The sequence below is a fragment of the Carassius carassius genome, chromosome 18, assembly GCF_963082965.1.
Source record: "Carassius carassius chromosome 18, fCarCar2.1, whole genome shotgun sequence".
NCBI lineage: Eukaryota > Metazoa > Chordata > Actinopteri > Cypriniformes > Cyprinidae > Carassius > Carassius carassius.
In genome coordinates this window covers 9,013,002-9,073,949 of record NC_081772.1, presented here as the reverse complement: position 1 = coordinate 9,073,949, position 60,948 = coordinate 9,013,002, and the positions used below count along the sequence as shown (strand labels likewise).

At 36.5% G+C, this 60,948-nt stretch overlaps 3 protein-coding genes across 8 annotated transcripts; 2 read left to right on the top strand and 1 right to left on the bottom strand.

The window, feature by feature from the left end:
• Positions 1–337: 337 nt before the first annotated feature.
• fzd3a (frizzled class receptor 3a) lies at positions 338–13,165 on the bottom strand. 3 transcript variants are annotated; one of them, XR_009422209.1, is made up of 8 exons: positions 12,853–13,165; positions 11,604–11,935; positions 6,584–6,780; positions 5,485–6,502; positions 3,901–4,049; positions 2,685–2,930; positions 1,407–1,896; positions 338–1,194 (listed from the first exon to the last, which is right to left on the bottom strand). XR_009422209.1 is itself a non-coding variant. In XM_059498461.1 (7 exons), exons 2-7 carry the CDS (start codon positions 11,796–11,798, stop codon positions 1,659–1,661), a joined length of 2,046 nt encoding a protein of 681 aa, XP_059354444.1. In that variant the 5' UTR covers positions 11,799–11,935; positions 12,853–13,163; the 3' UTR covers positions 1,404–1,658. The 3 variants fall into 3 exon arrangements, 1 of the variants encoding a protein (XP_059354444.1); XR_009422208.1 differs by having other exon boundaries at positions 2,685–2,933; positions 12,853–13,163; XM_059498461.1 differs by lacking the exon at positions 338–1,194 and having other exon boundaries at positions 1,404–1,896; positions 2,685–2,933; positions 12,853–13,163.
• A 1,013-nt stretch (positions 13,166–14,178) lies between these two features.
• fbxo16 (F-box protein 16) lies at positions 14,179–17,304 on the top strand. Its single transcript, XM_059497944.1, has 8 exons — positions 14,179–14,268; positions 14,432–14,467; positions 14,571–14,777; positions 15,144–15,308; positions 15,396–15,625; positions 16,142–16,235; positions 16,504–16,732; positions 16,925–17,304. The coding sequence occupies exons 1-8, from the start codon at positions 14,188–14,190 to the stop codon at positions 16,942–16,944; spliced, it is 1,062 nt and encodes a 353-aa protein (XP_059353927.1). The 5' UTR covers positions 14,179–14,187; the 3' UTR covers positions 16,945–17,304.
• An 18,294-nt stretch (positions 17,305–35,598) lies between these two features.
• Positions 35,599–45,381, top strand: LOC132092288 (CYFIP-related Rac1 interactor A-like). 4 transcript variants are annotated; one of them, XM_059498458.1, is made up of 12 exons: positions 35,690–35,743; positions 40,526–40,606; positions 41,045–41,124; positions 42,479–42,600; positions 42,704–42,809; positions 42,910–43,046; positions 43,173–43,250; positions 43,358–43,474; positions 43,748–43,827; positions 44,332–44,458; positions 44,563–44,633; positions 44,724–45,381. In XM_059498458.1, the coding sequence occupies exons 3-12, from the start codon at positions 41,052–41,054 to the stop codon at positions 44,785–44,787; spliced, it is 975 nt and encodes a 324-aa protein (XP_059354441.1). In that variant the 5' UTR covers positions 35,690–35,743; positions 40,526–40,606; positions 41,045–41,051; the 3' UTR covers positions 44,788–45,381. The 4 variants fall into 4 exon arrangements, with proteins under 4 accessions (XP_059354442.1, XP_059354440.1, XP_059354441.1 ...); XM_059498459.1 differs by lacking the exon at positions 41,045–41,124 and having other exon boundaries at positions 35,599–35,743; XM_059498457.1 differs by lacking the exon at positions 40,526–40,606 and having other exon boundaries at positions 35,675–35,743.
• The last annotated feature ends 15,567 nt before the right edge of the window (positions 45,382–60,948 follow it).

Genomic DNA, 60,948 nt, shown 5'->3' with positions numbered 1-60,948 from the left:
GCCAAAATCATCACAATTAAAATAACTAAACTACTTCAGTCTGTGTGCATTGAATTTATTTAATAGACAAGTCTCACAATTTGAGTTGAATTACTGAAATAAATGAACTTTTCCAGGACATTCAAATTTATTGAGATGCACCTGTATGTTACTCACTCACTTGACAAAGGTGGAAATCACTTTAAGCAATGAGGAATCATTTTACACAGATGTATTTAAGCTGGAAGGTCGATCAAAGACTGGATAAACTGGCCACTATGCATATATGGAGACATGACTATAGTAATCTGATGCTGATGTAATTCAATAAATGGAGGGAAATGACACACACAGATAAGAAAGATTTGAGAGTGATGTTTTATTTTGTACATAAAGCACTCAGGATCTCAGCATGTTAACAAAAAAGCTTTTCACAGTTTTCGGTAAATGTCACGAAAATGACTTGACTATTACTATTAGTGCTAAAACTCAACAGAGAAGAGATTGGTTGGAAAGGATGAGCCAATTTCCATTCGTAAAATGCCTATAATATCTAATCTACATCTTTTTTTTTTAAAGTTTTATGCTTTTTAAATTCTATGCTTTTTAAATTCAGCTCTTTATGCTTCAGGACACTGGCACTGGAAATGATTATTGATTGACTAATGACTTACATGTCCCCCCCCCCACACACACATATCAGAAGACTTGGAAAGAAATTCACATAAGTTGTTAACAATTTTATGTATAATAATTTTTAGTAGCTTTTCGCCACTATTCACTATCACTGTATGGAAAAAGAGAAGCTTGTTCATTCTGCTAAACTTCTAATTTTGTCTTCCACAGGAAAAAAAAAATTATACATGTTTGAAATGTCACAATGGTGAGTAAATTTGACCAAATTTTCATTTTTGGGTGCACAGTCCATTTAAATTTAACCCAAATGTGCAGATATGTCAGCATTCATCACTAGTTCTGTTCTACAAAATGGTCAAAAGTGCAATAAACAATGGAAAGAAACATTCAAAACCACATCCGCAGTGGAACAACTCCAAAAGGCTATATCATGTAAGTATAAAACAGCAAGAGCCTAAACGTCACAGAATGATAACGTATCAAAAGCTCTTACGTTTGACCCTGTTAAAGTAGGAACCCTTGATTATGAGGTTCCACACAAACTTTACTTGAGAAAAGATAACAGTACATGTATATACACTACCGTTCAAAAGTTAGGGGTTAGTAAGATTCCAATGATATACTTTGAAAGAGGTCTATTACTCTCACCAAGGCTGCATTTCTTTGATCTGGAACATTAATTTGAAATGGAAATCTTTTGTAACATTTGGAATATATTTACCGGTACTATCACTTTTGATCGATCGAATGCATCTTTGCTAAATTTATTTATTTAACAAAAAAAAAAGTACTGACCCCAAACCTTTGAATGGTAGTGTACGTCAAAAGATTTCAAGTGTTTGGTATAATCCATAACTCAACTTTACAACCTCTGAATTCAAGAAGTCCATTTCGTTAATGTAGCTCAACTATCTGCAAGGTTAGCTGCACATGGCTCTCTGTTTGAACTCTGTTGTATTTGTGCCATCCATCATGAGGAGTTTGTGCCAAAAGTCCATGTTCTTTTTACTTATTTGGGCTCTTATTTGCTGCCACGTTAAAGTTCATGCCATGGTCGCATCCTCCCCTACAACGCGGTGAATGCCATTGCCCGGGCTGCTTTGGATGGCCTGTGCTGTGATGGTGAGGTCTCGCACACTGCTGTGCCGTGATTTGCTCTCTAGGCGCTGCAGACTGCCGTGCCGTGAATGGCTGTTGAGACGGTTGACGCCGCAATGCTGGAGCGGATCATCAAGGCGCAGGGTGCGTTCCTCGACGCCACGATAACTGCAAGCTGTGTACCTGATGGGACAGAGAATGGAATAGATTCAGTGATGTTTAGATTTTTGATCAGAGAGGCAGATGTAGGTTTCGGCCAGCTGTGCAGAACTGTGGGGGGGTTTGGGTTTACTATTATCCTGGGACAATTTTTTAGTTGGTTTGAAAATGTGTGAAAATTATTTTATAGATATAATTTTGAATGATTCATAAACATAGATTTTATTTTAAATTTGGTTTTGAACTTACAATGTTTAAACTAAATTTTAACTGCCACTTTACAATTGATTCTGTTTTTTGAATAGGTGTTCGTGAAACAACTTTCACAAATTATTACGCATCACCCATTTTTTTGTGTGACTGTTTTAAAAAAAGTCTAATTAACATTTACTGGCATTTCGCAGAAATCAGTGCAAAATTAAATCAACAGTGTTTTTTTTTGTTTTTTTGGAGTGCAATGCCCACATCTCAAAGTCCAATCAACAACTGATGGAAAGAAACCAAGTCTCCACAATATCATTCTTATGTATGTCGCAATACAGTAACAAAGATCTGTTGTTTCATGGCAACCTAGATACTGGGTATCTAGGCCAGTCTTTGGAAGGTTGTGGGTTCAAAGCCCACCAAGCATAACAATTTTGCACATTATTGGAATATTTCTTTTTAAAACAACTTTCATTCGCAAAATTCAATGCATTACCCGTTTCTTGCATGTCTGTTTACTAAATACTCTAACTGGCGTTTCGCAGATCCCCAAAAAAAATTTGCTACAAATTGTTATCAGAGATTGAATTATATTTCGGATTCCTCACCTGCCATCTCTGGAGCGGTGCAGGCTGCCGTGGAAGCTGCTTGATTTGCTGCGCATGCTGCCTGCGCGGCTGGTGCTGGCACTGGGGGGTTCGTCCAACATGGCGAGGTGAGTGGAGGAGGCGTGGGTGGAGGTGCCCTGCGTTGAGGTGCCTCTAGACTTCCTCACCACTGGGGTGTTGGGGTCCCTGAGGAGGAGCTGGGTGAAGTCGGGCTCCTGCAGCACCTGCCTGCTTTCGTGCACTGCGGTGCTGAGGGTGGCAGAGACGGGGGAAAAGGGCGGCAAAGTGGGGAGGGAGTGACAGAGGAGCGAAGGAAGAGAGAGGGGGAAGACAGAGGGCATAAAGGAGTCAAAATTAACAAAAGAGGAGGGGGTGGGACAAGGGGAGGGAGAGGAGGTTAATGCTCTGAAATAAGGGATGGGTTGTGCAGAGAGGAAGCCTTTACACTAACTCCTATGAGACAGCACACACTTACTGAATTATTTCCTGTGGCTACCTCATGTCCTCATTAAATATATTTGTTGCACTCCAGTTCTATGCACAAATGTTAGATATGTATCAAAATGCACACCGACTGTCTTTAATCATGTGGCAGATGCACAATATATCTGTACCATTTCTGTTAATTTTAGATTTAGATTTTAGATCATTTAAAAACATTAGTAATTTAATAAATGTAATCTTAAGCAATTCTCGAAATGAATATCAGCTTTTCATACTATAAATGGTAATGCTCTGATGCCTAAAGTCACTTGTAGCATCTAAACGATTATTTTTTATTTATTTGGACAATTTAGAATTTTAATATTGGCCATAACTAATCAATAAAATAAGTATACTACCATTCACAAATTTAGGGTCAGAAAGATTTTCAAATGTTTTATAAGGAGTCTTATAATGGCTGCATTTATTTAATAATAATACATTTAAAATAAAAAAACTGTAAAATTGTTAAATATTAAAATATATATATTTTTCTATTTTAATATATTTTAAAATGTAATTTATTCCTGTGATGGCAAAGCTGAATTTTCAGCAATTTCACATGAGCCTAAAAGAATCCTTCTAATACGCTAATTTGGTGCTCAAGAAACATTTCTTATCAATGGTAAAATCATATTTTTGGTCATGGATTCTTTGAGGAATAGAATGTTCAACAGATATAACAATATAAACAATAATGGGATAAATTCTCCAAGCATTAATCGAAACTCACTCTTTTCTGCGATGCCCATTGAAGAAACTGGCCCACTCGAAGCAGGTCTTTTTACTACCGACCCAAAACACTGATGGGATTCCCACCACCAGCATCATCAGGTACTTGATGAGGAACAAGGCGATATCTGGCCTGCTTGTCTGTTCCACCTGTGAAGACAACAGCAATTGGGTGTTTTCCACACATTTGCTTAGTATGCAACATAAGAACAGGTGAAACCTGATTTGTAATCAGAACATGTAGGAACATTATTCCCTTGTGGATCTCGGCGTTTGCTCATAACCTCATGCAGTGTGTGCGTGAGGGCATTTCTTTATGTTGGTTTAGCCCTGGGTTGTGTGTATGCGATTGTGTGGATGGGAAGTGCTTTATCTCAGCTCACTGCACAATTGCCAACGGCATAAACATAGCTGCAGTCAACACAAATGCCTGTCCTCTTCTTTACCTAATGCACACCCTCTCTCTCTCTCTCACTGCTTTAAATAGAGCATTTCTTCTGCTCTAAATGCTGTCAGTCTGCCTTTACATATCCATATACATTACTGTTTTTGTCTTGGTATTTTGTAAAATGCATATAGGTTTACATATTTAAATTTGTATTGTATCCAAACACTTTTCCATTATATGTCATCATGACTTACTGCCGTGTGACTAGAGATCTGCTAGTCTTTAGTTTAGTCTCTTTAGTTTTTAGTTATGCTTCAGTTTGCATCATATCAGACACCAGTTATATTCACAGGCAGCTGCTGCTGTATGTTTTACTGAGATATGCAGCTGAAAAATGTCGAATGAACCCAGTGTCAGAAAATGCAATAAATATGCATATCAGGGACATTTTAAACCCTCATGACATTCTTTTATGTCAAACGCTTCAATTTAGTAATTTCATTCAAATAAATAAATCTAAATAATATGAATAAGTATAAATAAGGAAAACATTACGTCACCACAAAACTAAAATGAAATATTTTGATTTCTCTTGCATTTGTCACTTTTGAGAGAGCATTTTTACCCTGAGCTTCCATTCATTTCTAACCCTGGATGAAGCTCACATCAGCAAGAGTGACTTTTTTTTTTTCATCTTACAGTGACCACTTAGTTACAACAATACATTTTTAAACACTTTCAACACTTTTTCTAATATAGAGTGATGACAGAGTTGGCAGGATACTGTGGAGGCCTTCAATTATGAACACTGTAATAAGGTCACATTAAAAATCTGTCATTACAAATGCCAAAACAATTGCTTATTTTTAGGAAAGTATGAACTGATTAAAAGTTTGGGGTTAGGACATTTTTTTGACCAATAAATCAACATATTAGAAAGATTTCTTAAGGATCATGTGACACTGAAGACTGGAGTAGCAATGCTGAAAATTCAGCTTTGCCATCACAGGAATACATTTCATTTAAAAATATATTAAAATAGAAAACAGTTATCCGCATTTACAGTTATCTGTATTTTTCTTCCAAAAATCCAGTCTTGGTGAACATGAGATACTTTCAAAAACATAAAAAAAAATTCTAACTAACCCCAAACATTTTTAAATGGTTGTGAAATTATTTCATGTCATTTCTTCTCACCTTAAACGGACAAGGGATGTGATACTCTCTACAGCGCTCCTGTACCCAGGTGGTCTCCCAAACTGATCTGTGGCTCTGCTCATACAGATAGCACCCAATGACTGTCAGCAGAGGCACCAGATACAGGACGGAGAACACCCCAATCCGGATCATGAACTTCACCAGTTTGTCCTGGTTCTCCTTCTCTAGGGGAATCTCCATCCGGACCCTATTCAGCGCTGCAATCCCCGCTAACAGCAGCACCACGCCTACGACCACATCTAATGCCAGAGGCACCAAGAGAAACCAGCGCAAGGCCATGAGGTCATAGAGCCCTACAAAACAAACGCCGCTAATGCTGTCGCCTTCTATTTTGTTCATAGCCATGAGGGTGATGGTAAGGGCTCCCGGGATGCCCCAAGCCACCGCGTGGAACAGCAAAGCCTTCTTCTCGATAGCTTCACTTCCCCATTTGGGAACGGCCGCCAGGAACCAGGTGATGGTGAGGATGACCCACCAAACGCTTCCAGCCATGGTGAAGAAGTAGAGCGTCATGAAGAGCAGTGTGCAGGCCTTGTTGTGGGAGCCCTGGGTGATGGTGGAGGCGCGGAAACGACCCGGGCTTGCTGCGTTGCATGACACGCGATCCTCCAGCAGGAAGCCCAGGAAGAAGACTAGGGATACCATCATGTAGCAGACCGCGTAGAAAATGATGGGCCGTTCAGGGTAACGGAAGCGCCCGACATCGATGAGGAAGGTCAGGAAAGTGAAGAGCGTCGCCGACAGGCAGACTATGGAGACAACGCCAATGAAATAGCGGGCGAAGATGAGCTCGTCTTTGCGGAAGTACATGTTCGGGCAGGGAGGCGAGCAGTCACGCACGCCCATGAACGAGTAGCCCAAGTCAGGTTCAATCTTCAGCTCTCGTGGGCACCAGAAGCCGTAGTCCCGCTGAACTGATGAGGGAGATTCCTCCGTCTCGTCACGGCTCGGGAGCAGGTCTATTGCTCTGGGGTAAGACTCATCACAGTCTGGAAACCTAAGAAATAGAGTTTATTTTCAGAATAAGATATCATATAATAAAGATGTATTGCTGAACTTAATGAATGTGATCCTGTACCTGCTACAATCCATCTCATCTGGCCAGGTGACCCCAAACATGTCCATCAGCTTGTAGCAATCGCTCTTGGCATGCTGGCACAGGCGCCGACATGGCAGGGTCACGCGGCCGTACTCGGTGCACACGGGTGCGTAAAGGGCACACAGGAACGGCCGTATTTCAGTAGAACACTCCAAGTTCACCATGGGATGAAAGGGCTGTCAGACAAGAAAAACAGTGTTATTATTATTAATAATAATAATATTAAACTACACATAGGCTAATGCCATTTAAAAAAAAATCTGTTTAAATGGACCCTTCCCCATTTTGAATCACAGTCACTTGGTCACCCTTATGTAAAATGAAAATAAAATTGGATCTGTAATGCAACCTCTCTGAGGAGACCTTTGATTTGGGGCAGGAGACATGCAGTTTATTGCTGAGGGCCACTAACTCTGGGAGTAGTACCAGCTTGAGGGCCGGACATAAATATGCAAATCCCATGGGGCAGAAAGAAAAAAGACTCCACCCAGGACCTGACAGACAATAAAGCCTCCACCCCTGCAGAGTAAAGGCCTTTGTGATGGTCTGGTGGGGGTTCAGACATCCCTTGTGTTGAAAAATGGAACAAATGGAAAAAAAAAATTATTTATTTATATATATGTATATGTATGTATGTATGTATATATATGTACATGCTATGTGTTTTATTTTTAAGCATTTTATGCAATTACTAACGGTGAGAAGAAAAAAATACCAAACAAATGTTAATGTCAATGTTAAATGTTATTTCACTCCTAGGGGTTGGCTATTAAAAATGATATAATAATTTATATAATTGCAGTAGAAAGAAATATAACTCAAGTTTTTGGTAGTTTAAAAATGTTACCAGTTTAACTAATTACTATATAAAAAGTAATACAATTGCTCCTAGTGGTTGGCTATTAAAATCCTATGATAATTGAAATAATTATAAAATATATTAAGTAAATAGCTGTTAAAAATAGCTAATAAACTATTAAAAACAAATGTAACAACATTGCTCCTAGGTTTTGGTGATTAAAAATGCTAAAATAATGTAGATAAATGTTATATAAAGAAATAGAACTCCTACTGTTTGGTTGTAAAAATGCTAATAATTACTACAAAATAATAATATTGCTTAGTGACTTAAAATGTAAAAATAAATTACATCATTAAAAATATAACTCCTAGTGTTTGGTTGTTAAAAATGCTAAAATGACTAATTATTATATACAAATATGTTTGGCTATTCAAAAAGCTACACGCAATGTTGACTTTCATTATGTTCCTAAACAGCCACTTCACTTAATATGTAGAAAATTAACCAAGCGTTCAGGCTAAATCCAATGAGATGATCTAATGCGCCAACCACAGTATTACCATTATTTACTATTGCAAATAAAACCATCCAGCCTATTGCAATGGTCCAACAATAATATATGATATACTGGCTGTATAATACATATCCATAATGAGAGCATTCAGCCACTGCCAGCACACTAGGCTACCACCCAAAATGTCTGTAAAAAGGGATTAGGATGGCTATTATGCTTGCCCATTTTGACACAAAGCATCTAAATCCAGGAATCATTTCCAAGTACCTAATCCATATTTAACGCAGCATAATGCATACCACTGAGATGTGTCGCCAACATGACATGAGCAAGAGCACTGGCTTTAACCATCAGACCATAAAAACAGGTAAAAAAAAGAAAAAAAAAAAATATCATGTAGCTTCTAAACATATACTTGCCAAATGAACTTTAGTTTATAAAGATTATAAAAGGTTATAGAAAATTATATAAAACCTAAATGTGCCTGACTTCTCGTTGCAGCTTTGTGGTTGGTGATGTACCATTGGTGGCATCTGTGGCTGTAGTGGGTCCAGAAAGTCTTATGACATGCCTTACACGATTTTGAGCTCAATTGAGTGGACACACTCTGGCTTTTAAGCAAGATAAAAATAAAGCTAGTTCCATTATTTGCTGATCTGGTGAAAAACGTTATCTGTCAGGCTACATTACATCCATGGTGTGATCTGATGAACTCAAATGTGTGCATCTCGTTCACTACTGTCCTAAAGGCAAACATACACTTCCTACTCATCAATGTCCATTCCAGTGCCTCGGAGGTTCTTAAGGGCATTCAGCAAAGTTATTTAGGGGTATTCAAAACATACTGTGATGGCAGGCATGTAAACATGCAGAAGGCAGAAGAGGCACAATGGCTGTTTCTTCTTGTTTGGGCAGAGAGCATGTGATTCAAAGCATGATATATGACTAAATGCTCCATACAGCTGGTATGCTATATAAGAGAGATGTGGAAGCACTCTGTACAATCTGAAAGAAAATACAGGAAGTTAACATAATCAAGTCTTTTGTAATATGGCTGGATCTGTGTGCTTCACATATATTTACATTTAGTCATTTAGCAGACGCTTTTATCCAAAGCGACTTACAAATGAGGACAATGGAAGCAATCAAAAACAACAAAGAGATATATATGGTTATAATTAAATTATTTTAAAACTCCAAGACACGTGTGCAGCAAAAAAGAGTTGCATTAAGAAAAAGAAAAAAAAAACAAGGCAAACTGAAGAAAGTCTCCAAATCTGTGTCCATTCACAAGTAAATAGGTTTAGTTCCTTCCGTCACCCATAAATCCAGAGTACATATACCTTTCTGTGAACTCCAACTTGCTCACTGATAACGAAGTTTAGGTCACATCCTCAAAGCATTCTGACATAATTTGAAGACATATTCCACATTACCAATTATTATTTTAAATTTTGATAAATACTCATATTCCCTTCTAGTTATTTTTTATTATATATATATATATTATATATATATATATTTTATGAAATTAAATAATTGAACAATCTGTTAAGTACAGGGCAAACACACACATATATAATTTTCCTTTTTCCACCGGTCACTATTTAACTTAAGGCAGTGTCAACTGAATTCAACTGCACTACCATGGTAACCAGTGATGCATAAACAGGCCGGTTTGAGGGAGGGGTGTAATGGGGAGAGAGGTCAGAGTGCGAGTGACGAACACCTCCTGAGAGAGAAAGCCTGCTCTTTTGTTGCAATACAATTGGGATCCGTTTCCCCGGCAACCACAGTACCTTGTGTGGGGGGAGGGATGAAAAGAGAGGAGGGAGTGAAGAAGAGACGAGAAACAGACAGAAGAGGAGGGGACAAGGAAGAAGAAGATATGGATTGCAAATAATGGTAAACCCTTCCATTCCAATATCGATTGTCCTAATTGTAATGCATTAATAAATCTGCATAACTGCTATATGCTAACATATATATTTTAATTTATAGTATAAACAATCCTGTTTAACCCTTTCGTACATGCAAATTAATATCTTTTTTTTTTTGTCAGATCACAAAAGTCATAGCACCCCTCATAAATATCTAAAATAATAATTATTTTCATGCAACTCATAACTGATAATAATTTTGAGTTGCCAGATTGCATTTCAACTGCAGGATGACCTTAATAATCACGCCAGGGTAGAAATAACATGAGGACAAGGTCATGTATCTTCGCATGTCTGACATATGGGGGACGAAGTTTAAATTAACTAGATGTCAAGCTACATCAATCAGTGCACCTGAAATGCCTCATATTGTTAGCGTTACCCAGCATTCTCTTTGTATGCTCAGTTCAAATGCTCCTTGAACCTTCCCATTACTGTATGCAACCAAAACAATCCCAGAAATCATCCCTTTAGGCAACTGTCCCGCTTCACAACTGAGGTTGCCAAGAGTTCAGAGCACTGCCCCACAGTTTTCTTGAATCTGAAAGCAAGGACGATTAATGTGTCCCTTATGATACAAGAATGAAAGAAATTGTTTAGAGCTGATGATATGAAAGATTTAGTCAGGTTTTTTTTTTTTATAATCGTGAGTAAACTGCTTGGTGCTTAAACTGTCAACTTCTAGTCACTGATGTCAGTTGTTTGCAAAAATAGTAAAATCTATTCATCAACCAAATTCTGGTTATTCAGCAGACTTCATTCCCTTTAAAAATCACATGTAAATCTTTACTTGGCTTTTCTTTTTCTGTTAGTGTTATGCTGAAATGCAGAATTAAACAAAATAAATATTTTAATAATTTTTTGTATATACAATGTTTAGACAATATATCTGCAGTATTACATGTGAATTGTGATTATCGTTCAAATGCCTCTGAATATATTTCAACACTGATCTTGTAATCCTTCGTTCAGTAGTGGGTTTAAAAAGTATCATCACTTTATGTATGTGTTTGTGCTGGCTACAGTGCAAAAGGTTATGTAACTCCACATTTCTACTCAAACGTACAAGAGGATGAGCAGATGGGTCGCCTCGGCTCAACTTCATCCATTCATCCATTCTTTCTTCTTTATATCTCTTTAATTTCCTGTCCCATCCCTTTATTATACTTAGGCAGGACTGGAGTGAACAAGTTCAATCAAACCTTGTGACTGAGGACAGTGGGTTTTAGATAACGTTTACTGTGTGTGTTCAACAGATACACTGGCTGCTGTAACAAGCCAATGCAGCTGTTTTCAGTTGGGCTCAGCTGAATACTGTGGCCTGGGAAAAGAGGATTAACCAACGGCTCGAATCAATCCAGGCGTTATAGCTGAAGATACAAAGATTACAGAGCAATCAAAATAAACAATGCGTCCGAGCACCATTAACTGCTCATAACAGCAACCACTGTGGCATACACTAGCAAGCCGCTGTAAAGCAACCTTGTTACATGAATAGTTACACAATGCTTATTTCATCACAGCCACATGCGAAAGAGAACCAAAAAAAAAAGGTAAAACAAATAAATAATAATAATTATATATATATATATATATATATATATATATATATATATATATATATATGAGACTGCTGTTGAGGTCATGCCGTTATTACATCATGATGATTAGAACTAGTCCTAGGTTAATGTAATGCAGTTTGATCACATCGTTTGAGCAGTCAGCCTGTGTAATGTGGTTTACCTCCATGGCGAGAGCAGCGGTCTGCTGATCATAGTGATTTAGAAGGTTGGGCATAAAGGTGGTATTGTAGGAGAGACCCTGGCACATCCTTAATGTGATAGGCTCACAGGTAAACAGGCTATGGCTTCCAGTAGCTTCCATATTGATGGCCATACATACAGTCAGCGTGGAGTACAGAACCCAAAAGAGATCCATGGTGTGTCTGTCTGTGCTGTGACCTGCAAAGGATGGGTTGTATCAAGAAAATCTGAGCTTCTCCATTTTGCTGTGCCAGATTCCAGGACTTTTCAATGCATTTCCGCTATCTAGTGTAGGTGTGACTGTGGTTACATCTGTGGGAGAAAGTGCATGAAATGTCACATTTGAAATGAACAGGCTAATATGAATTATTCATGAATGGGGCAACATTTTATTCAAACATGAAAAATCTGGCTGGAGATCACTCAAGGTGAAGGAAATGTTTTCAAAGCGGACAATGTATGATAAAAAGCACTGCCATATTATACTGCCAGTCAATAAAAGATGCTTTATAAGCGTATTACCTAGGGGGAACTTTAATGTAACTATGTATTCAGTGCAAAGAAAACTGAACATTACAATCTCAGGAACACAGTACTAACCTATTCAGAACCAAATTATGTTCCGTGATTTCAGACTAAACTGAACCATAAATGATCATTTAAAAAATATGTAAAATTTAATATTGATTAATAACTGCTATACGATAACTTTAAAACAGTCAATCATTGATGTAGTTTTAGTTTTAACATATTTTGTAGTCCGTGTGCCCAGTCACAGCTGTGGTTATTTCAAGATTGTCTGTCAACACAGAACATGTTCTCAGTGATGTTCAGAGCAAGAGACGCGGTTTACACAAAATTATTTTAATTATGTTCTTGGTCCGGTTTATATGATTGACACCTACCTCAGAACATAAAGAAAAACCGGCATCATGCAGAACGAGGATTTTGCAATTACAAACGTCCTATGTTAAAATTACTGGTTTTTACTTTATCCTTCTTATTGATTTTAACTTAAACGCGATAACATTTTAAAACTACTCGTTTTTTTTTCAAAATAAAAGCGAACAACAGATAACCCTTTCCTTTATTAACACGAGACCCTGTCTATCGTAAGGTGTCTAGCAGCTTTGCTGTAATTAAACTACCTTCAAAATAGGTTTCTGCTGCTATTTTTCTTATGCTAAAAGACGAAATTAATTTTGATAATGATAAAAAGTCCTTCTTACCTCTCCAGTGGAGATCATTCACGTGTGGAACTCCACTCTGCTTCTGTAACAATAAGAGCCTTGTGTGTCTTTCTGCGGGTTTTGAGGATTTCGTACGGGCGCGCGCATTTCACGACGATGCGCCGACGAATGTTGCTCTCACTCAATTTTAAAGCATATTAGAACTTCCGTCACTGGATTGAGGGTGAAAAAAACACATTCAGTATGCAAACATAGAATGGCTTGGGTTTATTCACGGACATCATCGCTGCAATGGCCAGGGGTCCTCTGGGAACGAGGAGCGTCTCCGCACTTTAATGATATGAAGTCGGTGCTGTTGATTTGTGTTTGCCCGGAATGACGAATAAGGGGCTGTGTGTTTAGTGGTGGGAAGTTGCGATTCGGTTCTTTTGGGCATTTTATTTCGAAGAATCGGTTCGAAACGAGTCATTAATTCCTTTACGTGACGACATTATTGCGTCATATCGCGGTCGCTTGTAGAAGCGTGGAATATTTACAATATGTTCTAAAAGTTGTTTGATGCATTTCCCCCCCGATTAATTATAATAGTATGTTATAATTAACATACTAACCCCAGTCCCAAACCAGTTTGTTGCCGCCACAATGCTGCTAATAAAAACATGAATTCATTTAGAACCTACATTTAATTAGCATTTACATTAAACAATACTAAAATTAATTTACATCTCTCAAATAGTATTTGCACATATTAATACATTTATGTTTAATAAAGTCAACAGATATGTTGATAAAACTTTCATACAACCAAATTAAAGTAAAACTATATACTAAAAAATAATATATATTTTATTTATTTATACATCTGTGCTATTCGGTTAAATTAATTTACTTTTGTCCCATCAGTGAAATATTATGTCCACTTAGACTAGAGCATCGGTTTTCTGAATCGTTTCATTTTAAACCGATTCATTTAAAAGATCCGATACAAAAGAACGAACCGTTTGCGAATCGAACATAGCCAGCGTTTGGAAAGAGGCGGGACAGAGTGAGAGGGAGTGTGATTGCTATGGAGACTGGTAAACTGTACAGAGCAGGATGAGCAAAACCATCTATATCGGACAAGTAAACATTTAATGGTTTCGTTATGATAGCTAACATTTCCGGTTGACATTACTACAAATTATAGGTTAGATTTTTTTTTTCTCTTTTGTACTGTATTGTACTGTACGACTAGGCCATTTTGTTGTTGCTAGTATGAAAATCACAGCACATTCGTTGGCCTTAACATGGGAATGTAATTTTGATAAAGTGCTCTTAATGTTGTGGTGCCTAATATGATTGAGGTTTATGCAGGAGCTGGAACTTCACGGAAAGATGCCCCATACTGGCAGAACAAAAATGCAGACCAAACTGAGCACCTGGACACCTCTAAATCATCAGCTCTCCAATGCTCATGTACGTGCAACAAAAATATAGTATATGATCTTCTGCTTTGTTTAACATGAGAATCGCAGTTTCAGTATTTTGACTTCAGGTGTATTTTTTCAGCTACCAAAACAGTGATATTAGTGATATTTCAGCGTACAATGTTTCATGTCAAATGTAAACACTTTTGCAGGTTTTTGAAGAGAGAAGAAATTTGCTTAGAAAGTGGGTAAGTAATGTACTTACTGTAACAATTGCAATGTTTACAGTTTCTTGTTTTTGTTCTTTGCTCTGTTGATTATATGCTCGAACCCTCTTCCTCTTTACACCAGTTTGAGAAGTGGACAGATAGTCAGCGGAAGCAGGTGCTGCAAGATTTTTTCTCTAGATGCTCTGCTAGCCAGCTGAAACATCTCAGACAAACTCTGAGCAGCTGGGTACCAGAGGAAGCACTCGACTTCACTAGGGTCCTTCCCAGGGTCATATCACTTTATATATTTTCATTCCTTGACCCCCGAAGCCTCTGTAGATGTGCTCAGGTATGTGTTATTGTTAAATTTACCAAATAAATAAAACATTATTAGAATTGCCTGAATATTTTAATTCACTCAAATATATTATATACATACTGTGTGCAAATATCACTTATGTTCAAATGCATATTTTTCAGAATTCTTTGACTGACAGAAAGCATTAATTTGAACAAAAAAATTATTGTGGTAAAATCATGCATGTCTTTACTGTCACTTTTGATCAGTTTAGTGCATCTGTGCTGATCCTGAATAAAAATATTAATTTAGCGTATTCAAGTAAGCATCTTACTGATACTGACCCTAAACTTTTGAACAGTACTATGTGTATAACATTTATGTATTCTCTGGTTACAGTAATTTATTCATTTGCAGGTAAGCTGGCATTGGAAAAACCTGGGTGAGCTTGACCAGCTGTGGATGCCTAAATGTCTGAAACTAGGCTGGTGCATAACCTTTACTCCGACACCATTTGAACAAGGTGTATGGAAGAGGCATTACATAGAGACAGTGCAGGAGCTTCACATTAGCAGGCCCAGGGTAATATGTCGCTGAAATTCTGTTTTAGAGTCCCATCTACTGGAATAAATGTCATTTTTTGTGATGCACATTTTCCACATTCTCCAGGCGCCTGTGAAAGAAGAGTTTATTATCCCTGAGGTGAAAGTAATTGGCAGTGAGATAGAGGGTTCACTTCCTGTCCTCTCAAGTCTTCATGGGAAGAGTAAAGATGGGAATAGCTTGGTGAAATCAGCCAAAGGTCTTCCGCCTTGGAGAGACTCAGACAGGCATCCCACTGACACAATACGCTTTAACTACTTGGATAACCTTGACCCCACTGAGCATGCAAGAAAAGCGTAAGTGTACAACTTATTTTGTTTTGCACACACATAAATACATTTTTTTAAAAAGAAATTAAAACGTAAAAAAAAATACCGTATATATATATATATATATATATATATATAATAAACAAATATTAAGCATCATGTGACCGTGAAACTGGAGTAATGATGCTGAAAATTCAACTTTGCATCACAAGAATAAATTACATTTAAAAATAGTTATTTTAAATTGTAATAATATTTCATAATATTTTTTTAGTTTTGAAATAAATCCAACCTTGGTGAGCATAAAAGAGTTATCGTAACTTTCCAAAAACAATTTTTTTTTTACCAACTCCAAAATTGTAAACATATACACAGTATGTATTACTCTTGAGTCCTTAGATTATATAAAATATTACAAAATTATATGTGACCCAGTAACAGATATGCTGCATTATTTAGGGCAATTTATGATCTGAAATTGTGCACGTTGAAAGTATAAGTGCAACTTCAGCAGAAAATGCTCTGCTATCTTTATCTCTGCAGACTCATAAAGGGGAAAAGTGCTACAATAAGACAGGAAGACACTATGAAAGCACCATCTCGCTCAACATACAAGCTGCGCAAGGCCAAATCTTTGGTAAGCTAATATAATTGTCATGTGACTGTGCTGTTGATTCTTATACAAATCAGCAGCAGCAGCATGCTAAGAATTCTCCAGAGCAAACATAACCATCATGAATACTGATCAGACTATATGTGGGATATCATAGACATGTGCTGCAGAGGAAAAGGAGGGCACTGTGTTGCTGGGGAAGAAAACTGCCATTTTATTGAACAAAACATATGTACTTTTTCTGTAAAAAAATATAAGAGAAATCAAGGCTTTCATTTGTATATTTTCCCAGATGTTTTTATCCTTGGATCTCAGTGCAGCAGCAAAGCAAAACCAAAACAGGCCGCAATGGGCAGCACAGAACTTAGAAGCACTTCCGTCTAACAAGGACTCCATAAAGAGACTTTCCCAGACCTCCCAATGGAATGCAGGGATACGTCCTGGTCCTGTAAGGCCTCCAGTGCCCAGACTGAGTAAGGAGGGGCTCCGTGCATCACAGAGATCCCATAGAAGCACACCAAGTAAGCCCACATGTTCAATCTTAAGTAAGATATTGTGCTTTTATAATAAACTAACCTGACCAAGAAACTAAAATACTCTCTGTGAAGTTGCAGCAGAAAATATTTAATCATCCTAATTAACTATTAATAACATGATACAGTGTAACACAATTTGTTATATGAACTGGTTTAATAAACATTACTCTGTTCCAGCTGTGTCTCTTTTCGAATGACAGCCATGAAGGAGAACGTATGAAGAATCAAATGAAGCTTGACACACAAGGCCATCTTCTGGATGATGTTGTAATAGCAACATGAACAAATTGAAGTGAATCATACAAAGTTAATTTATTATAAAGTCTTTAATTAATAATAATGTAATAACGTAATAACTTTATGTTGACAGGCAAAGCACATTATTGTACATTCATACTGTTTTTATATGATTATTTTTTCCTCGAGTCCCTTACATGTCTTATTGTCCACTAGATGTCCCTGTCTGCTCAGAATGTCTGAGTGAGCAAATGGTTTAAATGTATTTTTATCGTTTATCATCTTGCTTTCTCTGTATTCTCAAATATAACCTGTTTATGCGTTTTTAAACTGAATAAACTGTCTTTACCATGGAAAATAATATGAATATGTTAAACAATTATATGACATTTAATTCATATTAAAATATATGAGACGTAAACCTGTACTCATCTGGCTGTACTTAATTTTTTATATTATTATCTAAAAAATGTTGTATCTGAATAATCATTCTCAGTTGTGGTAAACAAAAAGTCTATTTAAATAAGTATATTTAAAAAATCCTGCCTGTGCATAAACGGTAATGGAACGGGACCTTTATTATGAAGACTTTCCTCTCAGGTTGTCAGTTTGAATCGGAGCGCCTGTCGCTGTGTTCACGCGGGGGCTCGCTCTGGCTGTAATATCTAGTAACGTTAGACTCAGTTGACTGACTGAGTCTGCAGAATTGAAAGAAGTAAACTCCCTGGAAAAACTCTTTGCTAGATAATACTGGTAAGCATACCTCGACTATGTAATGGTGTCTAGCTTATTTAAAATAGTGGGGGAACTCTATAATTCGTTTATAAGCTTGTTTTCACAATAGTCAGCGCGTGAGCCAAAAGATTGCGTTAGCTCGCGCTCTAGCTCCCTGTCAAACGTCTCGTTATTGCCAAATCCGCAGGAAGTGTGACTCCAGTTTACTGTAGAGAAAGTACGTCTTTAACTCTTAGCCTTGTTTCAGCAAACCTCAGTAACAACAATTTTTATCGAAGAGAAAACGCTTAAGTAGTAGTTTTCAGTGATTTATTCGGTGCTTGTTTCTGCGACAACGGTTATGAAAACCACAAGTTTTAAAGGACGTTCAAACGTCACAGATTTATTATGTACTTTTATCTGTACTAACTTTGTGTACTTTTTCGTCGGTTTGGTTGACGAGCTTGATGGTGTTTTACAGTGAAGTCCACCCGAGTTGTAGTAGTGGTAGTCTCGTGCGAACAACGGTGTTTAACTGTCAACGGTTTGTCTGCTTGCTGTTTATTCAGAAGCACTTTTGTATGTTATCTGAAAAGCGTTACATCTAAAAGTCATATATAATTCATGTGTGTTTTGTCAAGGATGTAGGATATAGACCGCTGATAATGGAACTAACGTCACAGTTGACTTGAATGACCAATAATATCATCGTACAGTAAAGCACTTAACGTTGCCTTAGGTTACTTTAAACTAAACGAGTCTGCTAAATGGAAGATTGTTTTACTTTGCATGGTTTCATTTCTGTTTTTGGACATTTAAAATGTCCAAAATGATAGCGTTCCATTCATCCACTAAATGTAAGTCTATACAATTGCATTTCTCAGGTTAAAGCTTCTTTGAAAGTGTTAAGCTGGGGAAGAGAGGTTCCAGTTTGTTATTGTCAACCTCAGGCCACAACAGCTGTTCCTTTACTGACACTCAGGAGAGCTGGGAAACTTAAATCCCACTCATTGGATCCTGTACAGGGATGGATGGAGCGCCAGTTATGAGGACACCCCCATAGTTTGAAGTGTATCTCTGAATTGTTGAGATACTTCTCTTACATTTTCTTCAGTGCTTCAGTTTTTTGTGCTTCTCTGGACAGCCAGATGGTTTCTAGATTTTATTATTGTTTTCCCAGATCAATTGTGAAATGCTGCCTGCTGCCAGATGGATGGCGACAGCTGCGGTGCTCTGCATGCTGGTTGAGCCTCTGGGTATGGCTTTGCATGATAGGATTCAGGATAGTTTGATTAGGCTCCCATCCTGGCAGAGTTTTCGTTGTGGTTAGAAAAGCACAAAAGCACCTGGAGATTGATAATGACAGTTTTTGTGGACAAGTTCTTCCTCTTTCAGTAATATTACCCATGCAAAACTGCATGAAATTCCTTTTTTTTTATATAGACTGTTGGCTCAAGCATTTTTGCCCTTAGATTGATCAGTCTGCATCTGAACCAAACAGAACAATATTTCAGGCCTAAATTAGTGCTCATTCCAATGCCTTTGTTTTCAAGCCCATCCTTGCTGAGTAGCTAATTGATTGGTCTTTTGATTTAGTCATTTTTGTCATCTAATTGATTTAGTCATTTTTGTTTTTCAGGCTTTGATAGGCATCTCATGCGATGACGAGCATGATGGCAGAGCATGCGAAAGATCGCGAAAAGGGAGTGCAAATGGTTGTAGTGAATGTGGAGCATTTTGGCAGTTTGTAAATGCATTCTGTGTCGTCCAAAAGGCCTCCGCTGCCTCATCCAGCTGGCAACAAGGCATGTGTAAAATCACTTGTTAATCCACAGAGGTTGTTTGTCTGTTCAGTATAATACATGTGTTACAGCATAACAGGACACACTTTCAGTTGTTTTAGCTGTCCAGGGTTTTCTACGTTTAATTGGATTAGTCTACTCATGATTTGTCAAGCTTTCAAAGCTGATTACATGATTATAACAGTACATTGTTATCACTATATCATATTGGTTATTGGAAGAGATTTTGTAATTGAATGTATTAGACCAGTGGTTTTCAACCTGTGAGCCGCGGCCCCCTATTGTAGGTGGGCCGCCAATTACTAATAAAATAAATAATAATATATTTCATATATATAATTAAATAACAAAAAATAAATATTAAACTGTAACTATGCTTCCACTATTGGAGCTTGCTGATTGGTTTAAGAATAAACCGCCAATTTATCTTAGATATTTTTGCTGCATATGCTACAGAACAACAAATTCAAACATGCATAAATGCTGTCAATATGTTCCCTGACTGCTTGCTCCGCTGACTGTCTACCCGCTGCCGAGCTCTGCCTGGATCTGGTTTTCCCGTTTTGCTGAGCGGTGCCAGTCCGAGTTATTTTCTGTTCATTGCCAGTTCATTCTAGGGCTGTGCGATTAATAGAAATCGTCATAAAATAATGATTTGAGCCTGCGCGATTTCTAAATCGCTTTATAGCAAGATTTTCCGCGGCTCTGACCTCCCGCATTATGCTATCTGATCCAATCAGAATGCAGCGCCTACTGCGAGAACAGAACAGACTGGGCATATGCCTAACTCCAGGTTCACACACTGTCTGCGATGCGCCTTTTTTCCGAGCCCATGTTAACGGATCAGAGCATTCACACTGCACAAGGTAAAAGGCTTTAAATAAAAACGTGCGAAAATTAATATCTAGCACATGAGCATAGAGAGAGTTGTGAGTGCACAGGACACAGTTTAAGTGTGATGAGAAACGTTTTAAGTGCGCACACTCTCTCCGGGTGAGAGCAGCGTGTATCTGAGCAATCTCGTCTGGTTTTGTGACAGAGCAAAAGGAAATCTGCGTGCGAGCGGAGAGATTCGCTCTCGTGCATTATTTTAATGTGCTTTCGCGTTACAATAATGCACTCTCTCTGCTGCTTCTGCACCGCACACATAACTGTATATTTATATTTTATTTATTTTTTGCCATGAGTCTATAAATGTTGTTACACCTTTAGTGATTATTTTGACTTATGTCTGTTCTAGAGACGTTACAACTTTTTGATAAAGCTCTAATTGGTTTTCTTTTGGAAATATGTTTCAAATTCATCCTGAATGCATTTATGACTGTAAAGCATATATGTGTGCGTAAAAATTGTGATTAAAATCGAAATATCAAAATCGATCAAAGAAATCGCGATGTTTTTTTTTTCCCATATCGCACAGCCCTAGTTCATTCAATAAATACAGTTAACAATCTAGCTTCTGAGTACGAAGTTATTAACCGTACAATAGCGGGGTCAGTTATTATTATTTATTTTTTTTGCAGTGGGCTGCGCAAACATATATGTTTGGATGTGTGGGCCGCGAGTTGAAAAAGGTTGGGAACCACTGTATTAGACATTTAGTTTTCCTTGCTCAGGCCATCCTTAAAAATATTTTGGTTTGCACTAACAGTAAATTGTTTTTTTTTTTAAAGGGTCGGTAGGTAGGTCTATTTTTTTTCAATGTTAAAAAAAAAAAGTACATTTTGGTGATGGTGATTAGGTGGGTATGTATTTAAACAAATTAGCATATTGTGACGTCACTGACTGGGTCTTCAACCCGTGCCTTCGGGCACATCATTGCAAACCTCATTTTGATGCAGGCTATATAGACCACAAACAAATTTTAATCTTTGTCAAAAACGTGTTTATTGTATGAATTTCAGGTGAGATGAAACAAAATGAGGTACTGATTTACTTGCATCCACCACTAGGTGTCATTGCAACCTACAAATGAGAGACCGTTTACTTTGCTTTCTTGGGTTGTCACTTTTGTGAATAAAATCCAGTTTGATTTAAATTACATTAAAATGAAAGCGACTTAGAGTGAATTCAGGCTATCAATTTTTACCTATCATGTGTTCCCGGGGAATCGAACCCCCAACCAACGGCAGAATTCACATTTCTGTTGTAAAAAGAGAAACATTGTGCAGAAGAATTATTTGCTGTTATGCGTGTGTGTCTGAAGCTGCAGTTGCTGTGTGACGCGTGTTCAAAAAAAAAAAAAAAACTGGACACGCTCCCAAAAAAAAAAACCTGGACGCTAGGGCTGGATGATTAATCAAAAAGTAATCAAAACCGAAATTAAGGAACCTCTAACCGAGTTAATTTTCTCAGTTATTTCGGTTTTTTAATCCTGTCAATACTTCCCCCTTAAAAACATACTATCGCGTGGGTAGCCACATGACTCTGCTCTCCAGTCAGTGGCACAAAAGCAAAACACGGAGGTGAACGCTTGTTCAACACATAGTGATAAGCCTTGCGTCTTCACTAAACTTTGTCAGTTTTATTTGTTTTATGGTTTGGACATTCAAGCGATTAGACGATTGGAAGTGTATTATTATTTCGAGCTACCATGTTCGTGCAGCTGCATTGTAACTCAACCGTCTGGCTGAGGCCAGTCTAAAAATACACTCAGGACAGTTGACAGAACGCTGCTGCGTGTCCTCATGAAAGCGTATCCTTTTCACGTGTTATTAAGCCTTGCCACTTGCCAATTTAACCATTCAAAAAACTATAAAGCATTCAAACACAAGATGCGGGAAAGCTGAACTGAGTAGTTGGTTACTCGCGCGCTGTGCTCGGTGCAATTCTCGTTTGCGGAATTGCTAATGCAACCTTTTCACACCACAGACTGAACACAATTAATCATTGCTTGTAGGGCTTGGCGATATATTGAATATTAGCGATAATATCGGAATAATTTTGACGACGATGTACAATTTGAATATATCGAGAATATAGAATATTTCAAATTCAAGCATACTTTCCCAAAAGAACGCGCCGAATGTCCAAAAAAGGAACCTGTAACTGCTGACTGCTCTACGCCCCTCTACTACGAGAGCTGTAATGATAGCGGTTGCCAGATAACAAGAGTTTAAATCTCCGAATCAGAGCTCCACTGTTACAAGGATACATTTTCTGCCCGGTGTTTGCTTATTTTAAGCAATCTGGCAACCATGCGCACGTGCTCACTCCTCATTGCGGAAGAGCCGCTGACGATAATCTGAAAACACTAACAAGCTGGAATTGAGCGATCTAATGAAAGCGTCGTTCAGCCGGTCTGTGTTCTGTCGTGAGATCTCAACTGTATTGTTTGCGTTTGTGATCTTAAAATAAATGCACTTACTCGACCGCTAATGTTTGAATAGAGAAACATAGGCTATGGCCATTTGGAATTACTATTGGGGAATTTCACTGATATGTTTACCAGTTTCCATAATATAGACAGAGAAAATGCAAAAGTCTTTGGTATTCATTTATATATATTTATATATAAGAAATAGCTATGTGCTTCAGCAACTAGCTCCCCATCTAAGAGGGTTTTTAGTGTCAGTAGGAACATAGTTTCATGCCACAGAGCTTCTCTTAAAACCACAGACAGTTGACAGACTTGTGTTCTTAGCTTAAAAACTTGTTAAAAAAATTAAAATAAAATACTTATCCCAGTTGCATAGTTTAAATTGTGAATTGCATGCACTAAAAAGTTGACAGAATGCACTTTCTGTAACTGTTACTTAATTTGCACTGCTTCAGTTACATATAGGCCTACATGTATTCATTTAATAAAAAGCAGTAAGTGATCTCTTGGTCTAGATTTTTTAACTGCTTAAATTAGCTGTTTAATCTAAATGTTTTTTTTTATTTTTTTTTAATGGGCAAAAGAAAATCATGTTTTATTTTTTATTATTTAAATGCAAACATATCGAGATATATATCGAATATCGTAAAAAATTTGACAATATCGAGATATCATTTTTTTTTGTATATCGCCCAGCCCTAATTGCTTGGTAATTGGCCAACAAAGTATTAACTGTTGTCTGAATTTTGTTTGATAGAAACATATGTAATGGATTACAATCAAAGTTATCTGAAATTATCAAGATGAATTTGTTCTGACAGTTTAACTCTGAGTTCTTGTAATATTTTATTACCATTTTCTAAACTATAGCAAATAAACTGATAATGTAAGAAATGTTGAAGGCGTCTGAATAAATTTTGGTTTGACTGTATGTTTAATTTTTACAGTGCTATTTTACATTTAATTATTCGGTTTCTGTACCTGGACACTTACAAACTTGAAAAAGCTTAAACACTGTGTAAATAGCACAAACAAATAAACAGAAGGAACATACACTTTAAACACTTTCAAACAGGGCCAACTGGTACAACCTGCACCGGGGCCCTGCTAACCCCAACTATGGCCCTGCTTACAGTACAAACCTTGTCAGTGAACTATGAGGGCAAACAAACTAAACGGAAACAAAATAATCGTTCATTAATCGTAATTGAGGTAAAATGTTCAATTAATCGAGGTTTTGATTTTAGGCCATAATCGTCCAGCCCTACTGGACGCGCTCCAAGAGAAGGTCATTAAAATCCTATTTACTTTTTCGAAACTTGTTTTGGTTGGTCCAATCGATTCGTGCAATAGATTTTCGAACATAAAGTGACATTCGACACGGTCAAGGTTTTAGACTAGACGGGAGAAGGGATGGGAAAAGATCTGGGCACAGTTTTTCCAGAACTTCGTGCCAAGTTAAAGCGGTGTCGAGCCGGTCGGGTTACGGCAAACAAGAATATTTTTAAGGATGGCCTCATTTCCTATGTTTTTACATTTAGATTACATTTGCTGCTCTCTAAAAAAATGTCACTTAAATCTTAAAAGCACTTATAATAGAGTTTGGTATCTTCTGACTAATTGTTTTTGTACAGGTGGATCTGCAGTTCAATTACTGGATTTGTTGGGTTGAAACAGACGGACTCAGACTAATAAATGAATATGCTTAGTAACTGAGCTTTAATAAATATTTCTGTGTATTAATCAGCAAATTGCAGCTGGGAGATTTAACTAATACAAAAAAATCCAATTCCTTGATTTGATTTGCACTAGTTCGGTATTCATGATGCATTAATATTGACGAGAAGTAGATAAATTGCTTGCCTGGGTGACGTCTTTGATGTTCTGAAATATCCTATATTGTGCAACACCAGTGTGATGTTTTCTGTTGTTCACTTACGACAGACTTCCTGCTAGTTTTACACTTTTACTTTCTCCTTGTGTCTGAGAGTCAACGATGCTGAGGTTGATCACGAGGGAAGTAGCTTATTTGAAATGCAATGATTGCAGAAACCACTGGTAATATTTTTACACAATATATTAAGTAGGATGTTTGTGAAAGTTTGTATTCCTACTGTTGTGCCTGAGAACAGAAGCATGGTTTTACTAGCTGCAGGCGATCGTGTAGGTGATAACTCTGTGTCGAGCTGCGTACTGTGAGTTGGAGTGGTACCAGACCTGACTCCTCAGCTGGCAGTTGAACTTGACTGTATCCTTGGCCGCCTGAGTTGTCTGGCTCTTCTCAGTGATGCTACTTTTTCATTCAATTGAACAGCTGCTTGGACTTTAGATTGATGGTGTTTTTGTCCATGGTAACAGTCAGTGAAAGCACTGTGAATAAAATGTATTATAGCCTAGATATTTTTTTTCTCCTTCTCTCTTTCTGTCTTTAATTTGGACTCACTTGTTTAAAATGTATGAAACTTGGTCTTTGATACACTGTTTATTTTTTGCTATCTATTTATCTGGACAGGAATTTAGCCAAATAACAAATGCTTTTTTTTTTCTGATAGTCAGTCAGGAATACAAAAATATATACAAAGCTAATAGCAGGATTGAATTTTTTTTTTTTTTTTTTTTTTTTTTTTGCAACAAATGCTGGTGCACTAGGGTAAATAACAATATTTATTATTATTATTATTAGTATTTTTTTGTTAAGCTAGTGCTTTTTCAACATACCATAGAGCTCAAAAAGTTTATGTATGTGTCCAAACTTACAGCCTTTCCTTGTAAGTTGGGCTGCACAATTTGGGAGAAAAATAAAATCGCTTTTTTTTTTCCTGATAAAAAGTGTGATTTAAATGCGATTTAGGGCTGCAGAATTTGGCCTAGAAATTTGTGATTATGTCAATATAACCATAAAATAACAACAATAATGATGATTATGATATTTTTTTAAGCCATCAAGCTTTTATTTTGGTTGACAACAGCTGGTTTATAAGTGCTTTATAATAAGTACTTCTCATTAATTATTCTTAAAATAAACATTATAAAAAACCCAAACTAAGAGTAGATGCAGAGATGAATTTATGTGGCTTTTACTGCGAACTGAGCTGCTCTGAGACACTGAAGACACTGGATCATGAGCTGCTCGTGTGTAAAAGAACATACTTTCACACTTTAATCTTAACCGATCTCCGATCCTGACTCGCCATCTCCTCGTTAGACGGGCCTTTAAAGAGAAAAGCATCTTTACGGATTATAATTATAATGAAAGAGTTTTTGTTTTTGATTTTGTTTTATTTCGTTAAATAGACATTTTTAAAGCTTTCTAAAGATAGGCTATATTTATCATGTCTGTGAGGAATGCTTTCACTGAGTTTCGGTTCATTTTTGTAGTCCTGTTAAAGGCGAGATGGCAGAAAGAGCATCATGTATGTTTTCCTTATTTTATAAAATAAAGATTCAAGATCAAGAAGGCCAAACTACAGGAGTTGGCCATCCGAGGGGCATGTGACTGCAATGGAGGATAGTCCATAAGACTTTGAGCCCTGAGATGTTCCATTTGAAGCCCTTAAAACACTTTATTTAAATTTTTCTTCATTTATCTTGAGATGTTTTAAGTTTAAATTTCAGCCCAGTGAAGCACTTTAAGCACCCTTTTTCAGTAAGTTACCTTTCTTGTAGAATTGTGCTTCAAATAACGAACTTTGTTGACCAGATTGTTAGTTAATCGTTTAGGCTACAAGTCAATATTGCCTATATGGACAGCGATTTATATATATATATATATATATATAATATATATATATATATATATATATATATATATATATGTAAAACTTGTAAAACTGCTGTGTTAATTGTGATGCGGTCAAAAATGTGGGTGCACCTAACTTTTGTGCTGGTGCACCTAAGAAAAAAGTTAGGCGCACCAGTGCAACCAGTGCAAGCCGTTTGTCCAGAGCCCTACTACAGTCAGTACAGGCTTAAATTATGTTTGATGGGCAGTGAAGACCCTGTCTTCCCCATGTACTCTGCAACATGGATCTTTGTATCTTGGATGCTGAGATCACAGAACAGAAGTGCTATTCAGACCAAAAGCAGGCTGTAAGAAGAATTGTATGCTTCCGAGTCCTACACAGTTCTCTGACGAGCTGCGGAGAATGTCTCGGAATACCAAACCCCCATCAGTTTACGCACTGAGGCTGTTGTGTTTTCTACGCTCTTTTCCTGTGAATGATAATCCAAAATGTTTTTCCTACTTAAGTGAAGAGAAGCCATTATCTGAATGATCTAAATGTCTTGAGATGCTATAAAGTTTAAACATTCATACTGTTAGGACCCAAGGTTTATATATGTTGTTTGAATGGGATGTGGTGTTTTGTAGTGCTGGGCGGTTGGACCAAAAATGTATATACCCTTTTTATTCAAAATTATACCGGTTTTCCGGTTTATGACGTTTTTTTTAATGCATAATCAGGTGTGCAATGCATTTTCTGCTGGTTGATATTCCAAGACGTGCTTGCGGCTAAGGTGCTGGAGCTAATTGCTCGTGTTTTAGCCGGACAGCACTTGCATAAAATGGATATTATATATGCATAATCTGCCTGCAGTGATATGCAGTCCGCAGCACGGACTCATTGTGCTTTCACACAGGACGTGTTTGCAGTCCACTACTGATCCGGGTCGGTTTAGTCCACAAACACAACATTTGTTCATTGTTTTGATTTCATATCATGTAAAAAAAAAAAAATATATATATATATATATATATATATTTTTTTTTTTTTTTTTTCAGCATCGTAAGTCTTTTATCACAGAACGATCTTTCATATAGACATTAGTTTAAACTCAATAAATATAAACAACGCATTATTCATGCATTTGTTTGTATAATAAGCTGCTCAAGCAAGCGGCAAAACATTTAAACAATAATTAGCCTACTTGTTAAAATATTTAAAATTAAAACACCACAGACAGAAACAGTCTCGTGCATTTTGCATTTAAATCTTTATCACAAGCAATCCCACGGGTCTTAATGAACTTTGTTTTTTTGCTTCCATAAAAGTTAACATATTGTTTTCCTTGTTTATCTAAAAGTGCTCTTTTTGTTTTAAACCTAGCCAAAAACCCATGTGACTGCGTTTCCATGTCAATCCATGTTCATTTTTCCCGCGAACAATGCGCTTTCACTTTAATTCAGCGCCTGCAGCACAGCAAAAATTGACTCAGTGCATTAACAATCGCTGCACTGCTGCAGAGCACCGCTCCTTGAACACCCTGACTGCAACCTCGTGCAGCTGAAATGCGTTAATACGCACAGCAGACGGACTGTGTGAAACAGGCGTTATAACGTAACACCAGAGCACTACTGTAGGTGCGTTCCATTCGACAGGGTCCCTACGCAGTGTTCACTGCCCCCTACTCCCTGAGCACGGTATATCAGTTGAAGTGGACTTCACTAACAATAAACACTCATTTAAAACGCCATGCAAACGTCATCAAAGAAAGTCAACGATGGGGTCGCGCAGATTATGATATAACATAAATATATAGGACTACATCCATATTTTAATTTTTATTTACAATCACATTTAAAATGTACACTATACAATAAAAAAGAGAAAAAACATTGAGTACTATATAATGAAAAACGTACGTTTATTATACACTTTAATTGACTATTGCTGCTATTACTTGACTATTAACAGAATTGAAGCCCTGCTGTAACTGTCATGCAAATACGAAAATAAACTTTTATTTGGTTAACTGTGTATATATGTGTCTTTAATAAATGGTCATATAATTGCATAGCGGTCTAGTGCGCCTTCTTCCCGTGCACAGCCGTATAGTAAATAGGGCTGTGACGGTTGCCATGACAACCGTGTCACTGCGGTGGTCGGTTGCTACCGCGGGCTACCGCGGGACGTCACTTGTGCACGTGACGTCACAAACTTTATAGCAAGCATAATACAAAGTTTTGTATATAAGTGTAATAACTGTAATAGTTGCAAATTCTAAGTCTATGGTAATTAACAAATTACCTCAAACACAGTGTTTCCTTTAGATTGGAAGATTTGAGCGCAGGAAAATACAGTTTATGCATTCAGCAAATTAGTTTAGTGTTGGGCGATGGATCTTGTTGGGAAAGCAAATACCACATCACCGATCTGGAGTCATCTGCATTCATGTCACCCATCAGCGTTTGCACAAGTTCTCGTGATCGCAAACGCTGGCTGGTCAGGTTTGGTGAGGCTTTCTCCAAACTGGCCAAATACAAACGAGACAGCGATAAATAAAAGATGGTAACAAGAAATATGCCAACGGATTCCTATTTCAAAGAGAGCGCGTGCAGATGAGGAGTTAGCTACTGAGCTTGCTTGGTGGCGGAAAAGTAAACCGGACGCAACACAACCGCATTGCGACAGGTTTAGTCTGTCTAGTGTTTATACAGGACATTTGAACTCCGTGTCAGTACCTCACAGACCGGACGGGGGATTTATCATGTCGTGTTGTGCTGCATCCAGTTTAGCATCACTGATTATAATGAGTATTTTGTCACACTGCGTCGCTCGTGTCCGTTAGACAGGGTGTATTTAACTTTCTTATTTAGGCTACTTTCTTGTAGCCTAAATAAGCATTAATTCTTTGATATTTATTTTAGTGTTTTGCAGGCGGCGTTCACTGACAGAAGTGCTCAAATAAACACGAACTGACGAGTTAAATAGGATGTGTTAGATGAGTGATTTCTAGACGTGCATACATATAAATATATCCTGTATATAATATATATAAAATATATTACATGCATGCACAGTTTAAGTCAGCTTTAATCACCCTTTTTTGGTAATTCCATGAATTAACTGACCACGACACTGCTTGCATATTAGTTTATTTCGCAGTGAATGGCCATCCCTGCCCCTACGTTAAACTGGAAAAAAATGATCGCCTTCGTTAACGAGCAAATTTTGACACTAATGTTATATATATATTTATTTTTTATTATTTAGGTTTTTTTTTCAAACACCGTGCCACCGGCGGTTGTTGGTCCATGACTACCGCGGTGTTAAAAATCTGCCACCGTCACAGCCCTAATAGTAAACACTGAGGTAAATACAGTAAAATAAAGAAAAATGGCAGAGCCTCATCTGCTTCTAGTCGATTTTACATTATCATACCTTTTTACAATCCGTAATGAATATGAACGATGACAGCGAAGACGGCCGTTCTGACTGGTGATGACGTGCTGCGCGCAATGACAGTTGGGGTATAATCGCTCTCCACTTCCTGTGAAGTGATGTATCGATGTTCCCTTATTCCCTATGCCGTGTGCAGTGCCCTTCGAACTGAACATGTTCGCTCCCTCCGGATTGGAATCTCACTTAAGATGGCGGAATACCCTGTGAAGTCCACTTCGCAGTACACTTACGGTCGAATGGAACGCACCTTGAGTTTACCCTCACCACGTCTTGCAACATTGCAACATTGTAAAAGGTCCGTCTGAAACAGTGTCCCGCGGCGCAGCATAACGTTCGTTCCGAACGCTGAGTTATTAAATACACCGGTATGGCGGTATATTCAAAATTAACATCGTAATGAAAATATACACCGGTTTTCGGTATGAACCGGTTTACCGCCCAGCACTAGTGTTTTGTGTTGCTCCACCCTTCATGACCCTATTGAGCACAGGTAATGCTGTACGGTTTGACCAAAAATCTGCATTTTTTTATCATGATTCTGGTGGATTCATGATTTAGCACTCTTTTAACCCTAACTGAGACAGAGAGCAGTGGTTGGCGGTTGCGCTGCGGGTTCCCGGTTTGTGTCCGTTCTCGGACTGTTCTGTGTATTTTAACTGTAGAAAAGGTTGTTCCAACTCGAAACTACGATACAGAAAACTACATCAGTATATCATCATAAACGCAGCGTTTTTGTCTTACATGAACATAAACAGATGAGAAAGAAAACACACATGTGCAGTATTTTTGCTTAAAGAGACAACAGCCTAATAAACGCGCTGCCTGTCATTAATGTTAATCAAAGAACAAAAGAAAATAATTCACTGATCTTGACTGAATATATTTAATAACTTTACTTGATTAATCTTTATTTTATTTATAAAAAGAAAACTCTGCAGTGTTTTTAAAGTTTTAATTACAGTTTCAGTACCTGAAATTTAGTTTAGTTGTATTTATTTATGATATTGCTAATTGATTTGTTTGTTCCTTTCTTATTACTGACCTATCTTATTACTTGTCTTTAACACTTTAATATTTGAAATTTATATAAATCTAGTTGTTTTTGCTATGGTATTTTTTTAATCACAGGCAAAATTCCTCTTGCAGTGTTTTGTAGGCTGCTGATTTTTGCTCATGTTATTCAGCTGCAACAGAATGCTTTGTAAAAATGTTTGACATCTAAATGTTTGATTAAATTTTTTTTATATTGGATTTTTTATCTTATTGGAATCGAAACTATGAATCGATAAAATTCAAATGATACCCAACCATAGTAAGAAATGTTACAAACATAGATAAAATAACTGCTGATAGTCAATCATATTTACAATACAAACCTTGTCAGTGAACTATGAGGGCAAAAAAAACTAAACCGAAAACAAAATAATCGTTCAATAATCGTAATCGAGGCAAAATGTTCAATTAATCGAGGTTTTGATTTTAGGCCATAATCGTCCAGCCCTACTCTCACAGTCAAACAGTTTTGTCCTGGAGGTAAGCAGCTGGTCAGACTCTAATTAAAAAAAAATGGGTTCAGCTCCTCCTCAGACTACTTGATATTTAGTCATTTGGAGTAAATCTGAGCACTTTTATTTGTGACAAAATATGGCAAGAACCGAGCTAGCTAATTTAAAAGATCTTTAGAAAATGAGTGGTTTCCTTATATATCTCTTGTGGTGTATATACTGCTTTTGAAAGGATAAACCAGTGTTATTTCAATATTAGCTATTTATAAGTTTCATTTATGTATTTTTAGTTTAAATTTTTAAATTTAGTTTTAGTAATTTTAGTACTTCAAATTGATTTTTAGTTCACTGCCAAGACAACATTTCTAATTTTCATTTACATTTTTCAAGTTTAGGTTTTTCATCTAATATATATTCATCTATTATTATCAAAAAAGAATCTTAATGTTTTATTTTATTATTCTTTGTTTCAAATAATCAAAACATTTTTAATAGATTTAGTTAACAATTACAGTTTAATAAACATTATTTGTGTATTGTTGTCTGGTGTTGAGGGAGTCATCACTATTTTTGACTCATTTTACCTGAATGTTTTAGATGTGTACATCTGATGAATGAGATTATATTACCATATAAAAGACCTCAAAGCTAATCGACATGGATTAAAAGCAACAAACTGCCGTTTTGATTTCATAGAGATTTCAACTTCTTTTCCTGTGTACATGGGAAACTTTCTACTTTCTAAAAACTAATGCCAAGCATGTGATGTAATTTATGATGTACTTATCCAAAAGTATGATCTAGTTTTGATCATCTTAAAACCTTCCATGCTAGGTTCAGCCAAATATGATGTGACTTCTCTGTAGACTTCGCTCCCTCCTTGATTCTAGGTCAGGTCGTAGTGTTCATCATCCATACTGTCATTGCCTTGGAGGAAGGCATATGTTATTCATATGTGCTTTGCTGTGCAATAACCCGAGTTGTCATGGAGATAATTGTCATGCCCAGCATTTGTGGAAAAAGTTTTATATATTGTTACTTCAGTTTCTGGAATTTGTGGATTTTTGCATGTTGCAGAGATTCTCATATTTCATTAACTGAGCGGAAATATTGCATTTAAATGCAAATAATGAGAGTGTCGGCACTCTGCCTTCATCCTTTTTAATTTAATCTCAGATGATAACTGCTATTCAGCACGGAGCATCTTGTGTTATTGGGGTCACTGGAAAATTCCACTGCGATTTCTGAAAAACATGTTTATTCTCTGGGAATTCTCTTTTCCTGATTCCAATACCTAGACCTGCTGAGAGGGAAATACCGCAGATAAAATATCATCATGCTGCTTTGGCCCAGATCATTGCATGCTAAAGGAGATCCTACAAAGATAATGTGCACTTCTTAGTGCCAATCTGCAGTTGATTCGGAAGCTAAATTCCTCTGGTTTTGCAGAGCGTGGAGAAGACGTGCATACACTGATGACTTCTTTAGAGATGGAAAGGTGCAGAGACCGATGAGGGAAGGGAAGACCACTCATCTGGCTTAAGACGAGCAGTCGTATGCCCATATTAGGGCGTGTGACTCCATGACAGTCCCTATGGGGTCTGTTCATGCCCTGTCCTCAGGTTTGAAGGGGGAAGGGGTGTGTGAGCACTATGCACACTGACAGATAGGAGTTGAGCCAGAGAGAGGCAGTTCTTTATCTATCTCTGTCTGTTAGAAGGTCTGGCTTTATTAGCACCATTGAGATGTGTGGAGGCAGAAGAGCCCGATGTATTAATTGGGATTAGTGATCTTAATCTTCAATGGGAAATCAAAGAAAGAGTTTGTAACTGGAACACTGTATGATTGGACAGTGGATGTGAGATGAAAAAGGGGGAAAGCTCATTTTAATCCTTTTAGGAATAAAGGTCAACACATGTTGATATCAGCCCGTTTTTTTGTCAGGGCAGCTCTATAGAGAACTGCTTTGTGGATTAATTTATTATGAAGGCAGCTTTTCCTTGACAAATGGATCTGTAGTTTGACAGCTTCAGGGTGTTTCACAACATGTGTGACAAGTTTTTTGCTTTCGTCATGATCATTCCTTGCATGAATGCCTAGTCTGTGTTGTTAGAATTTTTTTCCCTTTTCTGTCTGGTTGAAGGCGTAAGAACTCTATGATTTGTTAATAGATGTGTGTGTGATTTACTGGTTCTTGCCCTCCAGATTGTTTTTGGGTTGCCATTAGTTGTATTTGGCTCGAATGTCTCTAAATATTTAATACCTCAGTTAAAATGAAACAGCTGTGAAGTGCGTTTTAAATCTGATCGCGACTTATCCATGATGTAATACTTTGAAACATCTTATTCCTATGTAGTGCTGCAACGACGCGTCTGCGTCATCGATTACGTCGACTACAAAAATACGTTGACGTGTGTGTAATGCGTCGACGCGTCACACTGTTTACATCTCGCTTAATGGCATACTGGGAATGGAAAAAGTTGCATTCTATCACAAAAACAGAGACCATTGTTATCAAAAGTATGGGAATACTTTAAACAGAGGCCAAATAAAATGGCCCTTTGTTCCCTTTGTAAAACCGATAAGGTGTACCACGGCAGCACAACTGCGATGCACGAGCACCTCAGAGGAAAACATCCTGGCACTCTCCGGTGTTACGGTTTAACTGGTTACCGTGTGATCTGGCGACCAACTTCCTGGTTCAGGTCTCTGCTGCAGATGTGATGGAACAAACTGATGTGATATTATTAAGTGTCTAATAAACACAGACTTGCTCATCGCATGATTCTAATATTCTTGTAAAGATTACAAGTTATTGGTATGATCACCCGTAGCGGCTGAAGTAAGGATAAAATAAAAAATAAAGTAAGTCTGTGTTGGCGCAGGGTTTCGAACACGCGTTAGGGGCCGTTACCATATCGCGCCTAAAAACGCGTGGAAAACGCTAGTCGCACCGCTTTCTCCTTCTTTCCAAAGCGCTCGGGCAGTTGCGCCCCTGGGGCGTCTGCCGTTGCTAACCAACCATGACGTGCTCTCTCCATGAAGACGCAGAAATTTCTGCAAAGGATAAATGGATTTGCAGCACTAAAATCGCTTGCAGTAGCTCTGCTACTAAATGTATTTCAAACTGGCAATCCATATACAGCTATGATCAGCAGTTCCTTCATCTTAGCTGAGCTTTCAACGTTGTTACGGGAAAGGATGAATCTGATTGGTTAGTTCTTGTCACATGACCTGCGGTGCGCTTGCAGCATTCTGAATAGTTGAGATGTTTTTAACTCAAACTCGATGCGGTGCGGATGCGCCTGTTTTCGCGACCGCATCGCTTCCATTATGAGCGCGCATACCGCGCGCCTACATTGGAAATAATGGACTTGAGCGTGCAAAAGATGCGATATGTGAACAGCCCCTTAAAAGACAGCGCGCCGCGAGACAACAGTCACAAACCACCAAGCTACCCCGAATCAGCTCCAGATCTGGAAACTATGCTAAACCATAGCAGAACCCTGACTACATTTTATGGTTTGTGATGCTAAAGAACATTTCATGACGTCTCAGACAACTGTACATTTGTGGCTACTGTGGTTTAATTATAAGCGCTATCGTAAACTCATATTTAACCATAGTAAAATAATTTTCTTTGCCTCTTTATTTTCGTATACTGTAAAAACTTCAACCACATTGGTTGAAAATGAATAAAGGTTGAAATATTATATTAGAAGTTGTACTTATATTTTTTTGTAAAGTTATCCAAAGGATTCATTAGCTAATCAAAAAAACAACATTAGATTAATTATTTATTGTAATAAAAATAATCGATAGAGTAGTCGACTAATCGAAAAAAATAATCATTAGAATAGTCGACAGAAAAAATAATCGTTAGTTGCAGCTCTATTCCTATGTAATTGTTTATATACTCATTAGTAATTACCATGTTTATATGGTAAGAAGTGGCATGAAGGGAAACAAAATATTGTTCAAAACCTATTTTTGAAAGTATATAGCTCACTTTGCAATTTTTGTTAAAGCGATTTGTTTCAGCAATAAAAACTGATACACTTATGCTTTTTATATTGTTCTTAATGCCATTTTTTTATTTTATGAAATTGGCTACAATCACATTCAGTTGGTTTGATTTTCTCATCCATCCCAACTTATTTGTGGCTCTGTGTTCTATTTTTCAGAACCAAGAACAAGTGGATGATCTAAAAGGAAGCATTCGTTCTCCTCCAGAAAAGGTAACACTTAGACATCCTTGTAATTATGGTAATTTCAGATTTACATTTACATCACTCACTTTGATTAGGCTTGTTTGCTGTGTAACGTTGCTCCTCTTGCCAGAGTATGTAACATTTCCTTTATGTGTAAGCAGATGAGTTTGGAAACACAGCCAGACATTAATACAATAAACACAACTGCTGTAAACTCTGAATGAAAGCTGTGCTGTTTAGATTCCACAAAGCAGGAAGTGTTGTAGTGTTGGCCGGTGCCTCTCCTAACATGAGGATTTGATAAACAAAAAACATGGTCACCATGGGAACCTCATTAGGAAGTGAATAAACCAGTAATTTGTGAAGTTGTAAATATTGCGGCTGAATGCAAAACCTGAGCAAGAACAATCTCTGTTTAAGCCCAGCCGAGATGCAAAAGTTCATTTACTGCTGTGTTTATGAGCTGCTCAGCAGGCAGAGGCTAACAGAGGTCTTTTCAGCCACAGATGAAGTGGATTATTGTTTGGCACACATAGCCTTTATTGCAGCATACATGGTTTAATTGCAAAGCACAGAAGCTTTTGATTTGATCTAATTCCAGAAGCCACGGGGGTCTTAATGGTAGTGTACGTCCATCCAGGGTAGGGCTGAACTTAAAGGGAGAGTCCACCCAAAAATGAACATTTTTGTCGCCTTTTACTCATTCTCTTATCATTCCAAAGCTGTAATAATTCCTTTGAAGAAATTATTGATTTTTTTTTATTGTGTCGTTTTGTCTATGCAATGGTTATCATTGTCGTTGTTTTTTTAATGTTTCTTGTTCCTCAAAATATTATCTTTTGTTTTCAGCAGAAGAAAAAAAAGTCAAATAGGCTTTGAATGACATGAGGGGAGTAAATGAGAAGGGAGAGTAAAAACTTTCTCTTTTTTTGGGTGAACTGGCTCATTAAAAACTTTAAGTCTGTTCTCTTAAGTATTTAAAATGGTTTGTTAATTCATAATAGTATTGTTATAGTTTACATTTTAAAACCATATGCATGCTAGTACTAATTTCATAAAAAAAAAAATCCCTGCACCAATGATTAAAATTAGTCTGTTAGGTCTTACTGTAGTCTCTTTAAACAGGAAGTTGGTCTGTGTGACACTCCCTCACCAACTTTCCTGGTTACTCTGGTTTAAAACATCTACTCGTGTCCCTCATCACAATTCACTTTCTTTCGTGCTAGCTCTCAAAAGCATGTAAGAGCACTTGTGAAAGGTTTGTGAAGGAAGAAGGTTTTCATTACACTGCACAAACACACTGCCAAGGCCCCTCCAGCATTTTTACACCATAAGGTCACCTCATTTCAAATGCAGGTCAAGGCCTGTGTGTACGCATGTGTTTTCAGATGCATTTGTAATGTTTTTTTATTATATGTAATATGTGGGCAGTGTGCTGGATTTGTGCATGCTGTGGTGTGACGATTCACTCTGTGTAATGAATAGAGTTAATAGTGAAGGACACACACATGCACGCTCACAAGCAGGGCTTAGAAATGCTATGCTTTTGCAAGTGCAGTTGTTCCGATGGTTGAAGCACTTTGTTTGACAGGAAGCTCATTTGAATCGCCTGCACTCATGTGTGGCGGTTAACCACATACAGCAAAAACGGTATTGTCTTCACATCCTCTTGCACATAAGAGCATCTGGAGGATCAAACTGACTTGTGGATGTAACCTTGCGTTGCTGTTTTATAGGGTTGGACATCGAGAAACAGTTCCAAATTTCCTATAACTGGATATTCGAAAAGACATGTGCAATTCGATTTCACGTAACTATTCCTGTGTTCACATTTTAATGTGATTTAAATGTTTTAAGTGCAGTAAGGGAAAGAACTTGCACACTGTTTTGTATGCGCGACACACATTTGAAGTGCGAGCACAGAAAACCACAGTCCGGGTGCGAGTTCTCCGCCTGTGTTCGTTCTCAAACCGTTCTATGCTTTTCCACTGCAGAAAAAGGTAGTTCAGGCCGGAATTGACTTCTTTCACATCTTGCAATCAATATGTACAATATTACATCAGTATATCCTTGTAAACAACCGTTTTTGGCCTTAAGGTGAACGTAAACAGGTGAGAAAGAAAATACGTGTAACAGTACTTTAGATCCATGTGCATTCCGTGTTAAAAGAGACCGCAGCCTAATATACATGCTGCCTGTCGTGAATTTTAATGAAAGAACAAAAGAAAATCATTCACTGACTTTAATTAGGATTAATCTATGTTTATGAAAAGAAGGCTGCAGGGTTTTTAGACTTTTGTTTTCAATTTCTGAAATCTCAAATCTGAAATTTGTTCAGTTGTATTTATTTATGATATTGCTAATTTATTTGTTTGTTCCTAATTTATTACTGACTCTTTACTTGTCTTTAACAATTGAATGTGTGAAATTTATGTTAGTAGTTGTTTTTTGCAGTGGAATTTTTGTTAACCATAGGCAAATGTTCCTCTTGTAGGCCTAAGTGTTATGTAGGCTGCTGATTTTTGCTCATGTTAATTCAGCTGCAACAGAATACTTTGTAAAAAGAGAATAAATGTTTGATATCTTAAGGTTTTACTTTATTTATTTATTTATTTATTTATTTACTTATTTATCTGTCTATCTATCTTAATGGAATTTTAACTAGTATTCGATATAAGAATTGGAATCTATAAACAGAATAGCAATCAAAATTCAAACCATACTGTTTTAATTTTGTGTTCTTTATTTTTTTTATTTAATGTGCTACACTCAACTATCAATTAAATGTATATATTCTCGTTGAGATTCATCAAAGTGCCAAAATTGTCACCACTTCTGTTTGTCTGCTGTTAAAAGCTAATGCCAGATGGTGTTATTATTATATTGTGCACTTGCTCCCTCTTCTGGAGCAATGAAGAGTCAATGCACTGCATGTATTTTAAAGTCACCATGAAATCAAAATTTGACCTTTTTTGTGTGGAATAAGAAGTGTTTATAATAAATAATAATATCCATGCACATGATTCTTTTTACCAAAATAAAATATCCCTCCTCTTCAGCCTATCTGCCACATGAGATTGCAGAAATAAGCAAACCGCAATTGGCACATGCACACATTTATATATGCTAAGTACCAAAAAACTATTCATTGAAATAATCAGTTTTACTGGTTTACATGAAAACCAATAACCCAGCAATGTGATTAAACAGTGTTTGCAAGACTTTATGAAAAATCAGTTTATTTCCTGTTGATGGTTACATTAAGCATTAACAAACTCAAAGTATTCAAAAATGTCAGGGGAGACTCATTCTCCTCTCATATTTGAAGTTTCTAAGACTTGAACCTCTTTACTTATGGCTGCATGAGATGAGAACATTTTTTATTCAACTTCTTGGGTAAAAAAAAAAAAAAAAAAAGAGTCGGAGTTTGCAATATATTTCCACCTCCTGTACCGTGAAACATTTGCTGTGGTTAGATGTGATTCCTCTGATATATTACACAGGTGTTTACATGCTGAGCAAAATCAGGGTAATTGACAAAAATCAAACTGTGTTGAACAGTTTATGCTTAAAGGCACAGTAGGTGATTTGGTTCAAAACATTTTTTGTTATGCTGGTTGAAAATCTCGTCACATCCAAATAGCAGTCACTAGGTTATGTCATCAAAATGTATTTATATGTATTTATATCATCTGTGGAAGGCGTAGGTAATAAAATATTCATCCAATCAGATTGTTTGGTCTGAAGATTATGATAAACTGTCCTACCTGCCTGTCATATATCATGAAACTATATTATGAAATATATAGATTCTCAAATAAGTGTAAGTAAATGCATTTTGCATCTTTATAAATCATGTTAGGTGATCTGTAATGGGCAATGTGCAAAGTAGCCTAATGTCAGTGTAATCTATTAACTACGCATATTTGTACCTGATATGGGTGTCATGATGTGAATTTAATTAAAACATTGCAAGTTACTAATTATAACACTTCCAATGTAAAGAAAGAGAGCAAAGATCACTTACATTATCAAAGAACTTTATCATTGACTTCAGTCTAGCCAGAGTTTACTTTCAAAAACTCTTATTATAAATCACTGGAGCTGTTTACACTGTGAAATTAATGTCTTACTTGCACTGTACGCACATCTGCACTTTGTTGTTTCTGATGAGTTTATGGTTTAACATGTTTACATGATCACATGCAATGTTGCCATATTAAAAATAATGATTGGTTTAATCTGTTTAAGAATGTGCATGGAAATTCACTCTGTGATACAACAATTCAATCGGTTCCAAAATCAAGTCTATGATAGAGTGCAGTTATAACTTGAAATTATTATTTGGCATAGCCGGTTGGTAGAATAAAGATAAAGCAGCTCAGTTACTCAGTTACAATTGTGCTGTGTGTTTTAAAACACCTGTTATAACCTCATTTGAAATGAGAGTATATTAGAGCATTTCAACAATTTTATCTCTCTGAAGTGCATATGAGCAGAGATAAGTAAAATTGACCTACAAAGAAGAAAACCAGTGTCTCTTGTGTCAGTGCCTGTTTTTAAAGTAGTTCAGTGTAGCAGCATATTCTTTTCTCTTCTAGTTATGTGCCAATTTAGATTACCTAGATTCTCTAGAACATGTTACTGAAACTTTCACATCAGTTATTGTTAAACAAGTAGTATATTACAGTTCTAATTGCAGCGCTCACCATTCTTGCTATACTCTTAATGAAGTCACTGTTTATTAGTGATTTTACATTTCTGAGTTTTATTTCATGCAATTGTTTTTTATTATTATATCTTGATTAGGTTTTGCTGGAATGGGTAATCTTCTAAAAGTCCTTACAAGGGAAATAGAGAACTATCCACATTTTTTCCTGGACTTTGAAAGTAAGTTTTGAGAAGAGTTGGAGTCTAGGGTTGGCGAGACTCTAACCAGCTGTTTTTTCCCCAGTAGTGGCAGGAGGAGCTAGACTGACAGTCTCAAAGCTCTTATAAGACCGCTTTCCCTCTTTGCCTTCTTGTGGTGAAAGTTTATGCTTCCTGTTGTCCGGAGTTGACACTTTGTCTAAAGTGTGTCCTGCGAATCAACTAGAAGAAAATAGCTGATTTCTCAGCGATTTCTTAAAGTAAAAGGGAAAAGCAAAAAAAATCAGATTCAATTTTAAATGATTACCATTTTCACCATGAGAAGTTGAGGGAATTCTGTGTGTAGGAGCATTAGACTTTGCAGAATCACTCTTTAGCGCTCAGTGTGACATCCTGTGTTTTTTTTTTGTCTTTCTACCTTTTTTTTCTTCTCGTTCTCTTCTTGCTTTTCTGTTTCAGAAACCAAATGGGGAATCTGTTAAAAGTGCTCACTTGCACAGAGCTTGATCAGGGGCCAAACTTTTTCCTTGACTTTGAAAGTGAGCAGAGCTTTTGGCTGGCCTGGTGTCTATCACTTTTTCCCAACTACTAACATTTTGCAAGTATCATTGTCAGAATTGTCCTTGCAAATCTACTTGTCACAATGCAACAGCAAAACAGAGCTTCACAATGCTTTTGCATGTGCAAATAAGTTGGAGTTAGCATATTTTATCTTTTTTACATGCGATCTTTAATTCTAAGAACTTGCAAATTCTAATTCTAAGAAATTGCAAATACAAAGATATTTAAATCTTTTCTTGAAAATCTAAAAAAGAAAAAGAAAGAAAAGTAAAACCCTGAAAATCTGATTTGTTGTTGGCAAATGTGCATGACTTATCAGTCTGTATATCAGTTTATATATCACCGTATCAGTTTATAACTAACCACATGTCCAATATGGCTATGTATATATATTTAGCATGATACTTTTTCTGGAAATGATTTCCTTACTCCTTGCAGCTTCTGCTTGTTTTGTGATATTTTTCTGATCTCTGTTTGTCTCATTCTGAATTCTCAGCTCTTTCAATCCTTTACCTCTGTATACTTATCCAGTAAACTCTGAAATCCTTTGGGACCTTATACTCAAAAAACAGTTATATTACACTAAACATTGGACTTAGTTTGTTTGTCTAGAAACTTTAAAGAGAGCTTTACCCAAAATGTTCAACATTTCCTGAGTATTTCCTTTACTGTTTGATTGTTGGCATTTCAACCATAACTCATAATCAGTAAATCTTTTCTTTTGATATGAGCATCTCTATGAAATGTTGTAATATTAGGGAACCTCTGGTTTAAAGAAAGAAAATGTTTTTTATGAAAATAAAAATATATTTATCTGTGTGTTTGTTTGTTTGTGATTATAGATTTGCTCTTAAAAATATAAGCTTTAATTTAATTTATAAATGTCATGTCTTTACATTACATTATATAACAAAATATCAAATCATGTGCCATTAATTTTAAAGCAAAATAACATTAACACACTTTGGAACCAAAACACTTCACCAGAAAAGGTTCATGTGATTTTAAACCGCAAAAAAATTGCTGATGTGCTGATCAAAATTGAAGTGCTTGGCCACTTTCTGGTTGTCAAATGTGATGGCGGTTGGGTGGTGAACTGGCGAATAACTAATTAAAATTATGACATCATATATGCATTTTACTTCACTACAAAAAATTAGATTGGCGTTAAAAAGGCTTTCATTTGGAAAAATGGAAGTGAATTTGGTTTTCTAAAGCTCTATTCTTTGGTTTGCAGATGACACTTGGTTTGATATGATATCTAATGCTGTGAAATGCATTGCATGTAAAAACTAGTACTTGGCAGTGCATAATGTAGTTTATTTGTGTCAGATGCACAGCCGACAGACTGTGAGAGAGAGGTGTGGAACCAGGTGAATGCTGTTCTCCAGGAGTCCGAGAGTATCCTGTCCGGCCTGCAAGCCTACAAGGGGGCGGGCCAGGAAATACGAGATGTACGTCTGATTAATAGTTCTGATTTGGCTTTGTGGGTCAATTAGTTGTATTTAATTATATTTCCCATGCCAGATGAAATCATGTGACATGTTTTAATTTTAGGCAATACAGAATCCTAGTGACATGCTCCTTCAGGAGAAGGCGTGGAACTCTGTGTGTCCCCTTGTCATCCGCCTAAAGAAGTTCTATGCTTTTTCATTGAAACTAGGTACACTATTCATATATAATTACCTATATCCACATACTTCTCCTTAATCAGCACGTAATGTTAGCTCTGTATCAGATCTTTCTTTCTTTCTTCCTTGTAGAGGAAGCACTGCAGAGCCTTTTGGAGTCTCTGACATGTCCACCATACACCCCCACTCAGCACCTGGAGAGGGAGCAGGCCCTCGCTAAACAGTTCGCTGAAATCCTGCATTTCACCCTCCGCTTCGATGAGCTGAAGGTGCCAGCTGCTTTACTGATTTTGTCATGCACCAAATTTCATATTAGGAGAATTTAAAAAATAAAGGGAAATGCATTGACTGCCACTGTTGTGGTAAATTCCTTATTTAATTATTTATTTATTTAGATGAGGATTCCAGCTATCCAGAATGACTTCAGCTACTACAGAAGAACAATCAGTCGAAACCGATTAAACAACATGAATGTAAGTGCAGGAATGTGCAGAAGACATGAGATAAAATAATATTGTTTACACTGCTGTGTTAATGTCTATATTCATGTGTGTGTATATATATTTTTTCTTCTATCAAGCTTGATATTGAAAATGAGGTCAATAATGAAATGGCAAACAGAATGTCTCTGTTCTACGCTGAAGCCACGCCTATGCTGAAGACCCTAAGCACAGCAACGACAAACTTTGTGACAGAAGTACTGCTTGTTCCTACAGTCGCAATTTTAGCACTTTAATTCCCATCACAAATACTGTACAACACTACGGTTCAAAAGTTTGGGGACAGCAAATGCTCTAAATTGATGATCAGAAGTAACAGTAAAGACTAGAAATTAGAAAAGATTAGAAATGTCGAAAACATTAACAATCTTACCAATCCCAAACTTTTGAATGCTAGTGTGTAATGATCAATAAACTGTACATACATTGTAATTTTCAGGTGATTTCTTCCTTTAATTCTTTCCCTGTAGAATAAGACATTGCCTCTTGAGAACACCACAGACTGCCTGAGCACTATGGCAAGTGTATGCAAGGTCATGCTTGAGACACCGTAAGTACTCAGGCTGTTTTTTTGTTTTTGTTAGATTTTTTTAAGTATTACTGCTTTAATTAACATATAATTTCATAAATGCCTTAAAATATGCCTTCAAAACAATCATGGGAAATCTACTCTGAAATGTTGTAGTTTAATTTGTGTTTCAAATGTTTCAACGGCTAGACATTGCTATTTGGGCATTCTTGTGTACAGTAATAACTAGCTGATAACATCAGTCTGTGTGCTGAAAGAAACCACTCGTGTGAGTCTTTGCGTAATAACAGTTTCCTATGGGACATGGGTCTTCCTCATGGGGGCTAAACTAACCGAAATTTCTGAATGTTTTTGACTCAGTGGAGACATTTGTACACTAATTGTTTAACAGTCAAGTATGCTTTTTATCAACTAATTATTGATGACTGGAAAAATCACGGAGATGAATTTGTCAAAAGGTGTGGAGTGCCTGTATTGAAGTGCATCTTTGTGGCATTATGCTCAATCTTTTTCCTCTGCTAACAGAGAATACACAAGTCGATTCAACAGTGAAGACACACTTCTGTTTTGTATGAGGGTGATGGTGGGGGTTATTATCCTCTATGACCATGTGCATCCAAACGGTGCCTTCAACAAATCCTCCAAAATTGATGTAAGGTTACATTTTCATATTTTCTCAATCAACCAAATCTTTTTTTGACTTGAGTTTTAAATGACTTTTCCCCCCATGTAATGTGATGTACACACTTTCTCTAGATGAAAGGATGCATTAAAGTCTTAAAAGATCAGCCAGCAGATAATGTTGAAGGTCTCCTTAATGCCCTCAAGTAAGTTCCCCTTCCTGTTCTTAAAAAAAGATGCTGTAGATTGTGTAATGAGTTCCATAAATTATTTAATCTTTCTGTTGTCCTCCAAAGGTTCACCACAAAACACCTGAATGATGAGTCCACTCCAAAAAATATCAGAACAATGCTCCAGTAATGGTTTTAAGTGAAATGGGTCAATATTCTGACCTCAAAAGATGTATATGTTTACATTTATTTAAGGACTTAATGTTAATATTATTTACATAATCATTCCCTTCAAGTTGCTGCAATGTAAAGAAAGCAGACCTTTATTCTAAACAAATTGTCTATACTGTCGACAGAAACACAAATGAATAAAAACCAAGCATCCTTATGAAAAAAATCAAGAAAAAAAAATTGTTTTCAAATGAATAACCATCATCATGTTAACCAAAAGAGCTTTTGCACTGGTTGCGAGTTACAGTGAAATTCAGTCAATATTGAATGAGTAAAGTGTGTTGGGATAGTTGTGCTATTGTATTTTGTAATAAGGTAATGATGAGAAAAGACAGCTTAAAAAAAAAAAGAACATAATGTGATGTAACCATTTTTTTTTTTCCTTTTTCTGTTGTTTCAAAAAATCTGTGGTTTGGCTAAAGGTGGAGATATCAGCTTTTTTGTTATTATGTGATGTATGTTGTTCATGTCTTTGTGCCTCTTTGTTTCTAACACATTCGATACTCATCAATACAGCTTTAAAATCTAAAATAAAATTTACATTTTGATTATATTTGTGATTTATATTTTTGATTAATGTTCTCCAAGAAGTCTTACAGTAATATTTCAGGTAAGGTTAATCAAGTGTGGGTTTTTACACCTTCAGTCTCTGTTGTACAAAAATGCATATCATTCAAGAGATATTTCTTTTATTTTAATTTTAAAGAAATTACTTTAAGCAAGGATGCACTAAATTGATCAACTGAGCCGTGAAGGCAGTAAAAAGTTACTTTCAAAAAAATTATGTTCTTCTGAACATTCTATTCATCAGCGAATACTGAAAATAAATAAATAAATAAAAAAATACAAAAAAAAAAAAAGTTTCTACAAGATTTGCTGAAGGATCATGCCACACTGAAGACTGAAGAAATGGTTGCTGAAAATTCAGCTTTGACATCACGGGAAGAAATAACATTTAAAAATATATTGTAATATAAAAGGTTATTTTAAATTGTAATAGTTTTGATCAAACAAATGCAGCCTTGGTGAGCATAAGAGACTTCAAAAATATAAAAAAAAACTAAGGTAGTGTATTTGCCTAGAGAACCAAAAGGCTGTGAGAGCTCAATTTAAAATAGTAATTCCTGAGTGGTTTAACTATTAACTGCAATTGACATTCATAATGTTTCAGCACCAGATGGCAGTGTTTCACTTCTCTTTCTTTAAAGCTGCAAGCATTACTCCAGCCCAGCCTTTGTCAGTGAACGTAACATTTATATAAATATACATATATTTATATATATACCTGCATTAGCAACATTTGCACTTTTAATATTACTGAAAATCACAAATTTCTTAGCATAAATGTAATATTTGATTTGATTGTTTTATGTATGTTAAATCAATATCGTGACATATCTATATAATAAATGCAGGCTCTGAATGCGAGTTCATGTATTGGATAACTAACCAGTTAAAGTGCTAATGTGTTTTTCTAACTGTTGCTCTGAGCCACTAGAGGGTGAACTGAGAGCCATGAAACACTACAGGAAATGGGAAATCCCATCTTTCTTAGTGGTTTCTCTCTCTGGTCTTTAGATCAGGTCTGAAAACCTTCCTTCCATCGGAACCATTAGAAGTAATCACTTTTATAACCGTCTCTCAAATACAGTGCAGGCTGTAGTGAAGAGGTGTTAACTATCCTGTCATGAGGATGGTTTAATGCGAGCAAGTGTGTAATGTGTGTCCAGTGGTATGTGTTTATCGAATATTTATTGCGACGTGTAAAATCTTTCCCTGATTACGAGCCTCGAGATATGAATAAAATGAAAGTGAAATGAGTCTTACCAAATGTCAGTGGAACATATTAGTGCCTCAAAAAGGCAAGCAACGTTTATTTATGGCCTAGGTCGCAGGCTTAAAGAATTTCAGGGTTATTGATGGCAATACAATTTCCTTTTGTGTTCCAATCAATCAGCAGGGCAGAATGTAATTATTGGCATTGTGCTCTAGCAGAGATGACAGTAATGCAGGCCTTGAGGCCACATTGGCACAAAGTGTCTTTATAGTGAATGATGTTCTGTAGATGATTAAAATGTACAAAGAAAAAAAATGTAACCGTTCACTGAAAGGTTCTTTGGGCAACCCAAAATGATTCTTTTATAGCATCATTGAGAAAAAAAAATGACCCCTTCTACAAGTGTATAATGCCCTTTATAAGCAGAAACTGGACTGCTATTCGCTCAAAACAAGACACAGCGCTTCAGTGTGTGTGTTTCAAATGCAGTGTTTAGCCTGTAGGGAGTTAACTGATGCGAAAGCAGTTGGGCGTGACGGTGCCGAAATTGGGGAAAAAAGAAGAGCTTTCTGAGTGTTTTGAATACAATGTTTAAGTATTCACAGCACATGCTCAACCACTGGGGATATGAACAGCATGAATAGCTGATCAAATGTTTTCTCCATGGATGGAAGAGCACATTGCTTAGAGCTTTGGTCTTTGGGCGTAAGCCACATACATTTTCAATCCATCCGTTCCTGCCCACAACTGCAAAATAAACTCCTATAATCCAGTTCATGCAAAGTAGCTCCTATTGTGTACTTTATGCCGTGTATAATTTGAATTGGTGCCTGTATTTTTGTAGTATGTTGTTACATTTACACTTTAAAAATAGTATATAAAAAGCATCTGCACTGCAGTAAGATCAGAACTGCATGCTGCTTGACAAGTTGGAGTTGGAGTCTGTGTCTCATTCCGTTTTATTTCTTCTCAAGTGGTTTGTTTATTTTTGAAGAGTTTATAGAAAAGCTTAAAGCAAAAGTTAAAGCTCTTTGTGCCGTGAAACCTCAAGATCCATCAGGTTCAGTCAAACTTGGAAGAACTTGCTCACAAACTCTCTTCTTCTCCTGAATAATAGATTCCTTTTTCTGAAATATACATGAGAGGATTCATTGTGCGTTCTATCTGAAGTGTGGTGTATTACGTAAGCCATGACTTGATGAATGATACATACCCAATTTCATCTTGAATTATGTTGCATAACTGGCAAGATCTATACGGAGACCTTGGGGCCTCCTTTGCCTTTGATTAAAACAAACAGCTTTTATTTTTTTCATTCTGCTACCACACATTCCTGTGTTTTTTCATACCACAGCTGCCAAACGTCACATAATGCCGGATAATTGGTGTTCTTGCTCCCTGTGTGGTTGGCAAAGTAAGGCCACGCTGATTTGCATTTGTTTTCTAAAGAAGTAACAGCCATGTAATCACTCAATTACATGGTGCACGGTGTTTGTGTGAAAATACTATTTTATAGAAAGGACCATGTTGCAACAATCTAAATTACACTGAGTAGAATGATTTATTTTAATTGCATGGAAATGCCGTTTAGCTGTAGGTGTGTAGAAAATTGCATCAGGTTTAATTATTTTGATTCCAGATGATGTTTGTTTTTAAAATTAGTTAAATGTGCTTAAACGGGTCACGTGAATGCTTGGCATGTATCCATAACCAATTACTGTTTAAAGACTCAAAAGAGAATAACAATGTTTGTGTGGCAAATGAATCGAGCTCTAGATTACAAAATTTTGATTGGTCAATCATAACACTCAGTGTTCTGGTAATTCCTAGTTATTGCTGTCTAGTTATGGCATCTTGGTTTGTCAGGCTACTCCACTAACTCTGCCCACACACTATGACTTTTAAGAGGCTTTACACTACACTGTTTTCAACTAAAAATGGAAAATGTTATGTGGTTTAACCATTAATTGATTGGACAACAGTGTTTCGAGGGCATGTAAATGGGACAAAGGTGAAGCTATAGTGCGCATGTGTGGACGAATGGAGTATATTTTTGAAATGCTCCAAGTTCGATTGTACACTAGCATATGCATACAAAAACAAAGTATACTTTGGGCTTAGGACGGCTTGGGCCTTGTGCGCATGTCGTCACCATTTTCACAATTTTGCGTTTTCATTGTTCATTTTTTCATTTCTATAGGATGATTGTTTTGGGCAAGGTCAATTTGGTCAAGGTCAGTTTATTTATATAGAACATTTAAAAGGATCTAGTTCATAAACAAATAACAGATACTATACTATAAAGAAGTAAGAATATCAAAGAGAATGACAAAAACCCATAACAAAAGTACACAATATGTAAAATGCCATTCATCCAAAAGCCAAGTAATACAAATATGTTTTCAGCCGAGATTTAAATATAATCTAGGACCAGCTACAGAAAAGGCACAATCTCCAACTTCAAGTTTTGTATATTTTAATAACCTATTAAGCTTTAAAATAATTTTATGTTTTTAATTGAATTATTCAATTTAATACATGTTTTGATACTTTTGGAGCTTTGATGTTGCCTTTACATTTCAGCTCTGTCAGTGAACCGTGCAAAAGGACAGATTATAACTGTAGGCACCTGTGAAATGTGTGGGAGCATTTTATTGATGTACAACGTCAACCGCCTCCAAGATCGCTGTCTGAATCAAGGTCAGTTTCTAGCTGCACTTGTCAGTCTCTTCTAAGTCACAAACCAGATCCCTTATTTTTTCTCTCACATGGCTTTGGTCCCATCATGTCTGTTTCCTGAGGGGAATGATGCATCATTTTTCAAATGCATAGGGAATTTGTCATATTTCTCATGTTGAATTGATTAAATTTTGCAAACATAATAGCTGTATTATGCCCATTATAGCGTAACGGGGCATGATACATTTTTTGTTATCCACATCTCAGCAGTACAATCCTACAGAATGGATTAATCTGTAAACTGCGGTCTCTGCTGGGCGTTTAAGTCCCTGCAGTGTGATCCTTGTCAGGCCTGCACCATGCAGCTGACTGCAGTGGGAAGGGATGGGCCCCCCAGCCTTATCCCAGAGTTCTCTGTGATTGGTATGCAGCACCATATGTTCATGTTCTGCAGTGTGGGTTTCTGAATGCTGGTGTGTGTCAGGGAGATGCACTGCAATACGGCAGAAGAAGTGTGTGTATGTGTGTGTAGTTGTTAAGGGGAATACCATGAAACACACACACACACAGCTCTGTGCCGGGAATCCCTGTCTGAAATGATCCAAGTCATCTGTCTTTTACCATGAGAGTACACTTTAAAAATCATTTTGCTCCGAGAGCTGCATTGAAAGGCCAGTGTATATTTGCATGAGGGCTGGACTTGTTTGTCTCCTGCGGTATGTGTGTAAACCCGTTAAATATATTAAGAGAGCTTGATATAAATTTAAATGACATTTTTACCCCAAAAATTATGAAAATGTAGCAACATACATACATTTAATATAGAATAAGATATGTTTGAGGCCAGATTTATCAGGTTAATGCATATGTTTAGAGGAATAAAAAAGGGGAAAAATATGGTTAATCGTAATTATGACAGAGTAATGTCAAAATAAGACAGAAGTCATAATTACAAAAAAAAAAGTAAATTATGACTGTCAAAATTGGCATACTAAGTCATAATTATGAGATAAAAATATAAATGATCTGAGATTAAAAATTTTGTCATAATTTTTACTTTTATAATAACTGCTTTTTATATCATAGTTTGGACTTTTTATGTAATGTTACTTTCTAAGCTTTTTATGACAATTCCAATTTAACAATACTCTGGTCTGAAATGTTGTGAAGAGAATGATATAAACTAGTAAAAGTGCCATTGCTATTGGAGTATGTACTGACATTTTTAGATTGATGATTGGCCAATCTGATTTAAGGACTAGTTTTTAACAATGGCTTGTTTTTGTAGATTAATAAGAATGAAACGTTATTTAAGTCCACCTAATGTGCCATTTTGAATATTTCCTTTAATGCAGTGTTTAATGTAGCTGTATGTGAATGTAAACAATCAGTAAAGTTGTAAAGCTGAAAGTGCATGATAAATACATTTATTGTCTCATTAAAGAAAGAATCGACTCTGATCAGCCTAATCGAGTCATCAGTAATTCGAATGCTACTTCGATGATGGGTACACTTCAAGGCCTAACACATTTGCATAATGCCCATCTATGTTCTACATTGATCGACCGCAAACAACTTGATCCTGCCCTCAAACATTGTAGCTTGTTCATGTGGTTCACATCATGTCGAGAAGATGCTGTGTCCTAAAAATAAATGAAATAAAATCTTTTTATTTTCACTTCCGAGAGATGAAGCTACAAAAGAATCAGTGGTGAAACACAATCATTTTTTGTCTTCTCGTGATTTTACTGACGTTTTTTCTCCAATCTTAATGAGTTTAAGCCAATGAGTAGGCTCACAGAATGAAGGGTTTTAGAGAGACTGAATCTTAGATCTGCTTTGAATTAATTGTTGACAAATTAGGTAGGTAAATTAGGAAATGAAATAATTTTTTTTACCTTGCATGCATGTAAACCTATTGAAGGAGACTCCCAAAACATTATTAGGAACCTTAAAAATGAAATAATAGTGGCACTTAATACGTAGTATGAGACTGTTAAAAATTAGCCATTGGTTGAGTCATCTTACAAATTAGCATGGATTAACTTTCTTGTTTTCTAAGAGCTGGTATTTGTCTGAAAAATCCCTCCCTCATGCCTGCACAATGCACACTGAATGGCTGCTGTAGCCTCACACTGCTGACTTTAATGGATTTTCTCTGAGTATGGGTTGAACCCAATTAATCTTGAAGCAATAAATTCTCACCACTGCAATTTCCCCAGGAGACCTGCAGGGCTTCCCCCTCACTCTTTTTTTTGGGGTTGGGGTGTATTTGTTCACTCTGTTGAGTGTTCTGTTCTATTGTGTCTTTCTACTGTGCCCTACACACATTTGCTCTCTTCTGTTGATCCCTATTCCTTCTCCCCTTTCACAGCTATCTTTTCTTCAGTCGCTCTCCCCTCCCTCCCTTCCTCCTCTCACTATCTTTAGCTTCTTCCTCACAGCTCTTCTTTTTGCTCTCCTGACAGTAGCTCTCTCCCTCCCCACTCCTCTTACCCTCCCTCTATTCTGTCTCTTCTCATTTTACTAGCCTGTGTAGCTCCTGCACCTGAGGACATAAGGAACCCAGGAACATCAAGGGACATTAAGCATGATCCTTTAGCCAGCCCGACCTCAGCAGAACCATAAAACCCAAAAGAGAGAAACTCTTTTAAATGACAAAGTAGAAACCTTTCAAAATGGATCATAGACTGTAAAAAAGATGGACAACTCTTTTATATTTCCTTGCACTGTAGAAAAATTAAGCCAAAATGTCCCAGAAATAGCTGCTATCATCTTGCGCTGATAATGTCATTTATAACCCGAGTATAGTGATCATGGGTTTGAGCCGTGGTATCAAAACCACCAGAAATATCTGTCTGTCAACACAAATATATGTGTATATCGAATATATGTCTCCATGCTTACACACCAACAATGGATAATTGATACATGTTGAGACTGCACTGAATAATGTGTGATACATTTGTACAGAATTAATTAACATCAACTTTGATTCACTCGTATGATCACCATGCAATGTTGGTATAATATTAACCTCTGATTAAAACCTTACAAAAGTACCTTACATAACCCTCTGAAAATGTAACATAGTTTTTTTTGGTCTCTGTTTACAAATTAAACATTAATATCAAACCTGTGGGCACGGTTTGATATTATATTGATATTCAGGCTCCCGTGTGCACGTGGCAATAAAAAGTTGAGTACCATGCCTTACGGTTTAGTTTGTTTTTGCACTGATTTTATTTTTCCCATTGCAATACTATATTGGTACTAAAGTGATATCAGATACTTTAATGAATGATGATTCATTGTTCATGTACCATGGCATTTACAATGTACTCCATTGTTCTTGAAATAATACCATGGTACTTTTCTGTACTTTTTGATAGGTTACATCCACATGAATCTGTGTATTTTATATATATTCTACATATAATCTGTATAGGACAGCACTTGTGAGTGTATAAGTTATCATCTTTGTAGGAATGTAACATGAAGATTGTACAAAATGACATTTAGCTTTAGCAACATTATTAAAGTGAATTGCAGTCGCAACAATGGTGGAGTAACCAGATATATGTGGGTACAATATTCATCACGATTAAACCTGTCATACTTTTCTAATAACTCAGTCTTCACAATCCACACTAAAATTAAAAAATTTGTTTTCAAATTGATCTACTTGGGAGAGTGTCTACAAAAATCAGTTTTCGTTCCACAAAAACAGTCTCAGTGTGGACCAAATGCCAAAACAGAGAAAAAGACATATTCAAGTTTATCCAGATTAATGTGAATGTAGCCTTAGTGTTATATGTGCATGTAGGTGTATGTTTATTTATCTATTAATGGTCATAAACTGAACAGCGTGTCGTATATCTTGCCCCTGTGAACTTCTACATCTTTCTGCCACTGCAATCTATGCTAGACAGGTAGCCGGCATCAAAATATTTATGAAAAGCTCTTGAGTGTAGTTTGGAACCATGGAGGCTCTAATTCTTTTGCGAACAGATGGTATGGGCGCTGTCCTCATACGGTTGTGTGTGTATTAGCGGGCACCCGTTGGTGTTGTGTTTTGTTGTTCTCAGCATGGCCCTGGCTTGGTTCGCTGATACCTGATGGGAGAGTGGGAACTGCCAGATTGTCAGGGTTTTAATGAACGGAGCAGCATAATGGACAAGGGCAGGTTCAACCCGGAGCAGTGTTGCTGCTTTCTCAGCAACACTGATAATAGATGTTATCGCATGGATCCTCCTGAGTCAGACAGAATGACCGCTAAATGTTCAAAAGCAGGTGATTCTTAATGACAACATGTTGTATTTTAAAACCTGACATATGGAAATTAAGACTGCTGTTTGTAACAGACCCATGAGGGCCCGTACTGCTGATTACTCACAAAATTAAATGGCAGAATATTAAATTGAATCAAGTGAGCTGTCTATGATTATTTGATTTGAAGTTCTAGTCAAGTCATTTGAAACCTTTTTTTTTAATTGCTGAGGTTTAAACAACTTTGGACAAAAAAAAAACAAAAAACAGTAAGATATTTTTAATATATATTTTTGTGTGTGTGTGTGTGTGTGTGTGTGTTCCACAAATTAAAGTAAGTTATTATAAAGGTAGATATGATGTGATAGGACAGAGTTGTTGTCCAGTTTTTGTCTAGTATAATTGATTATATGAAATGTGCTTACTATTCCAACCTTTAAATTAATAAAAAATTACGCTTCTCTGGAATAACTGCACCATTTGATTTAGTACTACTGGCAGGGTGTGCGCATAAAGAATAACACATAAATATCATCAGAGTAGTCCATGCATTTCTCTTGCAAGAAAATTCTGCATTAATTCTGTTTGAAGTATTAGGCTGTCTCATTAATGACAACCATGAACCAGGCCCAGTTGAGCTAGCCCACAGAGTATTTGAAAGCGCTTAATCTTGACTAATGTACCATAGTCACGGACCTGCATAAATTCCACAGCTCAGTCCTCTGTTGATCATATTTTGTATTTTATTTGTTTTTGTCAGCTAAACTTCATTTAAATTGGGCTGTCCACAAAAAGCTCACAGACAGAAAGTCAAACAAACCCCTGTGGAAAAAGTTAAACGTTAATTGCAATTATATATATATATATATATATATATATATATATATATATATATATATATATATATTTTTTTTTTTTTTTTTTTATTGTAGGATAAATGAAAGTATAGCTGAAATTTGGAGTGCTTTTTTTGACCCACATAAGTAGGACTTAAGTTCATCTTTATATGTAATTTCATGGTAATTAAATATGATAAAATATTAATTTTGATTTAAAATTGTATGTTATATATTTTACATATATTTGTTGACAACAACCACTGAGCTCACAATAAATGTTTATAAAAGATTACATTTCTGTTCTGTAACATAATATTGTCACATTCCATTTAGATTGCAGATTACGATTGGACTAGAATCAATCACTAAGATTAGATAATCTTTTTTCCATGTTACAATCAGTTGTGTTCTGTAACAGTATTACAGCGGCTGGAAAGAAAGTAATTGAATTAAAAGTAAATAAGAGCCGAATTCCCAGACAATCCCCAACACTAATCACCCAAGTGGTGACTTCAAATGAGAGAAATGTACACTCTAATCTTTTGTGATGGTTATTTTTGTACAGTAATTTGCAGGACACAGGAATTGATTTGACAGTAACTTCAGTATTCCACTCTTCTATAAGTTCACTGAATAACATTCTACCCTTCTGTAAGAAAATTATGAAATTATTGTTAAATATCTGTAAGTCATCTGCTTTAAACCATTCATGAAACAGGGAAATTATCCTGGATAGATTGTGGTCAAAACTTTATAATTAAGCGGTGTCTCTAATTATCCTCATGGCTCTGCAGTGGTTTCATCGTGTTCCTCTGTCTTTAGGATTTCTAATCATTTCCCTGAGCAACTCTCTGAGCAGAGTGGAGGCTCAAGCTTACAAATCCTCTCAGACAGGAGCAGGACCTTGAGGTCTTAGTGAACGGATTACTGTTGTACTGATGTTGTGTTTCCGTACATTATTGAACAAGGGCAAGGCCAGACGTGAATTTTTTCTTCTTTTTGAATTTTTTTCCCATCTGTAAGGAAAAACCACCTGTACTATGTGTGTTTGGTTTCAGTAATAGCAGTCGAAGGTCATAATTACACTCACACTGTAACTTTTAATTTTTTTTTGAGATACCGTTTGTGTTCAGATGGAGTTTTATGGTCCATGTGCCAGAACAGTAATGGTTTTAAAAAATACCTTTTCATTTGTCACAGTGAATTTTGAGGTTTTATTAGGAAAAAAATAAGTACTTAAATAAGTCATGATGAATAAATACACAGGAGAAGCAAAATACTAATTAATACTACTGGCCTGATCTTTTTTTTTATAAATATAATTGTAAAGATTGTTTTTTTAATGTAATTAAGTTCTTTCCCACACATTTTACTGAATAAGAAAAGTTCTAAAAACATTGATTAGGACAAACATGATTTAAAAAGCACATTTTCTACATTGTAAGCAACCCAACATGCTTAATTGGAATTCAAATGAGAGTGTAGTTTTTATTTGAATAAAGCATAACAGTTATGAACGCCATAAAAATATCAGTAATAACAAAACGATAACAAAGATCCCTTAATTAATTATATTAAAAGCCATTCTGGAGAAATAAATTAACTCCAAACACAAAGGACGAACATCAGATTTCGAATAAAATAGAAATATAAAACATTCTTCACCATACTTTCTTTTTAGAACATTTTGTCGTCTTTCATTTTAAGATTTAAAGGTGCGTCTAGGAAGAAAATTACTGTGACACATCCTAGGGCACTAAACTAAAAAAAGGATTTTAAAATCGATCCTAAATGAGAAGGTTTGTATCGATCCCAGAACCTGGGTTATATACATTAACTCTCTGTTTTTTCCTTGGTTTATTATTTTATTCAAGACATAAATGTCTCTGGATGGTAGAATTAAAGCTGCTTTTCCTCACTGTAATCAAGGATATAGCATGACCTCACATTTTAAATCTCACAGTGTGAGCTATGTAAGCCCTGACATTTTTGACACTGTCATTGTAGATTTTATTGCTACATTATTTATAGATGAAGTTTATTTTCTCTCTAATTTCTCTCTTTTCCCCCCAAATTTTTTTTTACCTTCATATATATATAAATAAATTCATATAGTTTGCAATGCTATTAGACTGTCTCTGCTTCCCATTAATGATGTTTCTATATCCATTCCAAAATTATTTCTTCATTACTTTGTCCTCAAAAAAAAAAAAAACATATTTGAGCTCCATCAGTTATGTTCTAAGATTTTACAGACAAACTGTTTACATAATTAAAAGAATAAATAACATCTTGTTCAGAGGCCTAAACTTGCAATTGGAATTATATCTACATGACAGACAAACTGTATAGAAATCAGAATGATTTCTATATGTCTCAGGGCAATGGAAGTTCTATAAATAGCAAAGTATCCTGAGATGACCATCAAATTATTGTTTGCGAGTTGTTTTGTGTCTCCAGACTAAGGCCAAAACTTGTTTTGCCATGAGCGTCCTGCCCAGATAATTCAGAGAATGTCAGAGCGCAAGAACGGAGGAGAGGGGGAGACGCTGACCCTGGCTGCTGTCATGGGCACAGTCTGTTTCTTTGACCCTGACAAACGCTGGATGGTTGGCCCCTGGCCTCCATAGAGCGAGGGCTTAGCCATCTGGGTCTTTTATCCAACATTCAGGCGCTGTAGTGGTTTGCAGTAGGTCTGCACTGTTAATGCTAAAGATTCACAGCTGACTCCGCTATTGCTTTAAATGCTAGAAAACTGATTTTTTCTTAAATTCGCTTTTGCTTTGTTGCTATTTTAAAAACTGTTTTAAGTAGAAACATACTGCGGTACTTCATGAATATCTTATTTTTCTTCCCTGTATTTTACCTACATCTCTCTGTTCAGTCAACCATTTTTCAATTTTCATTATCTTGAATCCATTACTCTTCCAAAAAAAAAAAAAAAAAAAAAAAGAATGATTTTAAAATTTATGGAGCTTGTACTCCATTAGAGGGGGGTTCCCCATCTGTGTGAAAAACCCAGAGCCTCAGGACCGTCCGATGAGGATGAGTGTCCAGCCCATCAACCAATCAGCTCTCACCCTGCCAACAATCAATATCTTATCATGATCCCAAAATATCTCCAAGTGCAGGATCTGGAAAAACTGCCCTGCCACTGCGGCCATGTCTATTTCAGTCATTCAGAGGCCCATAGAATCTTATTTAGTGAACCGTATAGTCAGTGCTTATAGTGGCTTCCAGTGAACAGCCTGAAAATAATACAATTGCTGTGGGATTCCTGCAAACGCAATGTATAGTGAAGTACACTGAGGTAATCAAACTTTTGTATGTGGGGATGGGGCAGAGCTGTACTGTGATATTGACTTTTGCTGTTGTAATTTAAAGCTATAGAAACAAGAATACACTTGTGTGTTTTATTGCAATGTCCTATATATATATATATATATATATATATATATATATAATTATTTTTTTTAATGTATTCCCTATGTTTACGAGAAACAAAATAGTAGTGCCCAGGACAAAGAAATGAATATTGCTCTTTAGTTCAAGCATTTCTAGATGTGATTATTTGCTTTTGAAAATACAGTAACACTTTATAATAAGGGTTTTTGCAGTATAGGTAAACTAATAACTAACAACTAAAAATTTTTTTAACCGCTTACTATTAAAAATAAATAAAATACTATTTTCTCATTTTTGTAGGTCATGCACCTTGTTAAAAAAATATGACTTTGTGTAAAAAAAAAAAAAAAAAAGTGTAAATAGCATGTATTATTATAATGTAACATTCATTGGAAGTTGATGATACCTGATACATTAACTAATGGTAATTATGGTATTAATTTTGTTTATTTTAAGTTTTTTAAAACTATTTTATAGTCCTTCTCTCTTGTGGTGGAGCTTAACAAACCCTGTCAGGGATTCTGAAGGTGAAATTAAGCTACAATTACAAACACCTTTAGTGAAGCCAAGAGCTTAGTGTACTCAACCAGTAGATCAGTAGATTAAACCGGCATGTTTCTTGAGCCAAAAAATAAGTTGCCATTTTCAAGTTTGAAATGAAGGAACAAATAATTTGCGTAAACCATAGAAAGAATGGATTTACATTTTACATTTACATGTAATCATTTAGCAGACGCTTTTATCCAAAGCGACTTACAAATGAGAACAATAGAAGCAACCAGATCAACAAGAGAACAACAACAGCATACAAGTGTCATGACAAGTCTCAGTTAGTCTAGTACAGAACGCATAGTAAGGTTTTTTTTAATTTATTTTTTTATAATATATGAAAGACAAGAAAAGTCCTAGTATTAGTTGGTTAAGTGCTGGCGAAAAAAATGAGTCTTTAGATGTTTCTTGAAAATGAGAAACATAAAAAGACTCAGCTGTACAAATTGAGATTGGGAGGACATTCCACAAACTGGGCACAGTCCAGGAAAAGGTCCGAGTGATTTTGAACTTCTTGGGGATGGCACCACAAGGCCTTGTTCACTTGCAGAGCGCAAACTTCTGGAGGGCACATAAGATTGAACTAGTGAATTTAGGTATGTTGGTGCCGTGCCAGTGGTCGTCTTGTAGGCAAGCATCAGTACCTTGAATTTGATGCGAGCGGCTACTGGTAGCCAGTGTAACCTGATGAGGAGAGGAGTAACGTGAGCTTTTTTTGGCTCATTGAAGACAACCCTCGCTGCTGCATTCTGGATCAGTTGCATAAGGCTTGATAGTACATGCAAGAAGGCCTGCCAGGAGAGCATTACAATAGTCCAGTCTGGAGAGAACAAGCGCTTGGACAAGTTGGATGGCTTGCTCTGACAGGAAGGGTCTAATCTTCCTAATGTTGTATAAGGCAAATCTGCAGGACCGGATCATTGTAGCAATATGGTCTGTGAAGCTTAACTGATGATCCATCACAACTCATAGGTTTCTGGCTGTCCTGGAAGGAGTTATGGTTGAAGAACCCAGCTGTATAGAGAAGTTTTGATGAAACGATGAGTTAGCTGGAACCACCTGGAGTTCTGTCTTAGTAAGGCTGAGCTGAAGGTGATGGTCATTCATCCAGCTAGAAATGTCACTCAGACAGGCTGAAATGCGAGCAGCTACCGTCGGGTCATCTGGTTGGAATGAGAAGTAGAGTTGGGTGTCATCAGCGTAGCAGTGATAAGAAGAGCCATGCTTCTAAATGACAGATCCTAATGATGTCATGTAAATGGAGAAGAGAAGTGGTCCTAGTACTGAGCCTTGAGGAACCCCAGTAGCAAGTTGTTGTGACTTAGAAACTTCACCCCTCCAAGACACCCTGAAGGATCTATCGGAGAGGTAGGACTTCAACCACAGGAGTGCGGTTCCAGAGATGCCCAACTTTCAGAGGGTGGACAGGAGAATCTGGTGATTAACGGTGTCAAGAGCAGCAGACAGGTCCAGTAAGATGAGTACCGAGGATTTTGAAGCTGCTCTTGCCAGTCGCAGGGCTTCAGTAACCAAGAGCAGGGCAGTCTCAGTCTAGTGGCCACTTTTGAAGCCAGATTGGTTGCGGTCCAGGAGGTTGTTCTGTACGAGGAACATAGAGAGCTGGTTGAACACAGTTTGCTCAATTGTCTTTGCAATGAATGGAAGAAGGGATACCGGTCTGTAGATTTCTAGAAGTGCTGGATTTAGAGATGGTTTCTTGAGCAGTGGGCTTACCCGAGCCTGCTTGAATGCTGAGGAAAATGTTCCAGAGTGAAGAGAGGAGATAATGTGAGTAAGTGAAGGTATGACTAAAGAAGAGATCGCTTGAAGAAGGTGAGTGGGGATCGAATCAAGTGGACAAGTAGTAGGATGATTGGACAGGATAAGTTTTAGGGCTGCAACTAACGATTATTTTGATAATCGATTAATCTGTCGATTATTTTTACGATTAATCGATTAATCGGTTTATGTACTTATATTTTAGTTTTTCCCATTTTTTCCCCAAGTAAATTATTAATAAATGGTCTTTATCCTTCAGCATAGATTTTTAAGAGATTTTAACCATTTTTAACCATATCCTCATCAAAAAATATACCTGGAGTTGTTTTATTGTGTTAGTAATCCTTTGTCGAACTCTTCTGCAATCAGAACACTGACCCATACTCTAGAAAATTTCACAAGGAGATTTCAAATAATGTTTTCACCATGGCAGTCCTTAGAGCTCCTAAAGTAGTTTAATATTCCGAACAAAGCTTAAGGAATCTTTCAGAACATATTTTCATGAAGAATAAGGATAAAACAGAATAAAATCGCAGTGCATTGTATTTTATTTTTTACTGGGAAACAGCTTTATAGCTTTTGCTGTGAAATTGTAAACAATCCTTCGAAAAAAGTGCCAATGGCATGAAACCTGAATGGAACTCACAATTTAAAGTAAAATCCATCAGAAGGTTGTCCAGAAAAAAAAATTGGACACACACAAAAAACCTGCTGTGTGAAAAAGAGCAGTGAATACTTAGAAAAAAAGTGCATTTCAAATATCTTTAAACATTTACCTCTCTCATTCAGTCATAATTAGGCTGCACAACTGAATTTTGAACTA

Coding starts and splice junctions, on each gene's coding strand:
- fbxo16 (XM_059497944.1), top strand. CDS start 14,188: ATGCCCCATACTGGCAGAACAAAAATGCAGACCAAACTGAGCACCTGG. Junction 16,236..16,503: donor TGCGCAAGGCCAAATCTTTG/GTAAGCTAATAT, acceptor ATATTTTCCCAG/ATGTTTTTATCCTTGGATCT. Junction 16,733..16,924: donor ATCCCATAGAAGCACACCAA/GTAAGCCCACAT, acceptor ACTCTGTTCCAG/CTGTGTCTCTTTTCGAATGA.
- LOC132092288 (XM_059498457.1), top strand. CDS start 41,052: ATGGGGAATCTGTTAAAAGTGCTCACTTGCACAGAGCTTGATCAGGGG. Junction 41,125..42,478: donor CTTTTTCCTTGACTTTGAAA/GTGAGCAGAGCT, acceptor TATTTGTGTCAG/ATGCACAGCCGACAGACTGT. Junction 43,047..43,172: donor TCCGCTTCGATGAGCTGAAG/GTGCCAGCTGCT, acceptor TTATTTATTTAG/ATGAGGATTCCAGCTATCCA.
- fzd3a (XM_059498461.1), bottom strand. CDS start 11,798: ATGGATCTCTTTTGGGTTCTGTACTCCACGCTGACTGTATGTATGGCC. Junction 4,050..5,484: donor ACATCCCTTGTCCGTTTAAG/GTGAGAAGAAAT, acceptor TTGTCTTCACAG/GTGGAACAGACAAGCAGGCC. Junction 2,934..3,900: donor AATGGGCATCGCAGAAAAGA/GTGAGTTTCGAT, acceptor TGCCACCCTCAG/CACCGCAGTGCACGAAAGCA.